Source organism: Panthera pardus, unplaced genomic scaffold (genome assembly GCF_024362965.1).
Source record: "Panthera pardus isolate Hobbes unplaced genomic scaffold, ASM2436296v1 HiC_scaffold_22, whole genome shotgun sequence".
Lineage (NCBI taxonomy): Eukaryota > Metazoa > Chordata > Mammalia > Carnivora > Felidae > Panthera > Panthera pardus.
In genome coordinates, this window is record NW_026526788.1 from 38,462,522 (window position 1) to 38,523,469 (window position 60,948).

A 60,948-nucleotide genomic window follows, 5' to 3' on the forward strand; every position below is an offset into this window, starting at 1 on the left:
GCTGGGGAGGCCCTGGCTTAGCGCCAGGGCCGGGATCGACACCCAGGTCTCCGATAACCGGTCCAGGCCTGTGTCCTTGTGGCCGGGTAACACAGTGACGGAGAAGGAGGCTTGGGGCGTGCCATCGAGGTGCCAAACCTGGCCCTGCGACTTAGTAGCTGATGCCGTGAGTGATTTGCTTAATCTCTCTGTGCCTCGGTTTCCCCAACTGCGAGAAGAGGGTGTTAACAGAAGTAGCTACCCCACCGGTGGGTTTGTAGATTGAATGAGTGGCTATAGGAAGCCACTTAGCCTGACACCTGTCCTGTAGCAGGTGTCCAGAGAATTCCAATGATAATCGCTGGTAGCCAGGGTGTTTCCCCGGCCTGGGCGAGGGGAAAACCAGTCACTAAGTTGGGCCCCAGGTTCAAGGGGAAGGGAATCAGGCTGCACTTTCGAAAAATGGAATGTCAAAGAATAAAGGGCACGTTCTAAAAGCCTCCTATTTGGCACCTCTGTGTGATGAAATGCCACCTAATTGTTATTAACCATGGTGGCAGCCGGGCTGAGCACATGAGCTGGCCTCCCCCCAAACCCCTGCTCTTAAGCACCATCTCATGGTGCACGTTAAGCCACGTGGGTGAAATCACACACCTTCTCTCTCCAAGGGCAGCAGCAGGAGCCTCTGTTAGTCTGACACCTCTGTGCCCAGACCTCAAGGGAACAAGATCTGCCTCCCCAGGGCTGGCGTGGGCCACCCCCCCCAACGTCTGCTTGCTGAGTGCCGGGCTCTGAGTCTGAGAGAGGCGGCCTTGCCTTCCCAGCCACCCAGTGACAGTGAAGAATGACAGGCTCTCCGTTCAAGGGTGCGCACCGGCCCTTATCACAGGAGAGTGATGTCTGCAGCACTGAGCCGCAGATCCCGCTTGCCCGGTCAGCACTCTGCGGTGGGCAGGGCAGCCGCAGGACACAGACACCGCACTTGACAAACTCCCCGGGCGCAGGGCAGCCGGGCAGGAGCAGAATGAAATCAGAGGGGAGGGAGACGGGCCCGGCGTCTTGACCGGGCGCTGAGTGGATACACCAGGCTCCAGGAGAGGAATCTAAGAGGGAGAAAATGGGTGGCCTTGGTCATAAAGGGGATTGATTGGCCAGGGACCTGCTGAGGTCAGTAGAACGACCTTGGCTGGCCCTGCTTCCTGGAGAAACGGCGTCCTCGGAGACTTCAATTCACCTAGGTTCAATTAGCCAAGAAGCTGTGCTGGGCCCGGAAGAGGCGGGTGGAGGCTTTCCAATTATGAACGACAGAAGAGAAGGCCTGAACCTGACCTGAACCTGAAAAGGCCTGAACCTGACCCTTGTCCACGGGAGGGAGAAGGAACTGGGGAAGAATATGCCTTGGCTTTGAACTCAGGTGGAGCTGAGTTTAAGCGACCTCCTTGGCAAGTCCCTTCCCCTGGCCAAGACTGCCTCCCGCCTCTGTCAAATGGGAGTGGCAGTGCCATTTATTGAGCGACTGCTATGTGCCAGGCACTTTGCTACCTGTCTTACGAGTGTTAATTCATTTCGCCAGAGCCGTAATCCTGTGTGGGAGCTGTGACTATTACAATCAGCCTTTTACAGCCCCAAAGAATTCAGTAACTTTTCCCAGGTCCCACTGAGAGTCTCATGCCAGGAATCGAGCACAGGTAGCCAGCCATATCTGAGCCCTCGGCCACTCTGCGTTTCGGCCTCTTTCTCATGCCGGACACGTCTGTCACTCAGGGCTTGTGAGGACTGGACGAGATACACTCATGAGGGCAAACGGCGTGGTCCGTGTGCTGATACAGTAACAAGAACTCTCCACACAGTAAACCGATAAAGCAGGTGGTCTTGTGGTCTCCATGTGGAGGCGAGGAGAGTGAGAAACAGAGAGGTTGAGTTACTTGCCTAAGTCACCAAGCTTGTGAGCGCAGAGATGGGGGTTGAGTCCAGTCCCGTCCTCTACCCAAATCAAAGGCATGAAAGGGCCCCTGCCCAGCGCTGGTACATGGCACATGGCAGGGCTCAGGGAGGCGGTCCCCACCCACTGGGCCACCCTTGTCCCTAAAAGAAAGCCAAGCACAGTGAACGCTGAGGAAGGCTTCCCCGCATGCCCACCATGAGGCAGGCTTTGAGAGGGTTCAGAGATGCAGCCCGCAGCCCCAGGCCTCCTGGGGCTCCCAGCCTGAATGTGGACTTAGCTTCAGAAGTACCTCTGGCTCAGGAAAGGTGGAAGGAGAGCTGGGGACAAGGCCCCCAGCATTCGGGGGCTTGTTAGCAGAGGTGGATGAGCAGGTGGCCATGTGTCAGGAAGGGAGAGCCTACTCCCGGCGGGCGATGGGGCCTGAATGAGAGCTAAGAGGTGAGAGGCCATCAAACAGGCAAAGCTAAGGTGGCAGATGGACAGGAAGGACTGTCAGGATCCGCCATTCCAGAAAGTCCCGCCACGCCTGGCCAGGAACGGGGGTCACGGGGAGCAGCCGGCAGGTGGACAGTTTTGGAGAGTGACGGGAAGGAACAGGCAGCCGGACGCCCGGGCGGTCCTGCCCGCTGCCCGGGCAGAAACCCTGGGCCTTACTCCTGAGGGGTCCCGCCCTCCTCCCAGCAGCTTTGGTTCCCATCTTCCAGCTGCCTGGGACCCCACCCCTTAAATCATTACCCCAGATCATTAAACTGGAAGTCCGTAATGCTGACACTCCCTCGGAGAGCATTTATCTGGAAAGTCATAAAATCACACTACAGACTGTAATTAACGATTAGAGATGCTTATCCCTCAGGCAGCTGTGGCCTGTGGGAGTCCGCCATGGGGACAGAGGCCAGACTCCTCCCCAGAGTGGAGGCGAGTGGCCACCGCTGCCGGGTTCTTGCCATCAGGAAGTAAAGGTCAGCCCCTGCAGCCCTTCCCTGGGGTCCCAGCTGGCTCACCAAGCCACCTTCCCAATGCCTGTCTCCTACCACCTGACCATTCCTACCTCCCTGCCTTTGTGGGAGCTCTTCACCCCTCAAGGATCGCCCACCTCCAGGGAGCCCTCTTCGACTACTCTGGGTACAGAGATGCCCGCCCTCAGACCCACAAGACTCCCGCCTCCTCTGACATTCACCTGGGTATGCAGACATCTCAGTGTGCGTCCTGTGGCTGCATCTTGATCACGCAGATAGACCGGACACTCCCAGAGTATGCAAACTCACTTGTCTCCATTCCTCCGCCCCTCCACTTCCCACACCTCGCACGGGACCGGGCACCCAATAGGCCCTCGGAAATGAACCATGGTGCCAGAGGGTTAGAGCGACAAGAGAGCACCCCCTCGATCAAGACACAACACGGCACGTATGGATGTTTGTGTGCAGCTCTGAGGAGGCCCAGTCTCCTTCTCAAAGGGTCTTATGACCCCGCCAAGGCCAGGAGCCGGTGCAGGCCCACTTGGAGAATGGAGACCTGGACCAGAAGTTGGGAGCTTTCTCAGGATCTGACAGCACTGTGGTGGCAGAGCCAGGACTCGAACCAAGGTCTTCAGGCACGGAGGTCTGGCTCCCCAAAAGGTGTGATGGCCCACCTGAAGTCACCTGACGGAGTCTGAACAGGATCCTGGGCCCCAGGGTGTGGGCTGGGCCTACCACCAGCTCTCTATGTGACCCCAGGCATGTCTCTGACTCCCTGGGCATCAGGGTGAAGACGGTGAGCCAAGGTATTAATCTGCCGGTGTACAGACAAGCTCTGAGTGAAGTCGCCAGGCCAGTGCACTCATCACACCTGAAACTAGAAGGGGTCTGGGTTGGGAGAGGGCTCTGGAGGCCAAGCGGCCTTCTTACTCCTCCTTGGATACAGGCACCAACACAAGGACCCGCCCTTCTCCTCCTGTCTGCCTGGCCTGGCTCCTTGCAGGCTGTGGCTACCCATGGCACCCTCAGGGAGGAGTGAAGGCCAGACCAGCTCTCTGGCCCCCTGGCCCCCGGCAATGGCATTCACTCACCCAGGCCCAGTGCTTCCGGCCGCTGAGCCAACTCTGAGCATCGGCCATTTTGGCGCCTATGGATCCCGAGCAGCCAACACCTGCCCACCCACCCGCTGCAGAGAGCCTCCCCTCTGAGCTGTGAGGCACCGAGGCTGAGGTGTTAGGTCATCTAGTCCAGCCTTGCCCTGAGGCTCTCCCCAAGATGCTCTATGTGGACAGAAAGAGCCCAGGACTCAGAAAAGCTCCACCATGTAACTGGTCTTGGAGACACAGAGCCCACTTCTTGTTAAAGGCTCAGACGGGGTTTCGGGAGAAAACAAAACAAGGTTCTTAATCACCTTATGTATGGGCACATGTGTCCGCAGGTATGTTTTGTGAGCGGGGAGAGAGATGTGTGAAAACACGGCCCGGGCAGGTAGCAAGGCTTCCGCTGCAAAGTGAGAATTACAGAGGCCAGCGGCCAGTGGCATTTGCTTTATAAGACTCTACACTCCTCACTGGTCACAGTGAGGATGCGCTTCTTTTGAAGTTAAATCAATTATTTAAATAAAGGAGCGTGAGGAAAAGAAAACTGTTTAACTTTGTGTAACCCAGCATTTCCCAAATTTATCTGACGATGAATTGTTTCGTGTAAGGCCTAGAAACATCCACCGCAACTGGGGACGTGCGTGGAATATACTTTGGAGAAGGATAAACTTGCGTAGCTTTTAGTAAATAAAACCATGGTCCCTCTGACTCCGAGAACCAGAAAGAGCCGGCGGCTTGCAGGATCCAGACACCCCGCCCATGCTGGGGCTAGACTGGAGCCCACAGACCCCTCAACCCCAGTCCAGACCCTGCTGCTCTGCTCTGTTCCCTCTCGGAGTTGGGGTGAGCCGGGGGCAGGGCGTTGAAGGGGGATAGCGGCGACACGAGAAACATTCGGCAGAGGGAGCGTGACAGGGCCACAGAGGAGCGGAGCAGAGCCAGTGCTGGGGTCAGCAGGGGCGCAAGCCTTTCTGGAAAGGAGAACTGAAACTCAGGTGCCTCTGGCCAGCCCCTGACATCTTGCAGTCAAAGACTTGTTCCGGCCTCTCCCAGCCCCGTGAGCAGCGAGTTGTTTAATCCCTCTGGGCATGAAACAGACGCCCAATGCAATGACCTCTAAGGTCACTCGCGCCTGAAATTCCAGGATTCTGGGTTTCACAATGATCACTGTAGGGACAATCCAGCGGATTACCGCCTTCACTTTACGGGTGCTGTAACTGAGACTCCGTGAGCGTAATTGACTTCTTCAAGGTCAACAGAGAAAAAAATGGGAGTGCTCTGCTTCATGGCCTGAGACCAACTGCTGGTGTCGGAGCCGGGCCCCGAGTCAGACCACCTGGGCTTCAAATACTGGCTCCACCACTTGCCAGCTGCACGATCTGGACCATTCAACCTCCCTGAGCCTCAGTTTACTCCTCTGAAGTTGGAAATGCCACCTCACGGGCTGCATGGCGGAGTCCCTGGCATCCAAATTTAGCCGGGGGCCCAGCACACTTAGCTCTTCGGCAAATGAGCGCTATTACTGTTACCATAGTTCTGTGAACTAGTCCACGGTTCAGAGACAAAGGAGAGGTAGGATCGACCTCAAGATGCCCTGACGTGGGGTCTGGAAACCTGTGGTCCACATTGATCGCAGGGCTGTCTCCCATTTGAGGCTCCATTTGGAGCCTCAGTTTCCCCATCTCTAACAGGAAGGGCTGGACTGGATGACCTCTGGGAGCCCCCAGATCTATCATCTGGATGGAGTAAGGTCTCCAGCAGATGCTCTTTTCCCGCCCTGGGCTGGAAAAGTTTGCTCTCCAGCAGCCTGCAGTCCTTTTCTGGGATGTGGGTGTGGGGGTGATGCATTAGGGAAAAGAGGGATGGGGGGCAAGGATAGGAGTAAAGAGAACATGAAAGGGGCACTGCCTGTATGCCGGGCTCTGTCGTAGGGGCTTTCCCCAGATTAACTCGTTCCAGTCCGCAGAACAAGCCTACGAGGTCAGAACCAGTTAACCCATTTTACAGACAAGAAAACTGGCATCCCGAAAGATTAAATAATATGCCCACAGTCACAGGGTTGGTGAAGCAGGGCTTAAACCCAGACCTCCCAGATCTACACGCCTTAACAACGATGCTCTGAAACCACTGAGGAGCATTAGTTCTGAGACTCCGTGCAAGACAGACGCACAGAGAGACGGGAGGGAGGGGAGACACACGCAGGGAGAACGAGGCAGGGTCAGCAAAGCACAGAAACAGCAGGTGCAAAATCTCCCAGGGCCGCCGAGCCACGTTTTCAGGGAGCAGAGTGGAAATCCCACCGGGGACCGATGTCTGCCTCCCTTAGGGACCTGTTCGCTTTCAGGGTCGTTGTGCCCAGGGCAGGGGATGCAGAGGGTCCCCGCCTTCCCCGCATCACCATGAAGGAAACACCTGCCGCCTAAAAGAAAAGCTGTGTCTGAACTGCTTCTGTGGCCGGCCTCCGGGCTGGGGAGCTGCCCCAGTCGCCCCAGTCCAGCGGCCCCCGGTCCAGCCACTCAGTCTGAGGCGGTTTGCTCCCAGACGCCACGTATGGAATGTTTGTCAGCTCTTGACACTAATATTATTTAAGGCCCAAAGTCTAATGTAAGGCTTCCTTTTAGCGAGATTGTCTCATTTAATAAAGCTCCCTGTCTCTGTTCCCCCAAGGTAATCACGTTGATGGTAACGCATTCCCTGCGCTGTGATTTGATCTGGGAATAGAATTATCACACAGCCTTGCTTTGTTGTCAGGTTTGTATTTTTATTTTTTTTCCCCCTAGAATAAATAAACAGAAAGCCATCCAGGTGAAAGGCAGTCCTCCTCTCACCTGGGGCCTTCCATCGCCGACCTCCTTACCGGTTCACTCCTCGTCCCCAGGGGCCACTCATCCTCTCCCACAGTCATTCACTCTATCGTTGAGTTGATCAACAAACCTTTCCCCAGTGTGAGTATCTTGGGCTGAACCCAGGCTCTGAGCTGGGAGCTGGGGGCACTGAGACAGAAAAGCCTTTTCCTCGGGGAACAGACGGCTTAGTGCTGTGGTCTGCACCCCTCAGCATCCTGAGAGCACTCCCCACCCCGAGGTGGCACTGATATGACAGTCAGAAAAAAACGTGGACGCTCACTCACGTGGAGGCGATGCCGATGAAGGAGGCCCGCGTCTCTGCCCCTGCGATGTCGCCGTGGCCTCAGACAAGCCACCTGATCCCTCTGAACCTCTTTATTCATGGGGAGGAAGGACAGAACGAGCACGGGAGCTCAGAGTCAGACAGCTTTGCCTTTTCCTGGTCGCGGTGTGGTGCCCTCAACTGAGACACAGCCTGCTTCACTGAGACGCCACGGGCCGGGCCGGGCCAGGGTGCACGGCCCTGAGACAGAGGTCCTCCTGAAATTTCGTGTGCTCCAAGAAGGAGGCAGATTAAATGAGATGATATAAGCCAAGTGCCTAGCACAGGGCAAATGCTCAGCACCCCGTCACCGTCATCATCATCCTCAACATCCTCATTACCATCAATACTACTCAAGTGGGAAATGAAAGCTGTATTAAAACCAGGGGCCTTGGGGCGCCTGGGTGGCTCAGTCGGTTAAGCATCCGACGTCAGCTCAGGTCATGATCTCGCGGTCCATGAGTTCGAGCCCCACGTCGGGTTCTGGGCTGATGGCTCAGAGCCTGGAGCCTGCTTTGGATTCTGTGTCTCCCTCTCTCTCTCTGCCCCTCCCCTGTTCATGCTCTGTCTCTCTCTGTCTCAAAAATAAATAAAACCTTAAAAAAAAAAAAAAAAAAAAAACAGGGGCCTAGCCTGGGGGTGTGCAGAAGGCAGAAGTGACTCCAGGCCAGGACTCTCAGTCCCACGTGCTGGGTGACCGAGGACATGTACGTCCCTTCAGCTTTCCAACCTAGGTGCCAGCTGTGAAGCAGTATTGTGCCCAAACCCGGCGACCCAGCATGCATGAGCAGGTAGGAGGGCACATCACATGCCCCTCTATGCCACCTGTCGCTGAGCTGGATGACCAAGGGAAGGCCGAGCCCTGGTCCCCCAGCCTGGGGATGCCACAGACGAGGTCATGTCAGGCTAGGAGCTGAGCCAGTATGCAAAGAGGGGGCACAGGGTGATGGGATCTGGGGTTCGGCTGGCCCTGCTGCAAGGACGTACTCCTCCCCATGTGTCCTACACATCACGGGACAGGGAGCCAGGAATTCTGGGTTCAAATCCTGCCGCCTCCAGGCACTCCCCGTGGGAGGCACTCAGAGCCTCGGGTTCCTTTTATGATGTACGACGTGTGACGTGTGATGCCGTGAGCACATGGTCTGCATCAGTGATCACTGGCAGGAAGCGGTCACTCGAGAGGGGGACTGAAGAGAGTTTAATAAAGGGACTTTTAGAAGTACGGGCAGGGTTCAAGGACACCAGAAAGGCTGGGGTTAGCAACAGTGGGAGCTGCTACCGCCCCTGGCACTAAAAACGGAAGGAGATGCCGAGGAGGTAACAGGGTCTCAGGAGCTGTGGGGAGCGGATCACAAGCCACGGGCCAGCAGGGAGGAGGCCACGGAATGCTTGCTGACTGAGCCAGTGAGAGAGAAAGGGAAGGAGGGACTCTCATCTCCCGCAGGGTCATCGTCTTCGGTCGCGTTTTCCGAATGACTGCTGCAATATCTCCCACCACGCACACTTCTCAGCGTAGGACTTCAGCACGCGTGGAACCTGGGCACAGCTGCGATCACAGCACAAGTGACAGCACGTGGCATCTGTGAGGTCGCAAGGAGAGGTGCAGCTTCCGCCTTGCTCTCTTTGGGGGGCTCACTCTTTGAAGCCAGCCACCATGCCGCGAGGAAGCCCAAGCAGCCACGTGGAGAGGCCACATCCAGGTATTCCGGGGACCGCCGCGCCTGAGGCGGCATCGCTGGGCAGGCCGGCGATGAGTGAGTCTTCAGGAGAGTCTATTCCCCCAGCCTTCCAGGCTCCTGGCCGGAAGTCCCCGACCCTGCGGAGCAGAGACACGTTGTCCCTGCCCTGCACTTTCTGAATTCTTGACCCACGGAATCAACAAACGTGGTAAAATGGTAGGAGCTTGGGGCCTCAAGGTTGGGGGCACTTAGTTGTGCGGATTGCTTGCTCTGCTCCACAGGGGCCACGCTCCCGGAGCACAGAGCGGGGTGAAGAAGGGTAGAGAAGAAATATGAGGGGCAAATCCAGCCGCACAGATGGAACAAAGAGGGTGTGGGTTTTAGGACCCGCGGCTGCTGAGTGCTCCATCCAGCCCCGCAGACTCTGAAATCCCATTTTCCGTAGGTTAGTCCCAGTAACGTGCCCTGTTACCCAGCCACTTAAATAGTTTTGTGCACCTCCCACCTGTCTGGCCCGTGTCCCACCCTGACCCAGCACTGTCCACACTGCCAGAGAACCAGCACGCCCTCTTGGCTAGTCAAACCCAGCTCTGAGCCAGCATCGCCCCCAGCCCTATCACCGGGGCACCCCAGCACGGACTCCTTAGCCAGTGGAGGCTCCTCACACTCTGGGCTGGCCAGGGAAAGAAGGGGGTGGCAAGGGGTGCCCGGTGGGCCTGGCCTTCTCACCCTGCCCTACACACACCAGGCACGTGCCCACCCCTTGCCCTCCTTTCACCTGGACCCCCCTCCCCACCCCATATCCAAATCTAGCACTGTCACGGCACCTTCAAAGTAACCCACCGGCTGCATGTTTGGGACACCCTGAAATTCACATGTTGAAGCTCTTATCCCCAGTGTGATGGTATTTGGAGGTGGGGGCCTTTAAAAGGTAATTAGGTCATGAGGGTGGAGCCCCCGTGATGGGATCTGTGCCCTAATAAGAAGAGACAGAGACACGATCTCCTTCACCTCTATGTGAATGCACAACAAAAAGGCAACTAGCTGTCTACGAGCCAGGAAGCGGGCTCTCACCGGACACCGAACCAGCAGCGACCTGATCTCGGGCTTGCAGCCTCCAGAACCATGTGTCACAAATGTTTGTTGTTTAAGCCACCAGGTCTGTGGTGTGTGTTACAGCCGCCTGGGCCGACGAAGACACTCGCCACTCGACCATCCTCCTCCTTCCCTGGACCCCGTCCCAAAATACACGTGGCTGTCATTTTCCTGAAAATGCCCCCCGGAGACTTTGAGGGCAGCATCTGAGTAAGAGAGCTGGCGGGCGCAAGATCTATCTCCCCAGAAATCTAGAAGGGTCTGCTCTACATCCCACGAGTGCCTTCTGTTGTCAGCCCCGGCCAGGCTCCCAGCCGCCCCGGCCTTCCTGTGAACCCACAGCATTTTAGCCCTGCTCCCCCAGCCCGAAGCTCCGGGTGTCACACCCCATAGCTTCCTGAACCACGACGGCCACCGGAGTGGGGCCCGCGTCTTCCCACCCCTCCTGACCGAGCAACAACCACACTTGGTATTTCAGTCACTGTGACCATCAACGATGCGTTTTCTCACTGGATCCTCACGAGAACACTATGAGGAAGGTGCTAGCATTATCTCCCTTTCGCTCATGGAGCAAACGCTCAGAGAACAGAAGTGACTTGCCCAAGGGCACCACGATGCTGAGGACCGAGCCCGGACTCAGAGCCGGCTCCGACGGTCTCCGAGGCCGGTGCTCTCTGCCCCTCATAACCTTTTATCACCTTTCTGCTCCCGCACGAAACACGGGGCTGAACGCAGAGCAGGCACTCGATAAGTATTTGTGGAACTGAACACAACCTTCAATTCTCGTTGCGGGAGTGAAGTTCTGCCACCGAATACAAACCAAACCGCCCCAGTGATTTCCAATGCAAACACCACCATCCGCACCGGCATTCTGATGCACTGATGTCTTTTGTTTTTTGGAGCGGTTTTGTTTCCTTCTGCAGTGAGAGTTGGCGGCAAGGAGGTACACAGAGTCCCCCAGAGAATTGTTTCTGCACAGCATTTCAGATATGAGGCGGGGAAGCATTCTAGAACAAATAGGTTCTGGTTATCACCACACCACCGAGAGGGAGGTGGGCAAGGACTCGGGGTCCCAGTTAACAGGTGACAAGACCCAGGCCCCCAGAGCCAAGGGACACGTTTGAGGTCACTCTGAGAGGGAGGGCTCACACCAGCTGTCTCGACGCCCAAGCCGGGACAGGGTGCAATTCCCCAGCTCCTACCACTTCCAAAGGGGCCGGCTCTGAACTCCATGGCCGCATAGGAAGGATAGAGGGCATGGCTCTAGGAAAACGGGTGGCGGCCGCCCTAGATCAAAGGGCCAGGCTCTGAACCCTGGCAGAGACCAAAAAGACACACAGGCCTGTCATCCCTGCTCGCCTCCCCTCACCTCTCCTTCCCCATTTCTGCATGCAGCAGGCAGATAATCAGAGCATGCGGACTGAATCTCTTAAAGCCATGCAGCTTTGCAGAGGGAAGGGAGGGAACGTAGCCGCCCAAATGCCCTCTTGGCAGGTGATGACTCTGACGGGGCGTGGGGTTCTCTCTCCTTGCCACGGAGTGACTGGAGACCCACTCACCCCAGTCTCCATCGGAAAGTCTGGAAGGGAAGGAGGTGTGGAAGAGTGGACCCAGCCCCAGGCTGGAAGGTAAAAGCCCTCTGATCCTTTGACTTCCTGCACGACCTTGGGTAAATCGCACCTTGCTGAACCTCATTTTCCCATTCATCAAACTGGATTCATACTACCTTCCGGCACTACCTTTAGGAGTACATATCCATCTCTAGAGATAAAATGATGACACTTAGCATTGTACTTGCTTTCTGATTAGCTCCCCAGCCCCTGGTCCTGACTCAAGCTGTCCAAGGCCTGTTCTAAGGGCCCAGACGTCAGTTGCCCTGGTCTGGGCCAGCAAAAGGCCAGCCTGGATGACCAAGTGTGGTTGCCCATGGCAACTGGAACAAGATTGCATCCAAGGGACAAGGTCAAGCCTCAGCTAAGAAGGGAAGCAAGCCAGTTTCTCAGGAGCAGTATTAAGCATCAACACAGAAGGGAGATGAGGCAGGGGGTCAGGAACCACAGAGATGAATCTGATCAGGAAGCTGGCAGTGGGGCAGTGAAGCCAACAGCTCAGGAAGAATACTGTGAATGAGATCCAGGGAACGGCCACCCAATACAAGGCCTGGCAGGCCACAGAACATGGAGCAGGCTGCCAGAGGTCTGGGTGGCCAGAGGCTAGAGGGAGACAGGCCTATGTGGCCACGAGGAGATCCAGCACCACACTCTTCAGACTGTCGTTGAATCCTGGGTCAGTCTGGGAATATGGTGCCCAGAAATTCTGTGTGCATGTATTTAGTTATGTCTCATCTTGTTCTTAGGAATATGACTCAAAGCATACACAGATCCATCAGGAATTTACAAAGATACCTAAAGTACCACAGTAACACATAAATTGGAAATTGATAGGAAAATAAGAAACAAAACAGGACAGGACATTAAATAAGCCAGAAGCCCGCCCACTTCAAAAACAAGGATGACAAAGTCCTAAACGTTGTTTCAAAAGATTAAAATTTCAGATATGAGCTTCCTGGCAGCAAGTGCACAAGGAGAAACCTGGTCAGTTACACTATGTCCACGAAATAAAAGATAAATGTATAAAGCCTAATATTTAGAAAAGTCATAACTGCCTCTGGTTGCAAAGCAGGAATTTTTCCTGGCAGTCTTCATTATAAAATTCTCAGAACAGACACAAAGACAAATCTCATGGAGAGGTTTTCTGGGGAGTGAAATCATACAAACAGACAATTCAATAAGAGCAGTCCTACAGGGACCAAAATAACGTGCTGTGGAAATCATCCTCTCCTGGCCTGGCTTAAGGCACAGGCAGACAAGGCTGCGATATTTTGAGTAAGTACCATTACTGCGATCGCAGCTAATAGCGTTGTTGTTATTTATTTATTTATATACTTACAATTTATTTGTGCAACGTCTATGTATCAAGCACCCAATTAGTGCCAACATTGTAGGGGGGCATTAGAGGGGCAGTGGCGAGTAAGACAGACCTGGACCCTGGCCTCCTGGGGCTTAAGGTCTTGGAGGGGAACCTGTCATGAAACAGTAACAGACTACAATATCCTAAGGGTCTGACAAGGAACCCAGGGCACAATGGGAAGACCCAGGAAAGGACTGATGCTGCAAATCAGGGAAGGCTGCCTGGAGCAGGTGAGGCCTGAGGTGGGTCTGTTAGGACAGGCAAACTTGGCCAGGGAAAGACCTAGCAGGAGAAGCAGCAGTGGCCAGAGCACCCCCAGAAGTCAGGATGCTAAAAGCCCACGCTTCCCAGAGCTGCCACTGGGAACGGCCTGGGAAGGGGCCTCAGAGTCCAGGCCTGGTTGAGTTGGGCCCATCATCCAACCACACTGTCCGGACCAACTTCAGGCAAAACTGCAAGGGTGCCAAGCCTGGAGCAAATACCCCAGTGCCCTCTCTGGGTCTTTTCAAACCCTAGGTGGTGCTCCTACCCTCTTTCTCACCGGTTGGCCCTGCAGCCCCAGACTCAGGGACACGGGTGCCCCCCTGAGTTGTTCCCAGCCAGGCAGACTCAGCCTGGAGAGGAGCAGCAAGCTCCCCACCCAGATAGGAAAACCAACTGGATCATTCTAGAACTGAAAGGGCCCTTGGACACCAGCCAGCCCAATTGCCTCATCTTAAAAATGGGGAAATTGAGCCACAAAAGGCGGAAGGAGTTATCCGAAGTCACATAGGCTGGGATTCCAGAAGTCCAGAGGCAGGAGAATAGGAGTAGGGAGGAGACTAGGTAAGTCAGCCAGGAGCACTAGGGAGGCAACACCGAGGAAACTTCCAGAAAAGGCCCAACAGGCCTGCCCTGTGTGCACGTGGACGTGGCCTAAGGGGCCAGAGAGAGGGTGACTCCCGAGATAGTAGTAATGGACCACTGAGTGCAAGTCACTGCTCTTACAGTAAACCCTCTGGCACGGGTATTTATCATCCCTGTCTTCCAAACTAAAGAAACCGAGTCAAGTAACTTGCCCAAGATGTCAGAGTAAGAAGGAAGGGGGTGGGGATCACGCCCAAGAGACCCCGAGGCAGACACAGGTCTGAGATCTGAGGAGCTCTTCTCTGAAGGGAGTGGGCAGAGGAAGCTGAACAGACAGCACCCCCAAGAAACGCAGGGCTCCCCAGTCTTATACCCTTCCCTTGGAACAACGTTTTGCCCTGAGAGTGTGTCCCAGCCAGCTGTCCAGGGGTCATGGGGGAAAGAGGCTCTGTGTAGGACCCCTCAGGTGACTGCATTGGCAAGTCCCGGCTGGCACAGCTGGGCTGGCTGTCCACTGCAGCATGACTAATCGCCTGAAAACTTAGTGGCACAGAACAGTTTTACTCCACTCCCAGTTTCCGTGGGCCAGGGGTATGGACAGAGCATAGCACGGATGATTTGTCCCAGCTCCACGACGTCTGGGGCCTCTGCTGGGAAAACTCCAACAGCTGGGGAGGTTAGATAGCCAGTCTCCGCAGGGACTGGTGCCTAGACATGGCCTCTCCACATGATTTGGGCTTCCTTACAACATGGCAGCCTCAGGCTAGTGATTCTTTTTGCTTCTTATGTGGTGGCTCTGGGCTCCAAGAGTTCCAGCCAATGAAATGGAAGCTGCATGGTCTTTCCTGACTCAGCATCACTTCTGACATCCTCTGTGGGGTAAAGTCACAAATCTGCCCAGATTAAAGGAGTGGGGACATAGACCCCATTTCTCAATAGGAAGAATGTTAACGAATCTGTGGCCATGTCTTTGAAACCACCATAATCGCATGGCGGGCCAGCAGCCTGGTGGGGAGACAGCAGGGACCCATCGCTCCCTGGCAGATTCCCAGAGGCTGCGGGAAGTCATGGCCAGTCAGGGCAGACCCAGGACTCGGCCAGGGACACGAAGTCCTCCTCCACCTGTGCCACTGGCCCCTTGCACCCCACCTTTGACTCAAGCTCTCTCCCAGAATGATCAAGTGATCATTGATCACTGATCAGTGATCAGGCACTCCCAAAGGCAGACTTCAGATCTCGTCTCTGCCATAGTGGGATGACCTTGAGTGAGTCCTATGACATCTCAGGGCCTCCGGGCTCCTTCTCCTGCACGACGGTGGATGCTTCCTCCCTCCCGGAGTTCTGAAGAGGACTGGAAGAGAGAACATATGTGAAACCCAGACACCCAGGAGGCTCCCAGCGAAAGCTGGTCTCCTTCCAGGGAGAATGGGGTGGGGTGGGGGTGCCACATGCAGGGAGAGGATCTAAGGGCCTGACTCACTAGGTTCTCTCCCAGGGACTTAACCAGAGCAGCATGTCTGCACTTGAAGCTGCAGCAAGCACCTCTTGGGCCTGTGGCTCCTGGCTCTAATTACAGCTTTCTGGACATGTTTCCTGTTTGGGAGCTGGCAGGGCACCCTCAGAGGAGCCACAGATAATGAGCAGCTGGCCGCAGAGCCCCCATCTGTGAGGGCACTGACCTGGGGCAGGCCCGGGCAGGCCCACCGAGGAAGGCAGAAGGCCTTCAGTCACCTTGTCTCAGTCCTGCCCTACACACACACACACACACATGCACATGCACACATGTGTGTGCACACATTCACACACGTACATGCACATGCCTGCACACACATGTGCACGCATATATAAACACACATGCACACACATACATACGCATACACATGCACACATACATGCACACACGTGTGCACACACACGTACACACACATACACACAGGGCGACCACCATGGCCACAGGATTTCCCAGTCTCTGCTTGCACAGCTCCAGTGACAGGGACCTCATTACCTCACAGATAGTGTGCTAACCTCCGGACAGCACAGGCGGTTAGAAGCAAGTCCCAAATCAGGACCAAGCCTGCCCTTCAACTTCCAGCTATCAATCTTCGGACCCACCACAAACGAAACAACATGGGAGGAAAGGACACAGTCTCCGGGGGCAGGAGGAACCGGGTTCAAATTCTGACTCTGTCACTTTTTAGGTTCTACAGCCTTGCTGAAGTCCTTCCACTTCTTAGAGCCTCAGTTTCCTCATCTGTGAAATGAGAATACTAGTACCCTGTACGGAGGGAGGATCGGAGTGGGGGGTAGGGTGAAATGCCACAGCACACATGGAAACACCTGGCACACAATAGATGCCAAATAAACTTTGTTTTCTCCCCCTTCCCTCTTGGACACTTTGCATTGGGTGGCCTCTGTAGGCTTAGAGGCCAGAGACATCCTCAGACTAAAGCAAGGGACTGTCCCGCAGAACCAGTAGTATGCCTGGAGAAGCAAGGAGGCAGAAAGCCATCTCCTCAGCTATACAGGAGAGCCTCGTGGCAAGCTGGAGGGGCCTGGGGTGGGGGCAAGCTTACCCATTTCGGCTAGTGCAACTGAATGTCTACCGAGTGAAGGATAGATGGATGGATGGATGGATGGATGGATGGATAACTGAGAGGACAGTTTACATAAGTTTCTAAACAAAAATACTAATTCAAAGGGATATTTGCCCCATGAACCTCAATGAACTCGCATGTTTATCGCAGCATTATTTACTGTAGCCAAAATGTGGAAATAACCTAAGTGTCCATCAGTGGATGAATGGACAAAGAATACACACACATGCGCGTGCACACACACACACACACACACACACACACACAATGGAATATTACTCAGCTGTAAAAAAGAAGGAGAGCCTGTCGTTTGCAACAACATGGATGGACCTAGAAGGCATTATGCTCAGCGAAATAAGTCAGACGAAGACAAATGTCACATGACCTCACTCACGTGTGGAATCCAAAAACCAAAACAAACAAAAGCCAAGCTCATAGATACAGAGAACAGACGGATGGTTGCCAGTGTGGCAGGGGGTGGGGGACAAAACGGGTGAAGGGGGCTCAGAAGGCACAAACTTTCAGCGGGAAAATAAATAAGCCATGGGGGAGGGGATAGAATAAATAGCATGGTGACCGTAGTTAATAAAATTGCACTGACGTTTGAAAGTTACTTGGAGAGTAGATCTTAAAAGTTCTGATCATAAGAAGAACAAGACAAAAATTCTGTAACTGTGTACGGTGACAGATGGTACCTAGACCAATTGTGGTGATCATTTCGTAATATATACAAATATTGAATCATTATGTTGTATGTCTGAAACTAATATAATGCAGTATATCCATTATACCTCAATAAAAAATACATAAATAATTCTAAGTCTAGGCAGAAAACACCTATCCCCCCTTTCCAAAAAAAATTTTTTAAGTTTATTTATTTTGAGAAAGAGAGAGAGAGAGAGAGAGAGCACAAGTCGGGGAGGGTCAGAGAGCAGTAGAAACAGAATCCCAAGCAGGCTGTACATTATCAGTGCAGAGCCCGCTTGTGGGGCTTGAACTCACGAACCGTGAGACCATGACCTGAGCCGAGATCAAGAGTCGGATGCTTAACGGACTGCGCCCCCCAGGGGCCCCCACCCATCCACTTTTAATGTCAGCCCTGCTAGATGTCACCTTTTTGTTGAGGAATTGTGTAAGCAGTGATTTCTAAAATTTGTAAGCGTCAGAAGAGGCCTTGTAAAATGCAGATTCCTGGGTGCCACCCACAGAAACTTTAACCCCGCAGGTCTGGGGTGGAGCCTGGAGTCTGCATTTCTACCCAGCTCCAGGTTGCTGCAGCTGCGCTCCACAGGCCACACTTTGAGAAGCTCTGGAATGAAGCAGAACAGCTGATTTACAACACCCACCAGGAAACAGGCTTGTGGCCAAGATGGGGTCTCCTGGCCTGGGGGGCTTTGGCAGGCAGGAGAAGGAAGGGGCCCCTCCCAGTCCCAGGATGCCAAGGGAGACATGACATGCACCCCCACCTTCCCCAGATCTTCCCCCCACTCCCTCCCAAACTTGGAACAGCCAGCCTGGGCTCTCTTACAGGCCGTGATAACTTCATTAGGTCCAGAAGATCGCACCTCCCTATAGAGGTCCAGCCTGCACAGAAATCCCAACAAATAGGTGAGACGGGCAGGGGCCAGGTAGGCCAGGCGCCCACCACAGGCCTTCCGGCAAGAGGGAGAACCCTGGAGAGAAGGGCATCTAGTCTCCTGGCTTCCCAGGCATACACACATGCATGCAAGCATGCACGCACATGCACATATACACATGCAGGGGAGGGAGGCCCAGCCCCCTCCCCCAGACACCCTCCTCACTGAGGGCCCCACGGCTGACGGTAGCCGAGCCAGAGTTCAGGACTCGGCTCAGGCACTAACCTGCTGTGTGGCCCTTAAAGTCACTTTCCCTCTCTGGGTCTGAGCTTCTCTGCCCGAGGTGGTTGGACTGGCCTTGCCTACGGAGAGAACTGTTATCATGTGAGCCACGAATGTGTTCATTTATTAATTCTTGTGTTCAACAGATGTTTATCGAGCAATTCCTATGAACTCGGATCTGAGCTATGGCACGAGACAAAAGTGGAATGAAGCTGGTGCTTCGTGGAGATGGCCCCGTTCTTCGCACCGGATGTTTTACCTCTTGACTCTCATTGTGCCTTCATGACAGACCTGTGAGCTGGGCGTCCTTAACCCCACCTTGCAGATGAGAAAACTAAGGCACAGAGTCGATGGCAGAGCTGGCGTTCAGACAGCCAGTGGGCCCACAAACCGCCGCACAGCCCTGAGACCTCTGTCCCTGACCAGGCCTCTGGCTCTCTGCTGGGGTGGGGGTCGTTCCACCTCCAGGACCCTCCCACTCCCCCACCCCCCACTGAGGTCCACCATCCCACAGGAAGCAGAAAAAACGAAGGCCATGGGAGAGACTGTCCCACCCAGCCCCAGATTTGGGGACTCCAGGCTGAGCCAAAGCTTCTGCTACATCTGCCCCCCGGAGGGCAGTTCCAGGCCAGGCGGCTCAGACCCTCTCTTGGCAGTAGGGTCTGAATGCCCGGCGCTCTCAGAGCTCCCATCCCCACTCACCCCGCTCGCCACTTACCCCCAGGGTCCATACACGACCCAAGCAGCACAGCAAGCCCTTACAGCAGGCACTAACACAACCCAGCACCAACAGAACAAAAGAGGAGACAAGTTCTGCTTCTGTGCACTTACCCACAGTTTTGCAATCCAGAAACTAGAAGGAGGCTATTTCAACTTCCAACACACACAGGAAGCTTAGCGTCGCTATGGAAAATAAACTTTATTCTCAGTTGCCATGCAGGGTGGGAGTGAGCACCGTGATCTTTCGAGCGCTTGGGGCCCTGAAGGTCTCGGTCGGCCTTGGCCCCATGCCTCGCCTTCCCACTTTGAAGATGTGCCCAGTCGTTTCCCACGGCCTGGGAGACTCTCCTTCTCCCCTCTGCCTCTCCAGATACACCCATCTGTCGTGCCTCCATTCACCTCCTGCGTCCTCAGGAAGCTACTTGAAGCTCCACTGGGCGCTCCCAGGTCCCGCGGATCCAGTTCCAGCTCCAAGAATCACTGGGCTCTTGGACCTAGCGTCCTGCCTTCGTGTGACTGCTGGGATCCCATGGCATTTGTCAGGTTGTAGAGGAACCCAGCACTACCAGAAATCCTGCGAGGGCCACATCAGGGACGATCTAAGACACCGGTTCTTCCAGAAGCTCTGCGAAGTTAGAAGGCATTGTGTGCCTTATACACTCTCTCTCTTTTGGAAACAAATATACAGAGAGGTTTTCTAGGGGCATCAACAAAATGAATCCAAAGGCAGACATGAGCACCCAGCTGTCTTCTCTTAGGTGAGTCATTAAAGAGATCTGCAAAACACCCAGAAGTGATGCCCCTCCCGTACGTTTTCATTTCAGAAAGTAGTTATTTTTCATGAAAATATATATGTTAATATGTAATGCTTTGTCCTTGTTCTTCAAGAATAAATATTTTATGATTTCTCGGCTTTAATTTCTAATATGGTAAATATCAATAGATACAACCACATAAACAAAAGCCCTTTCAAGTCTCCAATAATTTTTCATAGTGGAACAGGGCCCTGAGGCCAAGTCTGAGGACGGCTGGGAGAAGGGAACGTGCCCCTTCCTCACAGCTGAACAGACAAGGGGTGGGGTCTGACCATCCAAAGGCACATGGGGGCGGGGGGGGGGGGCCTGGCAGGGGCCAAAAGAGGTCTCGGGTCGCGGACCTTGAATTGGGAAGTAGGAAGTAAAATGGGGGCGAGGGAGAGGCCGAGAGGGGATCTGGAGAGAATCCGAGAGGAGACTCCGTGGGATGACAGCCGCATCTATGAGGAGCAGGGGCTGGGGGTCCGGAACAGACATACAGAGAGGAAGAAGGGAACTCGGCAGGTGATCTGGAACCGAAAGAAAGAAGCAGAGAGATAGGAAGGAGGCCCGCTGAGGGGTGATGCCGAACTGCAGCTCGGGGGACTTCTGGACCCTTCTGGGAGGGCTCCCATCCCCTGTCCCCACACCACACACGGCACAGTCCTGCCCTGCCCGCAGCCTGGGGGCTGGCTCCCCGCAGTCCCCACGAGGTTTCCCTTTTCACTCAGTCCTCCCTTACTTGAGGTCAGCTGGGTGCCTCTGGTCTTTGCCATCCTCCAAGCCCAACCAAAACAGCCGTGAGTTCTGTTCTAGCTCCGGGACCCTGCGCGAGTACAGAGCACCCATCCCCTGGTTGTCAACATGGCGATGCTGCGTCCAGCTCACGCAGCAGGGACTGACGTCAGAACATATGGAGAGGGCCTGGCACGTGTCGTACCCTCAACAGGTGCAGCTAATTTTAGCAGGCTTGCTCCTGCCTCGACGGCTACTGTTATTATTAGTGGTGGTATTAATATCCCAGCAGGAAATGGTCTTCAAGGTCACTGAGCTCCCGATGTTACAGAGGGACAAACGGGAAGGCCAGGAGCAGTCAGAGGCAGAGCTGGAGTCAGAACCCACGTTCGTGTCCCAGGGGGACTGTAAGCTCCCTGGGGGCCGGAGACACACCAGCAGCTTCTATACTCACGGCACGATCCGTTCCTTCTCTCGGCAGTTATTTTTTGGACGCGTGTCATGGGCCAGGCCCTGTGCCAGCTGCTGTCTGCCCACAACAGGGCTTGGCCCCAAATTGGTTCAATCGATGTTTGTGGATCAATCCTTGTCCTCTCCTGTCTGGCTGGCCACTGAGAATCTAGGCCAGGCGTGGGGTTTGGAAAGGGCTCCGCGAGCCATCCCCCTGGTCACCAGTAACAAAAACACAGCTGTTACTTTGAGCAGCTCTCGTACCTGCCACCAGCCCCGAGTCCCTCCAGGGTGAGCAAGGCCCCCAGCCCATTCCGCCAGCCAGGGAGGAAACGAGACCCAGAGTGGTTTAGCGCCTGTCTTGGGACACACGCAGTCACAGCTGAGAGAGCCAGGGCTGGGAACACAGGCCACTCAGGGGAGGTTTCGGACACCTGAGTGTGACTGGAGGTGGCCACGGAGGGCCCAGGCAAGTGGACATGGGCCAGGACACGCCTGAGAGTGGGGGTCTTGGTGGGTCCAGAAAGGGACCCTCTGCTGGTATGGCACCCCAGAAACCAAGCTGCTAGAACCGCCATTTCTCCCACCCTCTGCTCAACTGATCAGCTCCAGCATCAATGATTTCACGTCAAATAGCAGGGCATCTGTGCCAACTGAAGCTTCACTGTCCTGGGAAGGAAGGAAGGAAGGAAGGAAGGAAGGAAGGAAGGAAGGGGCACAGGAAGTCAAGTTGGGGTGGGGTTTGGTGTGGGGGCTCTTCCCTCCCTGTCTTCCCACCCTATACTTCTCAGTCCCAGGTGGAGTCACAGCGCATCTCCCAGCCAGATGCAAGGCTCCCTGAAGGCAGGCCCGGGCTGTCTTGTTCACTGTCGCATCCCTGGCTGGCCCAGAACAGTGCTCAGTAGCTCCGCTGAGCCTGTGCCTGCAAAGCCCGATGACGGGAGCCAGAAAACAATGGGGAAACAGAGTCTTGTGTCCAGAAGGGTCTCCATTTCTGTGCACCCTTGTTCCCTGATTTGCTTGGGGTTTTGCAACCCAAAGGAAAGGGGGCAGCAGAAAGGAGAGCCTGGAATGGGGGACCACCCTACAGCTGAGTGGTCAGCAAGACCCGGCGGGGGGCGGGGGTGGGGAGGGGTCAAGACCTCACCCCAAAGCAGGAGCTCTGCTGGTGGCTGTGGCAGGGATCCCAGGTGCAGGGTCCCCCAGACACTCTACCATGGGGCTGAGGCCAAAAGGTTGATCTTCGGTCCCCACTCGAGTCTGAAGCTGATCTGAGCCAGCCTGGCCTAGAGTGGGATCTGGGGGGGGGCAGACCTTCCTCTCTAGGCTACAGGAAGGAGCGATGCCCCCCGGGACCCAGCCTGATGTGCGCCCAGGAGGAAGGATGTGGGGCCAGCACCGCCCAGGGACAGCTCCTGAACAGGCCATGGAGGGAAGAAAGGGACACTTTGCTGCAAGTGTCCCTGGGGGGAGGAGGGAGAAAGCACTGCCCCTGTTCGGCACCCAGGAGGTCTGAGCCCTGGTCCGGCGCTGCCTCCGGCTTCCTGGGTGTCCTTGGCCAAGTTGGTGACCCACCATCTCCACAGTCCCTGAGGGGGCTCTGTCATCAGCTAAGGCGTGCCCCCCCATCACACATGCACACTTGCACACACACACACACACACACACACACACACACACTTGCGCCCAGCATGGGCTCCATCAAGCGCCCCTGGCCTGCTGGGGAAGGGATGGCGAGGCAGCCCGGGCAGCAGGCCCACAGCAGGGCCCCAAACAAAGGCGGTAGATGGGGTGGGGGGGGGTGCATTGGCAGCGCGAGGAATGGGGGAGGGTGGCTCGGGCTGGGGAGGGATGTGGCTCCGAGCCTAACAGGCCACCAGCAGCCGCAGCATCTGCTTTTTCTCACCTCTAAAGGGAATCGATTTGTCTCTGACTGATTTCCCTGACGTCTAGTTTTCTTCTCCGCCCGGCTGTCAGCCCAGCCACCGTGCGGGAGAAGCGGGGGGAAGAGTCCTGGCCGCCTGCCTGCCTGCCTGCCTGCCTGTCTCCCCCCACCTGCCCGGAGCGCCTCCCCCCACACCTCACGCCACACGCTGCACTCACACATGCCCAACAAAGAAACCCACATCCACACCACGGCCACCCTCCCAGACCCGCCACCCGCAATGCAAACACTACCACCCAGACAGACACACACACACACCCCACATTCACACGGCCACACGGACCTCCATCGCCGCCCCCACACACTCACACGCCCGCTCCCTGACCCCCACCGACACTCCCACGCCCCACACGGACACCCCCACAGTCACATTCCCCGACACCCCCAGGCACACGCGTCTCCATGCTCCCATGCCACATCCGCCCTCATGCCACTGTCCCCTGCCTCGGCCCCACCACCCCACCGTCCCCAGCCGCAGCGAGTTCTCGGCTCTTCTGGAGCCCGAGTTCCATGATGTCCCCTCACGCTGCCACCTCTGGTGCTTGGCAAGGATGGGAGGGGAAAGGTCTTGGGTCCCAGGAGGCGTGGCGGACACTGGTGGTCAGGAGGTGGCTGTGGGTGGCTGAGAGCAAGACCGTGTTCTTTGGCCTGGACGGGAGCGGCCTGGGCGAGGAGCTGGGTCCTGGCAGGAGCTGAGCCACTGGGCTGGGGGGTTGATGGGGGCTGGGGTGCAAACCCTCAAGATTACCAGGATCAGGCTGGGTTTTCCCGATGACAAGCACATCAACAGGGCTTCCTAGTTCCATGGGACCCTGGCGAATCCACAACCATGACGGCGGGAAACACAACATTTTAACAAAACATCTTCACTTCCACGATCGCATTGGATTGGATCCTGCAAACACCCATCAGGGTTGGCATTTCTGCCATCTCATGGGTGAGGAAACTGAGGTCTGGATCAGGAATGGGACTGACTCATCCAGAGTCCCACACAGTGAATGAATTTAGACCTCTGACTCGAATGCGGGTCTCCTGATCGCATGGCCAAAACTTCGGACCAAACCAACCGAATCCAGAAAATAATCCACCTGCCCTCAGAAACCTCATACAGGCCAGTGCATGATGGCACCACTCTCCAGCTTGGGGACCCCGGAGGGAGCCCTTGGCATGGGCCCTGGCAGGGCACATGCGTGGAGGATGTGTGTTACACACGCATGTGCGTGTGGAAGGTAGGCGGAGGTGGGTGTGATGGTCGAGAAGTAGGCAGGGCGTGTGGGAGCAGGCTCCCTAGGCAGATGTGGGGAGAGGGTGTGTCTGTGTCTAAGTAGGGTGCGGGTATCTGTATGCGCGTGGGAAGCCATGGGGGGGGACGTGCTACGAGAACACGAGAGGTGCATGTAGGGGGCCTTGTGAAGTCGTGGGGCTGTGCGTATGCATGAGAACGGCACGCCCAAAGATTTACACTTCAGGATGAGCGTGTTGGGGTTTGCCCACCACCAGGGTGCGTGCCCACCGTGGTGCCCATCCAGAAGACGGTGGGCTCCACTCATGCACCCCATGCGTGTCCCGGCCCCTGCCCCTCCCCTGGGTTTTATCTGGCCAGGAAGCTCTGTTCTCAGTGCCGGCAGCAGATAATTGATTAATAGAACTGGTTCTTGGCTCGTCAAGGTCTGGCTGGAGATAAGCAGGGGCGGGAGTATCAGCACAGAGTGGGTGCTGAGGATTCAAGAACCACAGACGCCCCCATCCTGAGCCCTCTCCGTCCCCCTGACTCTGCTGTCAGTGACCCACACACTCACCACCGTAGCACACGAAAGTCAAAGCCGCCCTGGAGGGCACGGGCTGAGTCAAGGAGCCCCCCTGCCCCAGGGCCTGGCGCAGAAGCAAAGCTGAGTGACGCTTGCTGAGTGAGCTAACTCTGAACCACGCACTCACTCATTCACGAAGCCCTTCATTCCGACACCTGATCTAGCGCCTACCGACTACCCGGCTGAGGGTAGCTCCTGGGGCCCAAGGGCCAATCAGACACAGGCCCTGCCTTGTAGCCATCACAATCCCTATAGCCCCTGAGGGCCCCCTCCTGGCCAGCTAGGCAGACAGGGAGACAGCAACACCAACCCCAAAGGCTTGGTCACATAAGAAGAAGCCACCAGAGCTCAGACTCGCAGTTATTTGGGGCCAGGGGGTCCCTGGCAGATGTCAGGAGGCAAGGCATACTTGAGAAGGAATGAACATGGCATGCCAGGGGACAGCACCGATCGGAATGCCACCACCCACCACTTTCTGTTACGTGTCAGACACAGTGCTGCCATGAAGTTGAGAATGGTTGTCCCTCTTCCTTGTCCAAAGCCCTGGCAGATAAGTCCTCTCATTACCCAAATTAAGGACCTTATTTGGAAGACTTGAGAGAAATGAGGGAGGTGGGCAGATGGGGTTTTAGAAAGACGCAGACCCTGGGGCGCCTGGGTGGCTTGGTCGGTTAAGCGTCCGACTTCGGCTCAGGTCGTGATCTCACGGTCCGTGAGTTCGAGCCCCGCGTCGGGCTCTGTGCTGACCGCTCAGAGCCTGGAGCCTGTTTCAGATTCTGTGTCTCCCTCTGTCTCTGCCCCTCCCCTGTTCATGCGCTGTCTCTCTCTGTCTCAAAAATAAATAAACGTTGAAAAAAAAATTTTTTTTCAATTAAAAAAAAGAAAGACGCGGACCCTGCCCTAGAGTCTGCAAGAGAAAGGTGCCACCATTGTCAACAGGGAACGCACAGCCTCTTGCTAGGCTCCTTCCAGGCTGCTGCAAAACTCTCCCAAGACCAGATTTCCAGGATCGCTGGGGCTTTCAGGGAGGAGAGCAAGAGGGCCAAATTGGCAGTGGGGATGGGGGACAGGGTGCCTGCCCTTAACTCGGGTGGAGCAGGGTGGACTCAAGGACCTTGCAGTTGGGGCAGGGGCAGGGACTAGAGCTCCCGGAGTCCAGGGGACCACTGGGCTCCTCAGTCCTCCCTTCAAAGAGCAACAATGTCCAGGTGCCCACTGGGGAAGGTGCTGTGTCCACTCTGTCAGGCAGCCCTTCCGGAACGTCCCCACCACCGTGGCCTCTCTCAGCATGGCTCACTCAGACAGGTGATTTGGAAAACTTTCAGAGGCCAGGGCCAGAGGGACCTCGTTTTACCAGTGGAGAATCTGAAGCCAGCAACAGCAGGTAACAGACCGGCTTCCGGTGACACAGCTGGTCTGCGGCAGCACTGGGATTTGAGTTCAAGTCTAATGCCTGGCCTGACCTAGAGAGTGTGGGGCGAAAGTGAGCCGACGTAGGATGACGTTGAATTTTCCATCCATCCTCCTGCTCTCTCTTCGAACCCTTCTCCGGCTGTTCCCAAGCCCTGTCTCTACTTTCTCTTCCTCCTTTTCCCTTTCTTCTTCCTCCTCGTACCTTATCTTGCTTAAGCGAAGCAATAAAATGTCCCCTGATTCCAGACTGGAAACATCGGAAGGCTTCCTCCCCATCTGTGGTGGGGCAGAACAATACCCCCATCGTTGGTCCCTGGAAGCGAGGAGCACGTTAGGTTACACAGAAAGGAGAAGGAGGGTTGCGGGTTGTGAGGTAAGGTTGTGATTCGGCTCAGCTGGAGAGGGGTGATGTTCCTGGACTATGCAGGTGAACCTCATGGGATCACGGGGGTGCACGTGACCAAAGGGGGAGGCAGAAGAGAGAAGCAGGGAGGTGGCAGCAAGGGAGGGGACCCCGCGTGATGTTTACCGGCTTTGAAGACCGAGTCAAGGAAAGCAGGCAGCCTCTAGAAGCTGGAAAAGCAAAGGACTGGATTCTCCCCTAGAGCCTCCAGAGGGAACGCAGCCCATCCAACACCTTGATTTTAGCCCACTGAGACCCATTTGGGAGTTCCAACCTCCATAACTATAAGCTAATGGACTTGTGTTGTTTTGAGCATGACTTTGGTGGTCACGTGTTACAACAGTAATGGGGACTAATACACTGTCCCATGTCCCCTTCCAGTTGCGTGGCACTGTGTCCCCTCTGGTGACAGGGAACTCTCTCCAACCTCAGCCAGCTCTCACCATTACTAAACCCCTCCTCATGGGATCCAAATTGTTCCCCTGGACTGATTTCCCACATGCCAGCTCCGTCCCCCTAGGCCACCCAAACAAGCCACTCTCTGCCTTTCTGATGTTCAAAGGCAGTGATTGTGGGGATGAATCCTCCTCTGTTCTTTCCTTCTGTTTGCCCAGCATTCCTGGAATTCTTTTCCACTTGCCCCACCAGAAACTCTCTCAAGGAAATCTACTCCCTGCTCCTAACTTTCTTCTGAACTCCAGGGCTCTCACTCTTGCCCAGGCCAAATTTCTCAGGAGCATAGACTCAGCCTGCCTACCAAGAAGGCACTGGGGAAGCCATGATTTCTGCTGACTGTGTGGCCTTGGACAAACCCACACGTTCTCTGGATCTCTGATGTCCCATCTGTACAATGGGATGAAACCCCGTGAGCTCCATGGAGGGTCCTGGGGCAGACGAGGTCTTACCCACCTTGATTCTTTTGCTGACACAGCTCCCAGGCACCTGCCTTCTCTCTAAGTTGCTTGTCATTAATAGAGGAGGAGAGGGGAAGGGAGGGGAGGGGAAGGGAGGGGAAGGGAAGGGGAGGGAAGGGAAGGGAAGGAAGGGAAGGGAAGGGAAGGGAAGGGAAGGGAAGGGAAGGGGGAAGGGAAGGGGAGAAGAAGGAGAGGGGAGACATACATCCCTACAGAAATTGTATTCGAATGTTTTATTATGTGCTCTGGCTTGGGCAGCACCTTAGTTAATGGCGTGTCAGATGATGGTACAAATTTATAGCTGAAGGTTTACATCACAGACAGCTGGAATGAATGACAATAAATTAATTTAAAGTGCTACCAAAGTGTTCCCCAAAGTATATGTGCTTATGAGCTCTGGGCTAATAATTTATAAATGCATGCCTTTTATAATCCCGGTCTTAAGGCCTGAAAGCAGCTAGTTAAAAAGCAGTCACATGACATAAATTACTTTTATTAATATCACAAGTGCATGATTAGGGTGGCGGAAATGGTGGTCACCTGCCCATGGTTTCTGCAGCCAAGACCCCTTCCTTCATCTTTTTCCTCTCGTTCCAAGGGGCTTGGACCTCAGAGTCTCAGCCTCCATACCCCTCTCCCCAAAACCCTTTCAGCACGCCAGGGTCTGAGCTGACGCCCCCAATCCCTCATCCCCTCTCCTGGGGTGCAAACCACCCCATGTCCATTACGGGTTCCCTCCTCGGAGGAGTTGTTGTGACATCTACATACTCCTCAGAGAAGAGACAGCAGGTATCTTTTACGTGCAGACCATCAGCCCATTCAGTCAGAGAGACAGACGTCGCTGAGCCTCCGTTGCCTCACCTGTAAGGTGGCTAACACAACGCTGACCTCACAGGCCCATTGAGAGAAGTGATGAAGGCCACACACCAGCAGTCAACAATGCGTCATCCTTGAGAGGCTCGCTCCGCTACCTATCTCACGATGGGAGGGGGAAATCCGAAGTGGGTGACACAGCCCAGAACCTGGTGGTTGGTGGACCTATTTAGATCTTCTTCATAAAGTATAAGGCGGCCGTACCCTTCTAGAACTCCATTCCAAGCCCTCTTCTCTCTAACGCCGGTCCTCCAACATGTGCTGCGGGCCCCAAGCCCTGCCATTCTCTCAACGGATTCTTCCATTTTTCTCTTCTAGGCTCACCTTCTCCTACATTTCATGAAAGATTGCCCAAATTCTTGTCAGCTCTTCTCATCAAGAGAGGAAGTCTCTTGCTCTATCCCTTTAGTCGGGGCTGACTGTCACTTGCTTGACCTACAGAATGAGGCGGGAGTGAAACCCTGTCACTTCCAAGTCTGGATTTCAGCCCACGGGGCAGCTTCTGGTTTGGAGCACTTAGTACTCTTTCTTGGGATCCAGCTGTTATGCTGTGAGGAGCCCAATCAGGGTGGAAAGGCCACACGGAGAAGAAGCAAGATGTTCCCATTGGCAGCCTCCGCCGAGCTCCCGGCCGCCACGTGAGTGAGCCATCTTGGGGTTCAAACCTACGGTGGCCACAGCCCCCGGTGAACCAGCTGAGCCCGGCCAGTCCAAGAGCTGTGAGAGGTAATAACTGGTTGTTTTTTTAGGGCATTGGGTTTGCCGTGGTTTGTTGCTCGGTAATAGGTAACCAGAACACCCCTCTCTGCTGTCTGCCTTGTGTCGGCACTTAATGTCCGCAAGCCTCCCTCATCTAAAATCCTCCCTCGATCCCACGCCCCTCAGCATTCCACCCACTGCCCCCTTCACGACCACAGTGCAGGACAGAGAAGTGCATCCAAACTGAACCCCCTTCTGCCCACCCCTCACCAGCCAGTGCTCGGGCCTTTGCTGCTTGCCTTCCTCCAAGGGGGACATCTCTAAGGTCAACAGGGGCTGGCCGTCCTTGGGCCGGGCAGCGTGGCTGACTTGAGCCTGAGAAGCACGCCTGCTGGTGCCCTCCGCCTCCCCTTGCAGCCCCCTCCCCGGAGGCTCCTCAGCACGCTGGCTGGTCTGCAACTGATTCCCCAGGACATCTCCTTCCATCTCGCTTGTACGCCTCTTTCCCTCCTCTTTAAATCCTGGCATTCTTCACGTCTCTGTCTTGGGCCCTGCACCTTCCACAGTCTTCACTCATCTCCTCCCCCGCCCCTCCCCGCCCCGTGTCAATGTCCCCAACTCCGTGTCCCTCCACAGGCCCAAACACCCAGCTTCCTGCTGGACTTGCCAGACGCGTTGACGCTTTTACGTCAACAGTTCCGTAGTTGTTCATCATCTCTGCACCACGGCCCACTCCTTGCTTGCTCCTCTTCCAGAGACTGGCGTACCATCTATTCAGGTGCCCAGGTCCCGAGTCCAGGGGGGTAGTTTTGTTGCGTTCTGCCCCCTCCCCACATAAGAGGAGTCACCAGATCCTCGCAAGTCCCTCTCTAAGCCAGTCTAAAATCTACTCTGCCCATTGCCCCAGCTCAGGTCACCACCTTCCCTGACCTGGGACCCTTAACCCACCACCACTGGCCTTCCAACCTGCACCTATATATACCCAGTCCGCTCTCCCCTCTGCAGTAGAGAGACCCGAATCATATCACTTTGCAAGCTGGAAGCCAAACTCATCGATGTGACTTACGGGCACTCCCCATCTGCCCTGGGACCCACCTCTTCAGCCCCAAACCTGACCACTCCCCACATTCCCACTGGGCCTCTTCCTCTAAAGTGCTGTGTGCTCACACAGGGCCCTTACGCTGCTGTTCCTCAGCAGACCCACCCTCCCCTCCCCAAGGGCCGGCAAACATCACCTCTTACGGGTGCTGACTTCCCCGGGAAGCCTTGTCTGCCACCACCCCCCCCAACCACCACCCTGGAGTGGCTGCCACCGCTGTTGGCCCCACAGCAGGTTGACAAAGCACCTCAGAAATAAAAAGGACCGGACTACAGACACCCACAGCAACGTGGATGAACCTCAAGACCTATATGGGAGGCCAAGAAACCAGACCGCACCCTGGATGATCCATTTTCTACGATATACTCAGAAAGGCAAAACAATAGAATCAGAAAACACATCAGGACTCCCAAGGCCTGTATCACAAGAGAACGAGTCCGGTGGAAACAGAGTTGTCTTTTTAAAACTAGACTCGAATGTTACCAGGCATCCTCTCTGTCGCATTCTATTCATTAGAAGGGAGTTGCTAAAGCTTTGCCCATATTGAAGGGGTGGGGAATCGAGTCCACCCTGTGATGGGAAGGGTATTCAAAGAAGTTGAGGGCATGATTTTAAACTATCATAGATACTACCATTTGACTGCCAGGCCACCCCCTGTCCACCCAGGAGCCATATGCACTAACATTCACAGTGTCTGAAGCCAGTGGGGTGCCACGGACACCTGAATGGCCCAAAGAAAATTGCCCCTAATTGCTACTTCTTCTCTGTGTGACCCCGAGTCATTTACCCTCTCTGAGCATCAGTTTCCTGATCTGTACAACAGGCACGGGTACAGTCCCCACCACCTAGTGTTATTGCGAAGATTAAATGAGATGTTGTGTAAAGTGCTTGACAAACACAAAGGCACACGGCAATTCCTAACACATAGGGTTTCATGAGCTGGCTGGAGGAGTAAATGAGATGATCCGTGGGAAGATCTGAGAGCAGAACCTGCCTGGCACGTGACATGAAATAAATGAAATGACATGAAAATAAATCAGTTACATGTTATTGTTATTATAGTTATAACCATAATTAGCCATAACCTCCTCAACACCTCCAGGATAATGTACAAATTCCTACACTGCCATTCAAGGTCCTTTGCAAATACATTCCTGCCAGTCCCCCTGCTCACCTATAATCCTCCCCCTAAACACAACACATACACCATCCCACATGTGTCTCAAGCTCACAACTGTCTCCTGTGCAGCCCCTTCTCTGAAGATGTCCTTCTCCACACCTCTTCCTGGTGAACCTCTACTCACCATGGTCATTGGGCTGGGAGTCAATGATGTGCATTTCCAGCCATGACAGAGTAACTGGTAATCCAACCAGCCCTACCACAAGAAAGAAAGAAAGAAAGAAAGAAAGAAAGAAAGAAAGAAAGAAAGAAAGAAAGAAAGAAAGAAAGAAAAGAAAGAAAGAAAGAAAGAAAGGCAACTTAACAAAGAAACACCTATTTTCACATAGAAGCACAGATCAGTGACTCCTGAAAGAAAGGAAACAGAAGAGGTAAGCTTTAGGATTGTCTCTCTTTTCTAACTGGAGATATGTTCCAGACCACTGAACAAAGAGAGAGAGAATCCAAGGGGAGCACAGCAGTCTCACTGAGCTGATGAGTCAGAGATTGGAGCACAGGAAGGCCTTGGCTGCTGGAAGCTGTGGGCAGAGTACCAGAGAGGAGGGAGCTAAGCAGAGAAAGCTCTAGAAATCCGCATAGTCTTACAATGAATTATAAGCTGTGTGTGTCTAGGGTGAGACCTGATAGGGCCATGCGAAGACCAACTATCAGAGAAAAAATTACTATCAGGGACGTATGAGTTTGACAACTAGTAGAGCTCACACAGAGCCAGGAGACTTTGGGCTCCAACTGGTCAGAGCAGAGAGGCCTCATTGATTGACTCAACAAAGCTAAAAATGAGCCTCAAAGGAGCAACTTGATCTACAAGTAAACTAACTGCCCGTCAAAACAATATTTTTATGGCTCTGTAAGGCAGACCACAAAATCCAACTACCCTGCGATGAAACCCCACAATGTCCAGCATCCAAACAAAAACTGCTAGACATTCAAGAAAGCAGGAAAATGTAACCCACAATTAGAAGAAAAATAATCCAAAAGAAACAAACCTGGATAACAGAAGTGATGGAATTAGCAAACAAAGACATTAGAGTAGTTATTATAAAAATATTCAAGGGGGGCGCCTGGGTGGCGCAGTCGGTTAAGCGTCCGACTTCAGCCAGGTCACGATCTCGCGGTCCGTGAGTTCGAGCCCCGCGTCAGGCTCTGGGCTGATGGCTCGGAGCCTGGAGCCTGTTTCCGACTCTGTGTCTCCCTCTCTCTCTGCCCCTCCCCCGTTCATGCTCTGTCTCTCTCTCTGTCCCAAAAATAAATAAAAAACGTTGGAAAAAAAAATTAAAAAAAAAAAAATATTCAAGGATATATATATAAATAATATATATATAAATATATAATATATTTAATATATTATATATAAATATATATTTATATATACAATATATTAATATATTTAATATTTATATATAAATATATATTTATATATAATATATTAATATATAAATATAATATATATATAAATACATTGGAAGGAATGTATATATGTATACTTGTATATGTAAATATACATATAATGAAGAGGTAAATGGAAACCACACACACAAAAAGAAATAAACAGAACTTAAGGAGATGAAGAATGCAATCTATGAAGTGAAAATTTCACAGGAAGCAATTGATAACTGATAACAATATGGTTTATGCTGAACACCTCTTCCTTTCTGGCACTCTGGAATGTTGGTATGTGCCAGGCAAAAAGTGCCTACATGAAGAACCACCAATAAAAACCCTGGGCACTGAGTCTCTAATGGGCTTCCCTGGTAGACAACTTTTCACATGTGTCGTCACAACTCATTGTTGCTTCCTGAGTAACCACTGTGAGCAGACTCTTGGAAGCTCATGCCTGGTTTCCTTCACACTTCACATCACGTGTCTTTCCCTTTGCAGTTTTACCTTGTAACTTGTCGTAATAAATCTTAGCAATGAATATCACTTATATGCTGAGTCCTGAAATTCCTCCTAGAAAATCACTGAACCTGGGGGTGGTCTTAGGGACCTCCAACACACCATTGATCACCCAAGGAAGTTTTAAAACAGAAGACTAAATTAAAACCAAAGTAAGTAGAGGAAGGAAATAATACACAGCAAAATTCAATTAACTAGATAATAGACATACTGAAGAAACTCAGTGAAACCAAATCTTATGCTTTTGGAAAGACCAATAAAAATCAATGGCTAGACTGATTAAGAAAAAAGAAATAAAACATAAATGATCAACATCAGGAATCAAAGTGGGTTCATCACTACAGATCTTACAGATGTTTAAAAGGTAAGAGAATATATTGAGAAACTTTAAGATAATAACTTTGGCAACTTAAATGAAGCGATCAAATTCCTTGAAAAACACAAATCACCAAAATTGGCAGCGTGAGAAGAAGAAAATAAATAGTTTCATACCTATCATGGAAACTTAATTCATAAAACCTTCCCACCGAGGAAACTCTAGGCCCCTGTGGCTTCATAGAAATTTTTATCAAACATTTAAATATGAAATAATACAAATCCAGCATAAATGCTTTCAAAATATAAGGAGAATGAAACACTTCCCAACTTTTTCACAAGGCCAACGTTACTCTGATATCAACACCAGGCAAAAATATCACAAGGAAAGGATAAACCAATGAAAATTAGAGCAGACTTTTAAAAAAATTTTAATTTTTTTTAATGTCTATTTATTTTTGAGACAGAGAGAGACACAGCATGAGCAGGGAAGGGGCAGAGAAAGAGGGAGACACAGAATGTGAAGCAGGCTCCAGGCTCTGAGCTGTCAGCACAGAGCCTGACGCAGGGCTCGAACTCATGAACTGTGAGATCATGACCTGAGCCGAAGTCGGACGCTTAACCGACTGAGCCACCCAGGCGCCCCAAAAAAATTTTAAATTGACAGGCTGATTCTAAGATGTACACAAAAATGAAAATTACCTATACTAACAAAACAATTTTGAAAAAGAACAAATTTTGAATATCAAGCTATGATATTAAGACTTCCAATGCAGGTGCAGTGGTCAATAGAGTAATAGTATTGGTAAAAGGAAAAACAAATAGATCAATGGAACAGAATACAATTTCAAAATGGGCCCACATGCCTGTAATCGATTGATTTGTTTTTTACAGAGGTGACAAGGCTATTTAGTGGCCAAAGGTTTATATTTGTAATAAATAAACAAACAAACAAACAAAAGTGTTAAAACAAATGGATAGCAGACATCCAGTTTCCAGCCCAACATATAAGGAGCTTGAAAGTCATCACTGCCATCCCCCTAACAAGAAAAAAGATAAGCTAAACACCAACTACTCATCTTACATCCATCAGAATTGAGTTCATGGAGCAAATCATTGTCTCAAAGATTAGAGAGATAGACAGCAAGATACAAAGACTCACAAGTTTCTGGAGCAGAAAACTCTGTGGGAACCAGTACCAGGTTCCAATGTATTTAGTACATCAAGTTTGGTTTTCAACAAAAATAATTACAAGGCATATTAAAAGGCAAAGAAAGAAAGAAAGAAAGAAAGAAAGAAAGAAAGAAAGAAAGAAAGAAAGAAAGAGAAAGAAAGAAAGAAAGAAAGAGAAAGAAAGAAAGAAGAAAAAGAAAAAGAAAGAAAGAAAAGAAAAAAAGTCAAGTTTGAAGAGACAGAGCAAGCATCAGAACCAGACTGACACATGTCAGGAATATTAGAATTTTCACACCAGGTTGATTAATATAATAAGGACCATGATTAATATAATAAGGGTTCTAGAGTAAAAAGTAAGAACATGAAATAATCAACAGATAATATAAGCCAAGAGATGAAAACTCCAAGAAATAATAAAAAAGAAATGGTAGAAATAAAAAAACACTGTAACAGAAATGAAGAGTATCTCTGATGGGCTCACTGATAGACTGGACACTGCTGAGGACAAAATCTCTAATCTTGACAATATCTCAATAGAAACCTCCAAAACTGAAAAGCAAAGAAAAAAATACTGGAAAAAAAACAAGAACAAAATATTCAAGAACTGTAGGACATCTACAAAAAGAGTAATATATCTGTAGCGGGAGTACTAGAAGGAAGGAAGGAGAAGGAAGGAAGGAAGGAAGGAAGGAAGGAAGGAAGGAAGGGAGGAAAGAAGGAAGGAAGGAAGTTAGCAAGGGAGGGAGGAAGCAAGGGAGGGAGGAAGGAAGGAAGGAAAGGAAAAAAGAAATATTTGAAGTGATAATGATGAAAATTTTCCAAAAATTAATGTCATACACCAAACCACACATTCCAGAAAGTTCAAAGAACACCAAATAAGATATAAAGGACAAAAAATTGATTCCTAGAGCTGCACAAAATCAAAAATAAAGAAAAAAATCTTGTGGGGTGCTTGGGTGGCTCAGTCAGTTAAACGCCTGATTCTTGATTTTGGCTCAGATCATGACCTCATGGTTTGTGGGACCAAGCCCCGAGTTTTTCTCTCTCTCCTCTCTCTCTGACTTGCCCCCCTCTAAACAAACAAATAAACATTTAAAAAGAAAGAATCTTAAAAGAAGCTGAAACTGGGGAGGGGGACCCACCCTTATCTACAAAGGAGCAAGAATAGGAATTATATCAGACTTCTTGGAAGCCATTCCAAGCAAGAAGAGAATAGAGTGAAATATTAAACTATTGAAAGAGTAAAAAAAAAAAAAAAAAAAAAAAAAAAAATCAGCAACTTACATTTCTTTATCCTGCCAAATTGTCCTTCAAAAACAAGGGAGACAGACTTTCTCAGATAAACAAAAATTCAGGTAATTTGTTGCCAAAAGATCTGCCTTGCAAGAAATATTAAAAGAAGTTCTTCAGAGAAAAGGTAAATTAAACAGGTCAGAAACCCAGATCTATATACAGAAAGGAAAAGCATTAGAGAAGAAAGAAGTGAAGGTAAAACAAAAACTTTAATTTTTCTTATTCTTAATTTGACCTAACAGATGACAAGTTGACCAACATAATAGCAACAATGTAATTGATGATTACAGTTTATGAGTAGGTGAAATTAATGACAGCAATGATACAAGGAACTGGAGGGATGAATTAAGCATACCTACTTTGCTAATTACAAGGTACTTTCACTACTGTGAAGGCAGTGTAGCATTATTTGGAAATGGAGTCAGATCCATTATAAGTGTATATTGCAAATGCTAGGGCAACCGCTAAAAAAAAGGGATTTTAAAAGAAGGTATAATTGATAGGCTAAGAGAGGAGAGAAAACAAAATCATATAAAATGCTGATTAAAACTACCAAAGGTGGGAAAAGGGTGGAAGGCGAAAACAGGAACAAAGAACAGGGAAACAACAGGAAACAGTAACAAATATGGCATATAAAAATAAATGGGTGGGGTGCCTACTTGGCTCAGTCAGCTAAGAGACCAACTCTTGATTTGGGCTCAGGTCGTGATCTCACGGTTTCATGAGTTTGAGCCCCACCTCGGGCTCTCCATGCTGACCGTGCCCGAAACCTGCTTGGAATTCTCTCTCCGTCTCTCTCCCTCTCTCTCTCACTCTCTCTCTCCCTCCCTCCCTCCCCCACTCGTGCTCTCTCTGTCTCTCTCAAAATAAATAAATAAACTTAAAAAAAATGGGTATCCATACGGACTTCAACTCCACCTCATATCACTTGCAAAAATAAACTCCACTTGGACCATACATCTAAACATAAAAAGCTAAAATTATAAATATCCAGAAGAAAACTTATGAGAAAATCTTTGTAACCCTGTTAGCAAGCAAAGAAGCCTTCAACAAGTCATAAAAAGCACTAACATGCCAGCATAAATCAGCCAGGAAGAACTTTGCCCTCCAAAAAATACCAGTAAGAAAGTGAAAAGGCAAGCCTTTGACTATGGGAAAATATTTGTAATACATACATCTGACAGAAAAAAAAAACAAAAAACAAAAAAACAAAAAATCCTTGTATCCAGAATTTATAGGAGGGGTTCTTACAGCTCACGAATAAAACAGACAACCCAGTAAAACTGGGCAAAAGATCCAAATAGACGCTTTACCAAAGAAGATGCATGTGCACAAAAAGATGCCCAAAGTGTGAAAAAAAAAAAAATCAGCAACTTACATTTCTTTATCCTGCCAAATTATCCTTCAAAAACAAAGTAAAACATACCATACAACCCAGCGGTTCCGTGGCTAAACACTGACCAAAGAGAAATGGAAACGTGTTCACCCAGATTTGTACTTGCGCGCTCACGGCAGCTATGGTCATAAAATTCTACAACTGGAAGCAGCCCAGATATGTATCAGCTGGTGAATGGCTAAACGAACCACAGGATGTCCACTCCTTGGAATACCACTCAGCAATAAAAAGACCAAACTAATGACAAGGTACGGCATGCGTAGATGTACACAAAAGAACACAGACTGTTGGGTTCCATTTATAAGAAGTTCTAGAACACACACAACTAATCTATAGCGATAGAAATCACATCACCGGTTCCCTGTGGGGGAGGCAGGGAGAGGGACTCGCTGCGGAAGAAGCGGGAAGATATTTTGAGGGGTGTTGGAAAGGTGCTTTACCTGGAGTGGGGCAATGTTTATGCCGTTGTCTACGTCCGTCAAAACTCACTGAACTGTACAGTTAAAATGTGTGTGTTTTGTAAATTACTCCTCAATACAATTCACTTTTTTTTTTTAACAAAGGAATGGTGGGAAGGAGAAACGGAATGTACTTTGGGGATGAGGAAGGGGTAGAGCCCAGAACCTGCAAGGGCAAGGGATCCTCTGAAGAGTTTGAATGCCCGTTCCCGTTCTCATGGGTCCCTCCCTGGGGCTGCCTTTTCCTCCTGCCTTAGCAGAGGCCATCCATGGACAGGGCAAGGCCAAGACCATAAAACCCAAAGACCTGACCCTTTCGTGGTTTTTTTTCTCTCAGTTCAAGTCAGCGATTATTTATTGAGCACCTACTGTATACCATCGCCTATGTGCCTGGAGATTTACTCACGTTAGTCTCTTACAGACTTGGAAGTCAGACTGCCCAGATTCCAGCCCTGGCTCATAACTGAATAGCTGGCCGATCTTGACCAAGTTCCTCAACTTGCCTCCATTTCCTTCTTTGTAAAGTGGAGACACTAATTACGTCTCCTCGCAGTTAGCGATCACAGTGGCTGCTGCGTCTGCACGTTTGCATGCACGCTGCACCGCTCCAGGGCTCCAGGACTCCAGGCAGACCACCAGGCTGCAAGCCCTGTCTTCACCTCTCACTGGCTGCGGGGACTGGAGATGGTCATTCAGCCCCTCTGGGCCTCCATTTCCCAGAAGGTAGGCATGATACGGAGCTTCCGTCACAAAGCATTTGAGAATTAAATGAGCTAATAGAAGTAGTCAAGTACTTGGCTCAGCGCCTGGCATATTGTAAGTGCTTTAAAAAATGTTGTACTCTTTATAGGAGCATTGCATTTGAGTAAAGGAAACTGCAAGCCCAGAGATGCTGGGCCGGTTGGCCAAGGTCACACAGCACGTCAGCCAGGACAAGAACCCGGTCTCCTGGCCCATGTGAGAGCGTGTCTAGCAAGGAGGCCGACTGATATTCCTATTTCTTCCCACAACAGCACAAGAGGCCTCCTAGGCCTCCCTTCCCAAGCACAAAGGAGCCAGAGGGAGGCTCAGGGCACCAGGAGCTGGGGCTGACTTCTGTGGCCTGCCGAAGCAGAGCTCAAACTCCTACCTACGGGGGCCCCAGGGAACCCAAGATGGCACACGTGCTCCCAGAAGCCAGAGCACCGACCCCTCCTGCCCGCAGACAAGGGGTGTCCCCCAATCCTTCCAGGCTCCGACCACGTGCCCTGCCCTCCGTGATGCTGTCCATGACTGCCTCCCTAGATCCCCAGGCCAGGAGGGGCCACAGAGAGACATGTATAAAAGACTAAAAATAAGACATTCCATTTCACTCCCAGCTCAGACTCAAGACTCATAGCACTGTGATGAGGGCTCCATGGGAGAAAACGCTTCAGGGGGCCTCTAACATGGGGTCAAGCCCTAGAAGTATTCAGGAAATGTTATTTTTCTTAAAAGTCAGAAGGAACATTATTCCCACTTTACCCAGAGGGAAACTGAAGGGCTCGGGGCTGAGAACACACAGCTCATAAATGGAAGAGCTATATAACCTTTCTCATTTCTCCACGCCTGCCAACCTTCTATCTAGGACCCTAATAACCCATTCTGCAGGACCCATTCCTGCAGAATGGGGAAACTGAGGCCCAGAGAGGGCAAGTGACTGTTCAAGGCCACACAGTCACTGGCAGAACCCAGACTTGACTCAGGGACTCCTGACACCACCCTTGACCCCACACACAGAGTCTCAGGCTGAGCCGAAAGACGTCACTCCTCAGGCCCAAGACCTGTGGGGACGAGCCCACGGCAGGTGCAGGCAGGGCTGGGGCCCGGCCTGCTGCCCCTCTGGGATCAAGACATGGCTTCAGGAGGTCCAGAACAGTCTCAGCCCCTGAGCAGCGCTATTGCACTCTGGTGAGGAGAACTCCACACTGAGCAGGGGGCCCAGAGGGCCGAGGCAGAAGGAGGGATGGTGGATGGGCCACAGGCAGTGTGGACCAGGCAAAGGGGAGCTTGGTGTCTCCCAGTACAGAACTGGAGTCCTCACTTACTTCCCAGTTGTGGCACTTACCCAAGTGGGGATGATGGTCCCATCAGCCCCCCCCCCCCCCACCAGGTGGGGCTGTCTTACAGTCGAGGAGGCATAAAAAGGCAAAAAGCTGCAGAGATTCGGGTCCCTGGCCCACCCATTCCAAAAAAGATGCCCTTGGACAATCACAAACTCTATGAGTCTCAGTTTCCTCATCTGTCCAATGGGGCTAAGAGTACCATGATGCTATACTGAAATTTATGGCTGCAGGAAATAAACCTTCTAGATCCGTCTTTCAAGAAACTAAATGCTAACCATCCTACCTCCATCATCATCAGGCTGTCACCCTCAGCCTCAGGAAGGGAGAGGCCACACAACGCCCAGCAATAGGGCAGAGCCTTGGTCCCCAGTCTGTCTGGGCACTGGGGAGACCCTCATGCTCCGAGACTAGGGGCGCCTGACGTCCTATGGTGTCTTGCCGGGCATGAGGCTAGACGGGCTGCATGAATGGTGTCCCAGGCGTGCCGAGGCCTGTGCAGAAGGCCCCCAGTGTCACCTTACAGCATCCCGTCTGAGATGACTAGATTGAGTACTAGACTTGGAGCAGTTTCTGCTACCGTCCCAAAACGCCCAGGTAAAGGACTGCAAAAGCCAGGTCGGCTGGGGAATAGCCAGTGTAATATCTGAATATCCTCCTGTACAGAACCCCCTCATCCAGCAGGTGCACAGTAGGTGCTGGCCCACCGAAAGGGCTTCCCATCCCCGGCACCTTTATCCTTTGATCCCTACAATCCCACGAGACAGGCACTGCAGGTGCTGTTGGAGAGGCCCAGAGAGGCTAAGAGCCATGGAGAATGTCACACAGCGAAGCAGGGTCCCCGGGGCATCCAGCGAGCACCGCTTCCCTGCCCCCGAGGCCCCGGAGGCCCTGGAGGCCTCTGCCACCAGGAGAGAGGGTGAGGCAGGTGCGTTCCTGGGGTGTCTTGTGGCCAGCCTTGTAGGTGATGTGGGTCCTAACGAGAGCTAACATTAGAACTAATTGGAGAAGTATTTTCATGACAGGGGTGGGCATGTGGGCAGTAAAGGCACCCAGCATTGCAGGACCAGCACAGGGCTGGTGAGGAATCGCGTCCCTCCCCCTGTGCAAGAGACTCCATGCTGGCCAGGAATTAAGGGCAGCAGGGGTGGCAGCCGAGGGCTGCCTCGGAAGCTGGCAGAGGAGAACGTTTGCTCTTGACCAAAGTCCAGAACATCAGCCTCTGGATATGAACAAGGAAGCCTAGGTGTTTGGGCCTCGGTCTGCCTGTCTGGGAAATGGCCATTGTGAGACCCACTATGCTCCCGCCATTCAAGAACCTTCGGGAGAGCGAGATTGCTCCGGTCCGAATGTTTGTGTCCCCCCAGGTTCCTATGTGGAATCCTAACCCCTGAGGTGATGGTGTTAGGAGGGGAGGAGGCCCCGAGGGAGGAGCATGGTGGGATTGGTGGCTTACAAAGGAGACCCCCAGACAGCTCCTTCCCCCTGGTGAGGACTCAGACAGAAAGCAGCCAACAGTGAACCAGGAAGCAGGCCCTCACCAGACACCGCGTCTGCAGGTCCCTTGATCTTGGCCTCACAGCCTCCGGGGTGATGAGAGAGAAATGTTGAAGCCACCTCGATGGTGGTAGTCTGTGACGGTGGCCTGAGCAGGCCGAGACACCCCCCATCCAACAAATTTCAGGAGGAGGGGAACAGTAAAGTTACCTCAAGCGTCCTGGCCTCCTCTGCTACTCTCAGCTGTGGCTTATCCCCAGGGAAACCCAGCACAGGTGGCCGAGGGTGGCTCATCTTTAAGAAAGTCTGTGACACAGAGAGGTGCGGGTGGGGGGAATTATTCGCTTTACATACAAGGCGTTTCTTCCACAAAAGGGAACGCCCCCCCACCCCCACCCCACTGAGTCCCCTGCATTCTGAGCTTCCCTGCCCTGTTCTGGGAGAAGGTAGAGGTGCGGGAGGGAAAGAACAGACTGGCTGCACCAGCTACCGCCCTGCTCTGGGGGGAGTTCTTCACCCATAAGGTGAGGGGTTGGAGAGAGTTGTCTCAAGGGCTGGGGTGGTGTCAGGAGGCTTGAAGCAAGAGGTAGGAAATCCCGGGGACGGAGGTTGGTGAGAAACAGAAACCACGGCCCTCAAATGGGCCTGGATTACCAGCACTTCTCAGGGACACAGGGGCCACTGGGAAGAGGAGGAAGCCCATTTCACACCTGGATGTTGTGGGGGGACTGGGGTTCAAGACCCCTGCTCCTCCTCCCACGGGGCATGACAGCTGAACATGGGAGAAGGCCAAGGGCAGGGAACCAGTCCTGGGCCACAGTCTGGTGCCTAGCCAGGTGGGATGGTCTGGTCTCCGTGATTCTTAGAGGGGAGAGGGGGGTAACCTTCTTTTTCTGAAAACAGAGCCAAAGCGCCCCTTCGACAGCCTCCCAGCTGCTACTTCCCCCTTGTAATATTCCTCTACTCTGCTGCCTACGTGATCCTTCTGGAACATGGTCTTAATCATGGCACTCCCTTGCTCCCCCACCTTCAGTATAGCTCCCTATCACCCCAGCCAGCTCCCCAAACTGACAACTGAAACTTTGTGAGGCCCTTGTTAAACAGACAGAGAGACCCCAGCCCACTGCGTGGCAGGCCTTCCGAATCCATCAGGCTCTCTCCGGGATTCCTCCAACCTTCTCGTTTGATAGCAAAGCCATCTGGTGCTCAGAGAGGCAAAGTGACTTGCCAGAGGTCACACGGCAAGGGGACTCGAAATTCGAATCCAGCCCTGGTGACTTGGATAGAGTTCATTTACTCTCCCCAGAGGGACCGCAAGCCTAGAGCAGGAGTTCCACAAAGCTGTGCCCCTTGGCTGAGGAGAGTCTGGCCCCCCTGCGGGTGGGGAAAATGGCAGGTAAGGAAGGAGAAGGTTGAATGGCGGGCTCTGAAGGCAGCACGAGGCTGTGGGCAGAGCCCAGACCACGAGTCCGGAGGCCCCGGGCCCCAGCGGCCTGCTGTGGGAAACGGATAGTAAATCCCTCACCTCGCTGACCTCGCAGGTTCCCGTGGGAGTGAGCAGAGAGTGGGCGCTGCCCAGGCTGGAGCTGCACACACACCAGGTGTTTCTTCCACACCCCTTGCCTTTTGCACGGGATCCAGAGGCTCAGGGTCGTGGGCGCAGCCTTTGCAGGCCCCAAATCTACCGCCACCGCTCCCCCCAGCTGCAGCCCACAGTGGGGCTTTGCACGCCCGGCAAACAACCCCTCACCCCCTCACACCAAATGGAAACTTTTTTAAAGCAACAGAAACCAACCTCGGGGCGCTGCTCTGTGCTTGATGCTGGTGGCGGGGAAGGAGCTCCGCTACAGAGGAAAGGGCTCAGGGTGGGGGCGGAGGCCAGGCAGAGGCGGCACCAGGAGGGGAGAAACAGAGATCTGATAAGGGAGTTCTGCTCACCGGGGCCCGGCCCCAGCAGCGGGGGAGGCACCGGGGGCACGGCCCTGCTCAACCCCTGCAATTTGCTGAGCTGGGGGCAGGGTTCTGCGGCGGCCCCCAGTGCGGCCAGGCACGCAGACCACAGGGTTCCAAGGCTCAACGAGCCCTGCACGCCCCTGCTGTTGGCTGTTTCCTGGGTTTCCTGGGGTGTCTGCCCTGCTCTGGGCTCTGGCTCCCACCCCAAGTTGCTCTGAGAGAAGTCGTGGGCCTGGGCATGGGAACCAGCCAGAGGCTCCAAGGTTGGAAGGCCCCTTTGTCTAGCTCTGCAGCTGACTCACCCATGGCCTTGGGCCAGTCTCTGGCCCAGTGGGCCTGTGTCCCCCTCACCCAAATAGAGGCACTGACTGTCTCTGGCAATAGCATCAGGACGTGGGGCTGGCCCTGGGAATTGAGAGGCTCCAAAGCACGCACTTGCTGTGTGGCCCAGAGCGAGTGGCTTTATCTGGGGTGACCAAGACTGTCGAGTTTAGCACTGAAAGTCTGCAGCCCAGGAAACGCCTCAGTCCTCGGGAAACCATTGGTCACCCTCTACCCCTCAAGACTGGGGTTTCCCCTGCTGAGACTCTAGAGGTCATTCCCAGCTTCCTGCACAGTGCTTTCCATGACTGAGAAGGGGCCTGCCCTCCTGGGCAGACTCATGGCCTGACTAGAGAGACCGGGTGTGCACCTGTCCCAGGGAGGCCAGGCAGCCCCTGGGCTAGGCAGGCAGAGTGAGTGGGCCTCAGGAACCCAGAGGGGTGCAGATACCGGGAGACTTGATTTGGCACGGGCCTCACAGGAGGCGCCTGGCAAGCAGAGAGGCTAACCGGGGAGGGCAGGCCAGTGGGGGTAACGGCTTCAGCACGGACCGGGAGGCCAGTCCGTGGAGAAAGCAGTGCACCAGGCCCTGTACTGAGCCCTCAGATAGACAGAGGAGCCAGACTGGCCCTCAAGGGCCCCACAGTGGCATTTCTAAATCTACTGCCTTTGCTGTCTGAATTCCCCTGGCCACATCCACTGCCAAGCGATTTGCATCTAAACAAACATGTAAAAAAGAAAACCGCAATAGACAACAAAGGTCTGTCTGTTTTGTTTTGTTTTGTTTTTTTAAGTGAAGATGGGCTTTTCACAGAAATCAAAAGCCCCCAGGGGGCTCCCCAAGTGGATGTCTACACGTTCCCCCCACACTTCCCTGACTCCCCATGCAGCCTGCCCCAGCGGAGGCAGACCACCCCGGAGAGACCAACCGGAGGCTGAGTGGACAGCCCTCCCTGGTCCCCTCCCACGTTCCAGGGCACGGGGCACTGACACCTGCCAGACACCTTCCCCTCAAAGCATCTCACCAACAGCTTCCGGGGTGGCCTGGGTTGCCAACCCTTCCTAGTTTCTCATGCCCAAGAGACCTCACACTTCCTAGCTGGGCCAACCTCAACCATTCACTGACCCTCTCTGGGCCTCTGTCGCCTCATCTGCTAACGGAGGGCTCTAAGGCAAGCGAGGGCAGGAAGAGGGGTAGGCCCCGCTATTACCGGCTGCTGGGCTGAAAGCTCCAGTCCAGTCTCATCCAGAACCACCCACCGGAAGGAGGAGAGAGGCCACAGAGGATGAAGGCGAGAAGACTGGAGGGAGATGCTGTCAGTGTCACAGTGGCCACTCCAGCTGGTCTGTGGGCTCAGAGACCACTCTCTCCCCACGCATTTGCTACTCCCTCTTGCTAGGTCAAGTCACGCGATTCCTCCCCGCCCCCCGCCACACACGTGCCGTAGGAGTTATACACTCCCTGTACTTGTCCCCCGTCCTCCATTCTTAGGGCTTCTGTCCAGAAGATGTTGCCTTAAGCACTAAGCTGACACTTGGATAGGAATGTCTTGCCCAGCATCCCGCTGCATAACGCAGAGCGAGGAAGGCAACCGGGTCTGACAAGAGGCCTGGGTTCTTTCCACTGTATGCAAAGGGCCCGAAGCCAATAGCCCTGGCAAGAAAGGGGTCTTCGCCAGCCACCAAGGTTTCCAAGCAGGGGAGTGGCACGACCGGGTGGGCCACGGGAAGCTGGACTAAGGGCCCCGTGCCAGCAGACGGCAAACCCAGCACAGAGGCTCCGAAAAGAGCCGGGGTCGGTGGGGGTGGGGGCGTGCAGGGGAGGAGGTTGGGGGCAAGCAATGCTCAGACTTCAAGCCACCACCCCTCTCAGGCTCTAGGGACGCAGAGGTGGGAAGAGACAGCGCCAGGGAGGAGGGGTTGGGCTGGGGAGGACTACGGCGCTCCACTTTTGGTTCCTGCCGTGAGCCGTGCAGTGGGCTCAGCGGGGTCGTCAGCTCACCTCCCCGGACGGCAGCCGCGGAGGACTGCGGCTCCCCCAGCACAACTTGGCCAGTGCAGGGCGAGCCCTGGAGCCCCCAGGGCTGTGCCTGCTCCCCGCCGCACACCAGGCTCCTGTACCCGCTGTCTCTCCAAGCTGATTCCCCATGCCAGATTGATGAACAACGTAATAAAGGGGGCAATCACATTATTCCTGAATGCATTTTAATAAAAATCAAATAAAAGCAATTATGTGAATTTTCAAGAGGATCACCTCTCCTCCTTTCCCCGAGGTAGGAAACAGAATGAATTCAGGAAATCATTAAAATCAGAAACCCGAGCTGTGTGCCACCGCTGCGTTGGCGGCTGCCACACAAAGGCAGCAGGGAAGCCCGGTCCCCAGCGGCAGCGCGGGTGCCTTTCTTTCGCTCTTTGAGTGGAAATTCCACCTATGGGTGAAGAAGGGTAATTAAGGGCCAAGAGAGATGCTTTGAATCCGCACTGCCTTTGCCCCTTCAGTACAAACTTCCCAGCTTCAAAGGGGCCTCGGACTGCCCGAGCGAGAGCTCCCCAACCTGGAAGCTCCAGAGGCCTGCAGAGGGCGGGCGCAGGGCTCGGAGAGGTCCCCCCAACCAACATGGCTCTTCCCTCTGCGGGGCACATGCAGCTCTCAGCCCGGCTCGAGGCCAGGATGCTGGCTCTGGGTGCAGAAGGACCGGGTCCCATGGAGGGGCCATGGGTACCTGCGCCCCACACCTGCATCCTCAAAAGGGACACACGCTTTGTGATGTGCAAGGCCCTTCCCACCTGAGCGGTCATTCTAGCCCCAGCTGCCCCTCAGATTGGTATGTCTTTAGGGGCTGGGGATGCTGAGGCTGGAGGGGGGCACACTCAAGGTCACCCAGCTGGTGAAGCAGTGCCTGGACTGGAGCTCGGTTTACCCAGGGCTGTGAGGTAGGCCCAAGTGGTCCGGACACAGCACAGCTTTGCCTTGCGTGGCACTTTCAGGAACAAGCATTGACCACCCCAGCTGCCGCTCCCTGGCCCCTGGCCTGGCCCACCATCCAAACACTGTGAAGGGAGTGTGTTCATCTCGGTACAAATTCAGGACTGAGCTTCAACAGAGTGAAGCGACCTGCCCACAATCCCACAGCCGGAAGGGAGGAATCCTGGCTCTGCCCAGGGTCATCGGAGTCCAGAGCCAAAGATTCTGATTGCCAAGCCACAGTGCCACCCTTATCAGGGGAAAGAGGCATTCACTCAGGACCTCTGGGTTGCATTCAGGTGCTGGGGAAGGAAAGCCAGTGACGATCCCTTTCTCTGCCCCCCCCCCCTTCACAATGGCTATCCCGTGTCACCAGGCCAATGACACTCCAAAAAAGGAGCACCTAATCACCCTTATAATCATCTCTCTCGGCCGCCAGGGTCCCGATTCTCAGATGGAGGGCAGCTGGCAGCCACAGGGCCCCTCTTAGGGCAGCCTGAGTTAAAAGAGCAAACTGGAACCACGAGGCAGAAGGCTGGTACCAGGCAACTTCCGTTGCCTCTCTGGGTATGCATGTGTGCGTGTGCCCACATGTGTGTTCGTGTGTGCACATTTGTGTATGTGTGCATATATGCATACGTGTGTGTGAATGTGGGGGCAACGAGTGACGGGTCCCCAGTTTGGTGTTGTCCCACACTGTCCCATCTGACTCGGCTCAGAGCTCCCCCCATCCCTGCTGCTGCTAACAGGTGTGGTGCCTTCCCACAGGACACTCAGGGAATGGCACCCGAAGGTGCAGTTGCCAACAGGGGGAAAGGAGGGTGCTGGGGAGGGTTCTGGGTGGCTCGTCCCTGTGCCAGGTTTCCCTTGGAAGTAGGGGTTTCTGGCGGCCCTGTAGCATCTGGCACCCAGGACCGAGAATCGGGCACTGGCATCGGGGCTTCCAGTCTCAGCCTCCCACCTGCCCTGCTGTCCTTCTCTGGACTGTGGACCTCAGGGGCCTCAACTGGTAAGTGGAGGCAGTGGCACCTGGCTTTTAGGGCTAGCGCACGGGAGAGCGCAGGACCTGCCAGGAAGACGGTGTGTGAATCCTCTGTCACTCTTGTCCCCTCAGGGGGCAGCTGTCCCCCACACCGCTTGACCAACCCCTCTGGTCTCACACACAGCAGGTCCTCCATACGCTTGTGAAAAGGGAGTGCCCTGCACGTTCCACAGGGCCTGTGGAATTGGAACCATGTGCATGCACACACGTGTATAAGCACACATGTGGACACGGGCGCTCCTGTGGCCCCACCCACATGCTGGCACACCCCCTGACCTGCACACGGGTCTTGTGCACACACATCAACATAGCAGATGGGGAAACAGCAGCCCCTAGCCCTGGGCAGTCTCCTCCCAGACTTGCCTCCCATCCCCCCATCCAGACAGGCCGTGGAGCAAACTGTCTAGGACTTGAGGTCCCGGCCCATGGAGCTCCATAGGGATGTCCTTATGCCATCACCCTTACTCTGATTCTATCTTGATCACTCTGGAGGCACTTGCCCTGGTGTGACACCTGGAATGTGGGGACAAAGACTGCCTTGGTAGCTACTAGAACATCTGCCCCGGGATAAGGCCTGACGGAAGGGTAGCCGAGGACTCTCGCAGGGTAGAGGAGAGCACACCCAACTTTGCTGGGGGGCACGAGACGGGATTCACAGGGAAGGCCTCCCAACAAATGAAACCTTGGAGCTGAAACTAGGAGCTGGCTTTTGCAAGCAGACCGGGTGGAAAGGCATTCCAGGTGAAGGGAACAGCTCATGCAAAGGCATGGAGGCATGGAGGATGAAAACTGCCTGAGGCTCCCGCCCTGCTTCTGCGGCTGCACCAGGAAGAAATGCCCTTTACAGAACACTCTCCGGGGAGGGCAAAACAGGGCACCACACTGCAAATGACCGGCAAGCATGGTAACCGGTGCAGAGGGCAGCCCCTGAGGGGGAGGAGCACACGGGCATGCAAGGCACTCCTCAAAGCTCCCCTTTTCCCTTCAAAGAAGGCGCCCCCCCACCCCGGGAATGCAGCATGTAATGCAATGTTTCAAAAGCACGGTTAGCCCAGGGTCCCACTCATGTGCTACAACCATTTGTTGAGAAGAGGAAGGGAGTTGTGACCCAGCTTCAGGCAGGAGTTCCCTCTGGGACATGTCCCTGACACTCCAGTTTTCGGTATGACGGTCATGAGTGTTCACTGTAATGTGTTTCCGGCCTTCCAGTCTTTTCTACGTGTGAAACAGAATGTAATAAAAGTTTGAATTGTATCCATGCCCAAGTTTACAGGGCTGTTCTGAGGCCGGGTTGGCTGAGATGCCTCCATGCGATTACCTGAGCTTGGGCATCCTCCCATGGGCTCCTGTACTCCGTGGCAGCATGGAGTCTGGACTCTTGTCCCAGCTCCACTGGGTCCATAGAAGATTCCAGTCATTTCCAGAACAGGACTGGGTGTAGCTAGGGAGGTAGCAGATGAATGCCCAGCCAACTTCCTGTATGGGCTTGGGCATGTCCATTCCCCTCTCTGGGTCTCAATGTCCCCCCTGCACAGTGAGGGACTCTGGCCAGCCTGTCTCCGGCTTTGAACCCAGGCTCTGCAGCTGTAGCACAGCTACGTGGAGACCTTTCCTACCTGTAAAGGGGACCATACAGAGCTGCTGTGAGGGCTCGATGGCACAGGCTTCTTAAGACACAGCCCCTGGCAGGTAGTGAATCCTCCGGAAGTAGTGGTTTTTTTATCTTATTTATTTATTTATTTTTAATGTTTATTTATTTTTGAAAGACAGAGAGAGACAGAGCATGAGCGGGGAAGGGGCAGACACACACACACACACACACACACACACACACACACACACAAATCTGAAGCAGGCTCTAGGCTCCGAGCTGTCAGCACAGAGCCCAATGTGGGGCTCGAACTCACAAACTGTGAGATCGTGACCTGAGCCGAAGTCAGATGCTCAACCGACGGAGCCACCCAGGCGCCCCAGGAAGTAGTGGTTTTTTAAAAAAAAGTCACCAGAACAAACAAAAACCCTCAGTGGAAACAGGGTGAGATGGGAGGCTGGGAGAGAGCTCTGCTCCAGGTCTGGACTCAGCACTCACTGGTCTGAAGCTTCTGGAGTCCTTCCATCCCGGGGCCTCACTTCTGCTCCCGTGTAAAATGGGAAGCACAGGGCCCCTGGGAGAGGAGAAAGGATGAGAAAGTTCTCGCAAAGGAGAGTGTGTTGTAAAGGCCGGGGTCAGTAACCAGAGCTCTGGTCCCCAAGACCCCTCCCTAGGAGAGAAATCCCAACCCACTGCCTGGGGGGCTACGCCTGGGGGCCTCACTCAGGGCAGCCCTAATCTCAGCACAGGCCCAACGCCTGCTCCTGCTCCAGTTAGGGGCCTGGGCTGGATCAAAGGCGGAGAGAATTAGCATCACAGAGAACCCGGGGGAGGGGAGGCCAGGATTAATTTATCTCCTCTTCCTGCTGCTCCCTCTGTAGCCCTTGGGGTTGGGGGGAGGGTAACCGTCCACCCCCAAGCCCCTAGCACACCCCTGAGGCCCAGTTCCTATAGAAGGAGGCAGAGCAGGGCAATGATTTGGGCGGGACCTGCCCAGCACACACATTCTGGAGCTGTGGGCTTGAACGGACAAGAATGAAGATGCCTGGGCCAGAGGGCCACCCGCAGAGCCTGGGGGCCAGGGGGCTGCAGCGTGAGTTCACAGATCCCGCCAGGTCATTTTGGGGACACAGGAGTGTATATACCTCGCATGTCTGTGCGGGGGTGGTGGGAGATCTATGAGCGTGTGAGGGACACTCACATGTGTGTCTGTCAGGCGGTGTGGCCACTGGGTGCCTGAGTGTGTATGTGTATCCTTGAGGCCCAAGGGCCACTCATGCCGTGTGTGTGTGTGTGTGTGTGTGTGTGTGTGTGTGTGTGCAGCCGGGTAGGCACAATGCCTGCACACGTCTGTGTCTGTGCCTTGACGATGGTGACACTCATGCGGGAGTGTCTGTGTGAGTCTGGGTGACTATGGGGTCCAGTGTGTGGACCTACGGACAGGCACCTGTGTGGACAGAGAGGAGCTGCTGGTGAACTTTGAAATGAGCAGAAAGGAAAGTGTGAGGGTCCCCCCACAGGGAAACAGCCAGAAGGGGTCCAGACTTCTGTCTCGCAGTCTCTGCTGCCAGGCTCCCCAGGCTCTCTCCGCTCCTTAGGCATCTCCTCTCCTCCCACGGAGCCGCAGTGGGACCGCCTGGCTCAACCGTCCCGTGCCTCAGTTTCCTCATTTGAAATGAGTGTACTCACAGCGCAGTTGTGAGGATTAAATTAGTTAATATAATGGAGGCATTGAAAACAGCCCCTGGCACACAATGAATGCTCTTAAAGGATTCACTGGTGCTACCTGGAGGGGCATAGTGGGACTGAACCGGGCCGGCCGGAGGAACGGGGTCAGCCCACAGCCTGCCAGGCACTGTCCTTGCAGAAGCCTACAAGAGAGATTGGCCCGGAGCCAGCAGAGCTGGGCAGCCTTTGGCGATGCCGGGAAAATGGAGCTTGTGCTGTTGGAAGAGTCACGAGGCACAACCTGAGCCAACTTGGCACTCACTGGCTGGGCACGTGGAGCTCCTCCCCCATCCCCTTCCGGCTTCCCAGCCACCCCCCCCCAAGTCCCTCCCACCACTTCCTACCCCAGGAGCGTCAGGCATGGTCCTACCCCCAGCCCTGTTTCCTCCTCCAACTGGCTCCAAAGGTCCACTCTTCATGCCCATTCCGCAGATGGGGAAACTATGGGCTCTGAGACGTCCCCAAGAGGCATAGCTGGATTCAGAAACCTAGGACTTTGAAGACTCAGAATAGCTTGTAACGAAGCAAAATGCTAATCTGACCCCAAGGGCAGCCCACCTGGTTCTCAGCTCTTCAGGGTCTACACTGGCTTTCAGAGCCCCTGAAACGGCTCCCTCAACTCTTCCAGCATCACGGGCTGGACCACTAACACACCCTTCCCTGTATTCACCTTATTGACTCTACGCATCTACCCAAATGCAGGAGAACATCTAGCCTGACCCCTAAGTGAATCCCTAATATACCTCTTCCACCTCTGCGCTTTTGCTCCCGTGTTCTGCCTTGCTGTCCACACCCACCCAAACCTTCATCTGTCAAGGCCCACTGCAAATGCCACTTCTTCTATGAAGCCTTCTCTGATTGCCCGATTGCCTGTCCATGGGTGGCCTCTCTCGATCCCTGGCCTCTAGGGACCTGGAGACATTCCTCTCTTTGGCCCTAACTGCTTTACCTGCTGAAAGGTCCTAGACGACAGACAGGGAGCTTCTCTGTCCACACCCACCCTCACCCCACAGGACAGGGCAAGAATGTCCATGGGCTGGGGTGCACGGTGGGCACGCACACACACACACACACACACGCACACACACAGCTCCATAAGCCCCTCCAAGCCCTTCTACCATGGCCATTTCACATAGTGTTCCCCAGCTTAGGCCCCGGAACTGACTTTCCTACATTCAACTCTCAGCTCTCCACTCACTGTGTGACCTTGGGCTTGGTACCTAACCTTTCTGTGCTTCGGATTGCTCATCTATCACTGGGAAGAGTAGTTCTAATGCCACACGGCCGTGGTGAGAATGAAATGAGGTAGCACATGTAAATTCTTAGAACAACACCCTGCACACAGTGATCGCTATATGTTTACCATTGTTGTTAATATTTACACTGTGACAACCAGGACACAAAGAGGCACTGGACACAATCTCCGTCCCCCAGAGGATGGGAGTCCCAGATAGGAACAGGAAAGGGGAGTTGCATTTCTAATCTCATGTAATGGTCAAACCACCTTGGAAGTAGTCATCACCGGCCCCACTTTGCAGATAAGGAAACTGAGGCTCCGATGGGTAGTACGAGATTCCCTAGGGCTCACAGCCGTAAGTGGCCAGGTTGGGATTCAGGGCCGGGTCGCGAGGGCTCCAAAGTCCATGCTCTTTCAGCAAGCCCGCTGCCTCTCAGTCTGGCAGCGAGATAAGCCGAGTACACAAATAGCTGTAATCCAAGGTAGAAAGTGGTAAGTGCCAAACAGGGACCGATAAAGGCTCGGGGAGGGCGGGCGCCTGCCTGCCTCGGGAGGGGAAGGGGCGGAGGGCAGGGCAGGCTTTTGAGAGCGGGTGACATCTGAGCACGGCCTCCAAGATGGACAGGCCGAGTGGGAAGACTTTCCGGCTGGAGGGGCCAGTGTGCACGAAGACATGGGTGGCCGCTCCCGCAGTACCTACCGTGGGGCCTCGTGTGTCACAGAGGCCCAATGAGTATTCGCGGAAGGGAGGGAGGAAAGGCAGAGAGAGAGGGTCAGCATGCCCTGACCCCACTTGGCCTAGGAACTCCCCTTCTCACAGGGAGACAGAAGTCAATTCCTCCTATTCCCTGAAGGGTTTCATGGGGCCAAGGGTCCCCCTTGTCCTAGGACACCCCAGAGAAGTAGCTCAGGACATTCAGGCTAGAGATCCTGATAACTAGATGCTTTGCTCCACACCAGGAAGAACTTTCCAACACATAAAGCTGGACCGGGCTTCTCTGTTGGGCAGGGCAGCGATGCGTCGGAGCCGATCGCTAAATTTTCAGGCACTCTGCGAGCTGCTTGATGTGAAGTCTGCATCTTGAAAACTGGCCACGGTGTAAGTATTTACACCATGGAAGTCGGCAAATGCCATCCATCAGGTGTTCCCCATTACGGAGAGCCAGATGTTAAACACTCACCCAGCACACCACTGAGCAGTTGTCTGCCACGCACGGGAGCGAGCTCCCCATCCCCAGAAGGATGCAAGCAGAGATTGTCACCTCCTGAGACGAATGGCATGGAGGGGCTCTGGCTTAGATGACCTCAGAAGCCCCTCTCTGGCCCTGAGAGCCTATGAAAAGTCAGGTTTGAGAAAAAATTAATCTGAGTAATTATTCATGCTAGGAAATCATTAACCAATTGACTCAGAGGCTGGGAGTAGGGCAGGAACCAGAGGAAATGTGTGAAGTGCCACATGTCGATTTCATAGGTAGGAAGCCTTGTCTGACATCACGCAGGGAGCTAGGGGCAACACTGGGACCAGAAGCGTGTCGCCGGGGCTCCTTCCACAGCCTACACGCTGGGCTGGTGGGGACGGGGACATCTTTACTGCACAGTTTGTTTGGGGTCTCTCCTCCAACAGAATATAAGCTCTGTGACAGCATAGACCGCATCTGCTTTGTTCACTGTGGGATCCCTGGGGCCTAGTTTTGTGCCTGGCATGCCGTAGGTATTCAATAAATGTTCGTTGAATGAACCAGTGTGTCTGAGATCCCTTCCTGTGGCAGCATTTGGAGAACTGGGAATATGCCGTCCTCTGAGACCATTACTACTCATGCTTAGCGACATGCAAGACTGGGGTTCACATACTGATTCTGCCCCTTCTTGTAGGACTGGCCAAACCACTGGGCCTCCTGAACCCTCGTTTTTTTTTCTCTGCAAAGTGGCTTGTGCAGTCTCTGCCTGCCTCTTGAGGTTGCTGCGGCACTCAGGTAACACATAAAGCACTCTTTACAAACTCTAAAGTGTTGTACCCATAGGAGGAAAGGGAATGGTCAGGAAGCTGGCTTTGATGGCCAGGCCAAGCCCAAGGGCTCCCAGTGGACCCTGGAGAGTGGCCAGGCTGCTGCTCTCTTTGGGCTGATGCTTCGGTAATCTGGATCAGACCAGCTCTTTGGGGAGCAGGAGTGGGGGGTGTTGCAAAACGGAACTCAAGTTTCTAAAGGGGCAGGGAGGGGAGGCTGACGTGAAGACAGCCAGGGAGAGTTGGGGGAACCTCTTCCTCCTACGACCAAGTCTCCTGGAGCAGAGGCAACAGGCAAACCAGTAACTTTAAAAGGCATTTTTCTGTCTGCAGAGCGGTTTATTGCCACCGCACCTCATCCCACCCCCTCCCAACCCCCAAACCCTCAGTGCTGCAAATTGCCTTAACGAGTGAGCTTGGACTGCCACTTGCCAAGTCAGGTGGGGGTGGGGTGGAAAATCCCGGCATATTCTGAAATCAAACCAGTGTTCCAAATGATTCCATAGAGAAAGGATTTCTGCCACTCTCCTAGACAGGCGTCCGAAGCCGCCCCCGCCCCCTTGGTAGAGTAGGGGAGCGAGTAGGGGGGGCCCAGCTCACTCGGGGTTGGGGATGGATGAGGAAGGAAAACAGGGGGTGGCAGTGCCCCACAGCCCTCCCAAGAGGCATCGGATTTTCGCAAAGAGGGTGAGGGCAGCGGGAGACTCAGAGCTGGGGCCAGGGAGGCAGGTGGAGAGGGTGCCCATGGAGGGGACGAAACGTCAGCCTGGGCCCCCAGGGGAAAGCAAAATAGAAAGGCCCTGTGTCAGCAGCCAGGCCCCTGGCGGCCGGGCTCTCGGCTCCACTCTGTTCGGCGGGATTCTAGTTGGCACCAGCTGCAGTCAGGAACAATGCCTGGATTTCTTTCTTTCTTCTTCTTTAAAAAAAAAAAAAAAAAAAATTAATAGAGGGGAGAGAAGGACTGGAGCCACTCACTGAACAGCTCAGCATCATGGAGGCGTCTGGGACCATGTGTCCTTGAAAAACAGCACAGACTCAGGGACCCCACGGCTGTCTATGAGGTGCACGAAGGCACATCATACTGGGAGCCCGTGGCCCCACCCTGCTGCTGCCTCACACTTGCTGTGTGACCTTGGGTAGGTCCATGCCCCACTCTGGTCTATTACCCCAGCAGAGGCTGCCTTCCAGACCCTGCTCAACGCCAACTCTTCTCCTTCCTCCAGACTTTCAGAGTGGTATTTGACGTGGGCAGTCCTTCCTGATAGCCTGTGAACTCCTGGAGCGCTGGGTCTGGTTCATCCTTATGTGCCCCTTGCCTCTCCCACTGCACTTGACCGCCTGTCAGTCACTCAGACACTATGCTGGGTGATGGGATAGAGCAGTGAGCCATGCTATGGCCTGAAGCTTCAGCCAGGGGTTGGACGGGGGTAGGGAGGGGATGGGTGCACATCAAAATAATTTCCCTGCCTAGCGAGGCGTCGTGCTGGGCAAATACAACTCCCTGTGCCTCAGTTTCCTAATGTGTAGAATGGAGAAGCTACTACCACTAATAAAAATCAGCTCACAGGAAGACGGAAGGAGTTCGTGTGCATGAGATACTCAGTGCCTGGCACACAGTAAGAGCTTACTAAGTAATCACTGATGATAATGATGATGCTGGAGGCATGGGGACTGAGGCCAGGTAGACAGCACGTCTGCTAGAGTTATCAGGGCAGGCCTCTGAGCATGTGGCTGTAGATGTGGCCTTGAAGGTTGATAGCGGTGTGTCCTAGGAGCAGGAAGAACGCGAGGAGGTAAGAGTACGTATAGAATGCTGGCGAGTCTGGAAGCCACCCAGCATGGCTACACGCATGGGTCGGGGCAAGGGGGCGTGGGCCTTGAGGCTCCAAGACTGCTATCCAGGAGAGGAGGGGAGATGTTGAGGTCTGAGATCTTCTCCCACCTCCTCCAGTGCCAGAGAGGAGGGACCCTTCCCTCAGGGTGCAGGAGCATCCCTCGGGATAGCGGTAGGAAGCTTGATCCTCCTCTGGTCGCTCGTTCCAGACCCCTGGCGGTGCTGGACCTCCGAGCTCCCAGATGGCTCTCTGGCAGCACCAGAGGAGAGAAGAGAGCACTGGATCAGGACACCTGGTTCTTGTCCCAGCTCTGACACTTCCCAGCTGTGTAGCCACGGGCAAGCCACCACCTCCTTTCCAGGCTCGGTTTAGTCCCTGGAAAAGGGGCCATTGCGAGGCTTAGAAGATTAAGATGTACCTTGTGAAGCAAAGTGTCAATGTCGTTATACCTATTTACAGTCCTAGACTGGACCATTCCCTCTGTGTGTGTGTGTGTTTTCCTTTCCCTATCTGGCCGGAGGAGACCCTCTGAGAGCACTCCCCCGAGCAGGGCCCCCCTCAAACCCTAAAGTGTACTGTAGCTTTGTCCAAGAGTCAAAGTCTCAATCAGAGGGAGAAGGGCCATGGGACATCCCCTGTGTCCCATACTCCCTTACTTGATAGCTATGGAAACAGAAGCACAGAGTCTGTGATGTGCTCAAGATACACAAGCCGGGCAGTGGTGGGCTGGGAGTGAAGGTGGCCCAGCTTCCAAAGCAGGCTCTCAGTTGACTCCCCAGGGCCTCCCATCAGAAGAAGGCGTTGCTGGCTGAGCTGGGTCTGGAACCATGGACCTCTGCCCCATGGTGGGAACTGAGAAGACAGCATTCCTGGTGGAAGGGCCTGGGAGAGCCACGGCCAGGATGCTGGGCAGCTGCTGCCTCCAGGTAAGGAGGGGAGTGGGCCATCGGACTGGAATACTGGGAGGAGGCAGCCCAGGGGGATCTGATGTGCTGAAGGGCACATCCACTCTCTGCTGCACCCAACCACCTGCCTCTAGAAACATAGCTGCCTCACAGCTGGGCAGGGACAAAATGCCTCCCGGATCCACCAAGGTGTGAAGACTAACTCTATTCCCCGTTACCCCACTACCATGGGAGGGGACCCAGTCATTCCCTGGCAGGTGAGTAGGAGTCCTTACTCCACCCCGGAGTACTCAGAAGGTCACCTTGTCTGCACCATTGCCCGGTGATGAATGGAGGCAAGTCCCCATTCTCAACCCTGAGGTCCAGTCCCATTCACTGGATAACTGTGAGACCTTAAGCAGGTCACTTAACCTCTCTGAGCCTCTGTCCTCGGTGGGAAATTATGCCTTCTGGCTTGTGGAGAGAATAGGATGAGGCAATATTTCCAAAATGCCTGGCAAACAGTAAGGACTCAACAAATGTGACACTTCTCTTGCCCTTTTGGTCCCTGGGCTCCCTTTTGGGGAGTGAAGGGTGAACTGTGGAGACAGAGAAGGCATTCCTGAAGAGGTAGGAAGTTAGCCCCCTGTGTGTCAGTCCTTCACTCCCCCAGCCCAGCGAGGGCCCCTGGCCCAGGAGGCCATACTCACTGTACCCTATACAGGTCCTCTGCTCTCCCCAGGACCTAAAGCCTCTTACCACTGCCTTCCTCATGGCCCCCTGGACCTCCTGGCTCCCCACTCCCTAGGCCCAGGCCTAAGCAACGGCCTTCTTTCCTGCTGATGGTTCCCGGAAGGTAAGGCAATTAACAAAACCTAAGTCTACTCTGAAGATGGGTGTGGGCAGGACCCTGCATTGGTGCCCACAGGCTGGCCTCATGCAGCCCACACCCTCCTGATGGGCACTAAGCTGCCTCTGAAGCCACATAATTTCTGGGCCCTGCATTGGCAGAGTGGGATCTGTCTTCCAGTTCTCAGTGGCTGGGAAGAGACAGCACTTTCCTCTCTGCTTCACCCCCAGATCTCTAGGCCCACAGAAGCCAGGGCCAGGAAGGTGGAGGCACATCGTCTCCGAAGAGGCCTGACCATCGCCATGAGACCTTATCCTTGGTTTACAGAAGCCCAGAGAGGGCTAGCAACTTGCCCACGACCACACAGAGAGTCTATGGATGAGGATACAGAGCTGGGCCGAGAGGTCAGCAGGAAACTTTGTTAACAAGAGCCTGAGTTTGAATCCTGAATGACCGTGGGCAAGTTACAGGGCAATTTTCTCTGAAGGGGAGAATGGGAATAGCCTCGATTTCAAGGAAGTGTGAGATTCAGTAAGCCAATGCTAAGAGGCCCTCACCACAGAACCCAGCACACAGTAGGCACTAAATAAGTCACAGCTTCTTGCCAGACCCAACAAGGATCCAACCTGCCTTGTTATCTCCCTGAAAGATGAATAGAGACAGCAAGGGCCTGAGTCCCAAAGACTGGGGCCCAGGATCCCCAGGAGGCCGAGGCAGACCCAGGGCCCAGGGGAGATTTCTCAGACTTACTGCCGTCAAGTGTCATGCCTGCCCAGCCAGGAAGAGCTGAAATTACCCTTAGCTCCATGCTACAAAGCGTTGAGCCTGCTTTGTGTGCTGGGCTGCTCTCTGCAGTAGCGTGCTAGTTTTCAGATGTAAAGGAGATGGCGGGGGGGGGGGGGGGTCTTCTGGACAGGAGCTTTTGAACATGAGTGGTCCCCCCGCAAGGTTGCCTCCATTTTCCATTTCCTGGAGGTGGTGAGCCCAGGTCACTCACTGAGGAATCTGGACAGAAATGTCGGGAGGACAGCATCCTGACCCATCTTGAACCGGTCTAGTTCTTGGCTGAGGCTGGATTCCTGCCCTCCAGGCCCCAAAACCCAGAAACTCTATCCCGAGGTTTTGGAGCTGGGGTGGGGGCGGGTAGCTTTCTGCCTGCTGCAATGCTTTAGCTTTCCCAGGGGGAGCAGCTGTGGCTCCAGCCACCACTCGGCAAGCTGAATTACACCTTCCAGCCCTGGGTCAGGCCTCCAGGGGTTTCTAAGGCTACCCCCATGTCCTGAACCTGGGCCACCCAGAGGCTGAGGGGGAGGGGCTCAGGAATGTACTCCCACAGGAATGTTCTGGGACCATGCTTCCCTGGTGTCCTGAGAGGTCTGGAAGGCTTTCATACCACCCACCTTCCCCAAGGGTGCTCAGCTGCCACCTGAGCAGGGAACAGCAGCATAATAGTCCATGTGGCAGGTCGAAAGACTGAGGCCCGGAAAGGAGTGCCCTCCCTTGCACCTAATGGCATACGGAGGCAGAATTTCCCCTGGGAAAATCAAGCAAGTTCCCAGCATCCCCTCCCATGCCCCTGTGGACCTGAGCTTCCATCCTCTGAGCCCTCAGGAATCCAAGCTGAGTTCCCTGGCTGTCAGAGTAGCTAAGCCTTGAGAATGAATTCAGGGCTGGTGAATGCATTTTGCCTCCTTTCCCTCGGTGGTAGAAGGAGTGATCTAGCTGGTCCTGAAGGAGTTCAAGCCGAGGTCAGAGATGCCCACTGAAGGATGTTTTTAAATAGGGTGGGGGGAGGGTACTCTGGCCCGCTCCTTGCACTGGCCCAGGGTCGGCGCTGATCACTGCCCAGGAGGCCTGGACGATCTTTGAGTCTGCGTCGCACGTCCGCGCTCCCAAGCGGGCCTCGTCAATCAGGCAATGGCCCTAGCGGGTCCAGGACGTCTTCCGCTAGTCTCTGTCCTCCGGGGAGACCCCCGCCCGGGCTGCCTCCGGGTGCCCGCCCCCGGCGGTGTCATTGTTCTCTGACGTCACGCCGCGGCCCCGCCCCTCGACCCCCACTCGCCCCCCCCACTCCCTCCCCACCTCCGGCTCCTGGCGCCCGAGACCCTCGCAGCCTGCAAAACCCAGGCCTTGCAGGGCTCCCCCCGCGGCCCGGCCGGGGCTGCGCCCCCTTGCGCTCTCCCCAACTTGCCTTTGTTATTCCAGCTCCCTTCCTCGCCTCGCCTCCGACACCGCGGCGGACTGCAAAACACGGAGCGCGGAGTACAAGCCACACCTGGAATCCGAAACCGGCGCGGGGCCGAAGCCTCCCCCGCCTGTGCAGGGAGGAGAGGCTTGCGTGCGCGCGTGTGTGTGTCCAACCCGTGCTGTGCGGGCGCCGATTATGATTTGGGACTGAGGGTGCAGCAAATCACGAGCGGGGGGCGGCTTCTGGGTGTGAAAGGGAGGGGGCGTAGGGTATGTGTTTGTATATGTACGTGAACGTGAGGATTTAATGCCCAGGGGAATGTTTCCTGTTTATTAGTGTATTGGGGGTTGCACAGCGCTGTATGTGTGTTTGCGGTTGTGTGTCTGTGTAAATGTGCTTGGTTCGGCCGTGTATACGAGTACATTTGTGAGGGAAAGTGTACGTGAGGGCGTGTTTGTGTGTGCGCGCATGTGGAAGCGTGTTTGTAAAGCTGAGTGTAGGCGCGGATGTGTGTGCTGTTTGCGTAGGAGTTTCCGTGTGAGTGGCAATGGACCAGAGCCAAAGTGGGTGCGCACTTAAATGCTCTCGGGGGTGAGTCCGCAAGGGGAACCCCTCGAGTGGGTGCACTCAGCTGCGCCTTGTGAGTGCCATCGCTCTCTGCGGCTCCTGGGGCAGCGCCCAGCCGGGGACTGGCTGGGGACTGGACCTGGGTCCCGCCGCCCCCACCCTGCCCAAGTGCTTTGGGCCGAGGGGCGCCCCCGACGGGCCTCGAGGAATCCACGGGTCTCTGGACACCTCAGGGTGACGGGGGCAGCCCGTGTGCACTGGTCCTTCCCAGCCGTCGGGGACACAGCGCTCCAGCCTCCCGCACAACATCGCCCTCGGTGGTGGCGTGTGGTGGGGATTTCCTCTGCTAGCCCCACCAGCCAGTCCCCCGGCTTTGGGAACAACACCAAAGCCTCCTCCAGGGGAAAGGCTTTGGCGATCTTGCTGGTTACTCGCTCGCCCCCAAATCG

General features: G+C 54.0%; 1 long non-coding RNA gene across 1 annotated transcript; it reads right to left on the reverse strand.

Moving 5' to 3' along the window:
* Positions 1–52,281: 52,281 nt before the first annotated feature.
* LOC109264467 (uncharacterized) lies at positions 52,282–59,764 on the reverse strand. Its single transcript, XR_002078740.2, has 2 exons — positions 53,352–59,764; positions 52,282–52,640 (listed from the first exon to the last, which is right to left on the reverse strand). It is a non-coding gene; the product is annotated as an uncharacterized LOC109264467 (long non-coding RNA).
* Between the last annotated feature and the right edge of the window lie 1,184 nt (positions 59,765–60,948).